At 40.5% G+C, this 72,089-nt stretch overlaps 2 protein-coding genes across 13 annotated transcripts; both read right to left on the minus strand.

Annotated features, from left to right (window-relative positions):
• Positions 1 to 7,095: 7,095 nt before the first annotated feature.
• Positions 7,096 to 50,342, minus strand: LOC148025284 (uncharacterized). Of its 12 annotated transcripts, none has more exons than XM_087692300.1 (6): positions 50,148 to 50,341; positions 49,812 to 49,884; positions 49,629 to 49,671; positions 49,375 to 49,438; positions 13,059 to 13,109; positions 8,022 to 8,190 (listed from the first exon to the last, which is right to left on the minus strand). In XM_087692300.1, exons 2-6 carry the CDS (start codon positions 49,844 to 49,846, stop codon positions 8,159 to 8,161), a joined length of 225 nt encoding a protein of 74 aa, XP_087548426.1. In that variant the 5' UTR covers positions 49,847 to 49,884; positions 50,148 to 50,341; the 3' UTR covers positions 8,022 to 8,158. The 12 variants fall into 12 exon arrangements, with proteins under 12 accessions (XP_087548421.1, XP_087548422.1, XP_087548424.1 ...); XM_087692299.1 differs by having other exon boundaries at positions 49,375 to 49,441; positions 50,148 to 50,334; XM_087692303.1 differs by lacking the exon at positions 13,059 to 13,109 and having other exon boundaries at positions 50,148 to 50,332.
• Positions 50,343 to 56,659: 6,317 nt separating this feature from the next.
• Positions 56,660 to 60,821, minus strand: LOC148025285 (uncharacterized). Its single transcript, XM_087692291.1, has 2 exons — positions 60,604 to 60,821; positions 56,660 to 59,168 (listed from the first exon to the last, which is right to left on the minus strand). The coding sequence occupies exon 2, from the start codon at positions 59,083 to 59,085 to the stop codon at positions 58,072 to 58,074; it is 1,014 nt and encodes a 337-aa protein (XP_087548417.1). The 5' UTR covers positions 59,086 to 59,168; positions 60,604 to 60,821; the 3' UTR covers positions 56,660 to 58,071.
• Positions 60,822 to 72,089: the final 11,268 nt, after the last annotated feature.

A 72,089-nucleotide genomic window follows, 5' to 3' on the forward strand; every position in this document is an offset into this window, starting at 1 on the left:
CATATTTTCTTATCACTTTTGGCATCAATAGTTTTTCAGTGGGAATCACAATCCCTTAGTTTATTGTTGACTTCCTTTGTTTGTTTAGCCTCAAACAAGTTCTCATCTTTACTCATTATCCTCTGATTCTTTAAGCTCCATTTAGGACATCACTAGGTTATTGTCATGAAGTGAATTGGGAGAGAGAAGACTGTTGAAGAGAGAGAAAGACTATAGGGAGAGAGAAAAAGAGGGAAAAGGTGAGAGAAACACTAGAATAAGAGAGAAGAACATAGGAAATGAAGGAAAAAGTCAGCCAGCATGAAAGTTGGAGAGAGATGAAGCACAAAAAAGAGTTGTACTATATTCAATTGGTACAAAATGATTGGTCATTCTACCTTTTACACTTGTACCCTATTTCCCATGGTTTCCATTCCATCCCCACTCAAAAGAAGTTTTTTCCTCTAAAATAATTTGGGACTTATTACAATAGCTAAATGTAAGGAAAGTCAAAATACTACTTTGTTACAATGGCTATAAAAATAGAGAAATCACAAATGTGAATGAAAACAAGAGTGAAAAATCAAGCATACCATATGTGCATTTATTTTAGATGATAAATTTGAAAACTTGGCTTTTATAGCTTCATGAAAAACCTCCTACATGCAATAGACAATATGTTGTCTACTATATGTCCTATAGTAAATCTGATATAACCTTCTATAGAAAACTCCGATCAAGGCATACTACACATCAAAACGGAGCTCTTTGCAAGTTTGATGCCATGTAGGTTGTATTTTGCTATCCATGGTTCAGAATAAAATTTGGTTTAAAATGGTGAGCTATATATAATCTCCATGTGCTAAAACAAAGCCATAGTTAAGTAGTTTTCAACCAAAAGAGCATCCTTAAGATAATAATTTTTTCTCGAGATGGATGTTGGTCTAAATGAGATCCCCAAGTAATCCATCAATCTCATAGATCAAAAGTTATTCACGCATAATGATTATCTAAGAGAAGAGAGTACCATTAATCACATACTCTAAGTGACCCGGATCCAATGGGTACAAAGAAGTATCCCCACAATCATGTCCATAATTGTATCCATAATCCCTTGGGTCATAGGGAAGCACAATGCCATCATCATCTTTATTTGTATACCTACATCATGTGCTACATCACCATGATATGCATGCCCAACTTCATAATCATGAGATCAAGATTCTGATGATCATATGCATTCAATGGCTATGGTAAACCTTGGTTAAGTGTAAGTTGATGCATATTCTCAATGAGACTAAAGTGCTCAAAAGCATCAAAATCTTCAAATTCAGCATACCCATATTCTTCCGAAAATGGTCATGTAGCTCTTCACCTAGCAGGTGAGCCTCATATGCATTGTCCCTTCATTGTCCTCTCTTAGTTCATCTTCTTACTACTCATCTCAGTCATCTTCTTGTTCTTCATATTTCCCACCATCCTTTTCTTCATCAAAACCTTAAACAAGTAAAGAATTCAACATTACATTTCTTTGATTCCCATAGACATGCTATCTAAGTTCATTGGAGTAATCCTCTCCATCATGACATGGTATGTAGTATACATGCTACCCATAATCTTCTTCATGCTTGACATAGGCTACGTCTTCATATTTGGACATGTGACCAACATCATAATGCTCCCATGAAATGACCACATCATGTAAAGAAGGTTTAATTTTACTCTCATGATTGCACCAATTGTCAATCAATGTAAGCATTTTCATTTTCAAGGTAGGACCCTAACATGCAAAAGGTGGGAAATTCCACAACTCCCATCCCCACAACTATGACGCCACCCGCTAACTATGACAAGTATGTCATGGAGCTACTCTCTTAGCTGGAGAAAGCCAAGGAGGAAAAGAAAATAGCGGTGGGCTGAGTTGGAAGTTAAGAAAGAGTCAGTGGCAGCCTTCTAGTTGGAAAAAGCTCGGCAGGTGGCCATGTACCAAAAGGAGATTAGGAAGCTAAAAGCAAAGCTCAGTACCAAGGAAGAAAAGGAGAAAACCTGAAGAAAACAGCTCAAAGATGAGAACTAGGAGTTGGTTGGACTACAATGTGAATATAAACTCTTAATAATGCACCATGAGGACCTAGAAGCTCAGCTGAAGAGAGTCCAACTAGGCATAGATGAGCTTACTACAAGAGAAGCAGAAAGAGAGCAGGAAGAGGAAGAGCATCACCGAGAGGTCGAATACCTACTAGTAAGGGTGATGCTAGAGATAGATAGAATCAAGCTCCTCATGTATGGCCTGATGCCAAATATATTGTGCGAGCTCCTCCTATATGGCCTGACGCCAGATATGTTGTGCAAGAGCCTCCTCAACTGTAGTAGGCTCACTAGCATGAAGAATCTGTGACATAAGAGCATAGTTCACACAAAGTGAACTATTTCACTAGGCCTATAAGCGAGTTGATCTGCATGGAACTAGAGAAATATCAGCAGAATGAGAAACACCTAAATCCTACATGAGCAATTGATACCAACGAGGGACCTAAATAGGCTCATCCTATTGCAAGGGAGACTAAGTAGTCTTTGGTACGTGTAATGTGCCTATCTGGGGTAAGGACTCCCCCTCACCAAGGGAAGGTAAATCCTTCTCATTAGAAGAAGGCTCTCCCTCTAACAGTTGAGCAACCCTAAAAGACTTTGGAGGAGAGGATAAATGTCAAGGAATAAGTGCAAATATGAACCGCAATAGCCATCACCTCACATCAAACGGAATGAGAAAGATCCCAATGCTCCAACGTCAATCAACCAGTCTCTAGCCTAGCTCGATTCACATGCTCTACCATAGCATTCTCTGAAGGTGTGTTTGGATGGGTATGCTCCACCCAAATGCCATGATCCCTACAAAATTGAGAAAAGAGATTAGAAGTAAACTCTCCACCATGATCTACTTGTACGCCATGAATGTTGGAAGTAGTTTGTGAATCCACAAACACCTTCCACTCACAAAAATGGGAGTACACCTCGCTCTTGTACTCCAAAAAATAAGGCCACACATAATAATTGAAGTCATCTACAATCAACATCAGATACTTCGCCTTCCCAAGGGGGGCCATGCCCATAGGGCCACAAAGGTTGGTGTAAACCAACCCAAGTAGGGTAGAAGCACTCCTAGTGGTAGCTTGATGCCTATGCTACTTTTCCCTCAAATAGCTAGGGCACAAAGGGTGAATAGGAGGGAAGTTAGGAAGTCCCTCCACCATCTACTTCTGAGAAGCCATTCATATAGCATCAAATTTGAGATGACCATAACAAGTGTGCCAAAGTAGCCTAAGCTCATGGGAAGACCTTGCAGCTAAGGCTATGAGCATGTAAAACCCACCCTCTTGGGATCCTCTCCAACGAATGGAACCTATAGAAGCATCATCCACTATCACTGCATCCTATGTAAATACCACATGGGTACCAAGTCATGTAAGACCATGAACAAACAAGAGGTTAAAACCTACGTCTAGTATATACCAGACTTACCTAAGTCTAGTATATAAAGAACTTTGCCTAAAGAAGACTATCTATCTAGAAACAAAGGAATAGTCCCCACTTCTGAAACAAGAACTATAGAGTTGTCACCACCAATGGTGATTGTCCCCCCTCTAGCACTTAGATCCTAAAGCCAAACTTGTCTATAGGGCATGTGAGAAGAGGCTCCACTATCAACAAGCCAAGGCTTCTCCTTCTTGGCAAATACATACACAAAAATAGACTTTTATCACCAGGGTAGCCTTTGAATCCTTCTCCTTTGGCTTCAAATGGAGGTACTTTTTCCATCACTTCTCTTTGAGATGAATGCCCTTCCCATAGTGTGGGCATTTGGGCTTCTTTTCCTTCTTCTCATCCTTCTTGTCCTCTTGCTTCTTATCCTTGGCATGTGCCTTCTTCTTCTTTCCTCCACCTACACCTACAGTAAATGCCTTTATGGAACCAAAACCACTAGCCCCAACCTCTCTAAGTCACTCGTCATACTCCAAAACAAGTAGTGACAGCTCCTTTCCTTCTCAAAAGTCCATTCATGGGGATGAGATGCAAGTAAGAGCACCTATTTTTAAGAGGGAACTTTACCAGAACTCTAGACACAAGCATCAATCACCTTGACTCTTACCGACCCTCACCTTGACTAGATCACTATTTCACCTCCACTAGAGTTGATTGTGTGTAGAGGTGGTGCAATGTGTTCTTCCCCCTTTTTTTAATCTTATTTCATCATGCATTATATTGTTCCTACATGCTTTTCTTGGAATATGGATGAGGGAAAGCTTCAAGAAGAGCACTTATGATGTTAGTTCCTAAAAAATTTGTGAAATTATTTCCCTCCGAGCACCCAAAAAAAAAATCTTTTTTTCTAAGTTTATTCTCTCAATCTATCCTATCTTGTTTTTGCAAGCTTCTCTTAAGATATGGATGTGGGGAGTTTTATTAACAAATTTTCTTTTTTTCTAGCAATCACTTAAGATGTGGGGAGTTTTATTAACAAATTTTCTTTTTTTCTAGCAATCACTATTGCAACCTTTATCAATAGCCTTGACTTGTTTTCCTTTACATGGTAGCAAGCTTCTCAAAATATGGATGTGAGGAGATTTCATGATTATCAATAGCCCTTATTATGAAGCAAATATCATTATGTAAAATGAAGCCATGATTGTACCTCTTTAGGATAATGATGCCTCTAGAGATAATTTGCTATTTGATTGTAAATGACATGTGGAACTTATTTGCAACTCATCATTTGTGCTATTCTCTACTCTAGTATTTTTTGAGATCCATAGAAGTATTGATTTTCACCTTTGAAAAGCATATTATTGTATGGATCAAATTAGGAAAAATTGCAATACACATTCATCTTTAAAAAGATGATAAATGATGTAAAAGCTCAAATTGAAGGCTCATAAAAGGATTGTACAAGCTCCAATATCATAACCCATTGGGTATTCTACTCTATATTTCGAAGACTCTTTAGGGAAGAACACCTATAGAACTACCTTGAGGCTTATTGTAAAACGAAACTATGATTGTACCTCTTTAGGACGATGATGCCTCTCAGGATAATTTACTATTTGACTATAAATGACATGTAGAACTTATTTACAACTTATCATAGTATTATTCTCTACTCTAGTAGCTTTTGAGATCCCTGGAAGTATTGATGTCCACATTTAAACATATTATTGTATGGATCAAATTTGGGAAATTTTCAATACACAAATATTTTTTAAAAGATGATAAATGATGTAAAAGCTCAAATTGAAGGCTCATAAAAGGATTGCACTCCATCAATACAAGCTCCGATATCATAACCCATTGGGTATTCTGCTCGATATTTTCCTTAAAATAAACCTCGGCGTCTCCCTCAACATATTTCCAGGATTTTTTAGGGAAGAACACATACAGAACCACCTCAAGGCTTATACAAACAATGGGATGTGACATATCTAACAATCATGCAAGTAGAAAACTACGAGTAAAGCCTTTGGAATTTCTTCTATGTGTAGTAGTGAAAGTGACCAGTGAAATGGCACATTTGTCCACATGCATTTATACCAGTGTGCATTGGCAACCTTAAGAAGCATAACAATTTGATAGACCTATTATAATAATAAAGTGTGTATATGCCCATTCTTAACAAAAATTTGCAAACATACTCTTTTTTTCATGCACTGCAACAATCCCCTCAACTAGCAACAGCCCAGTCAAAAGTAAACTATTTGAGAAAAGGCAGGTCAAGGATTTAAACCCTGCATTTGGGCTCTGCGATGCCATCATCCTCCAGGGTGCAAATGTTGGGATGAAGCCCAATCAAAAATTTCAATGTTGCAGTGTTTGAAAAAGTAAAGACTCTGATCATCTACATACAATGTAATTTTAAGAAATAAATATCCTGATGACGTGTGAACATATTAACTCATCTCATGGATTAATCCTTTTCAAAACTGATCCTACCATATTTTACATCCTTCTCGATTCATATAAACAGCCCTTTCAACTTTATGGTCGAATTTGTGAATCCCTGTCAATTACCTCAGCCTCAAACATATATCATTGCACCACAGCAATCAAAATGCTGCATGCAACCATGCAAAGGAAAAGTTGTCTACATGTAAGAAATCATGCTATGTACCCAAGGTGGCCATGACTCATTTGCCCACTTATGTTTCCAGCTACCACATTGGGGGAAATAACAGAAATGTCATGCAAAAATACACCAACTCAAGACAGCATCACGAAATCTAAGGTGAGACTCACAAGGGCATCAACCTTGGTTCATGTATTTGAGATCACTCTGCTTGAGAGGTACCAGGTGACAGTAGGGTGCTAATTTGTTTGCAGTCACTTATTCGGCAGACCTAGAATCTGCCTTAGAAGATACACTTGGCTTTGAAGTGTCTTGGAATTAAATGATTTTTCATATATACCAGTTTACCATTAACAGCACATGCTGTACATGATAGCGCATATTGAACAAAAAAGTAGCTTAGCACAAAATTCACCTAGAACATGATGGAAAAATGCTAATGATGGCCTACTACTGTCGCTGACACATTCGCATTAACACAAAACAAGCAGTTCAATTCGTTCACTGTATTTAATGCGGTTAGCAGCACTTTCCAAAGCTTTAAACTCAACAAAAAAGCAGGGACTGAGGCTGATGTATCTGCCAATCAGCCACATAATGCACATCAGCACCAATCCAACAAATACTTGTAATCTATCTACAACAACATGCCATAATTATAGTTTCAGTCAGCATTCAACAATCAAACACATGAATTTGACACCAGGACACTCAAAACAGTTGTAATTGGCAACTTAAATGGCAAGAGATCACAAGAAAATGAAACTACAATAACCTTGTTTACAAACAGCAGGCTAATGACTAGAGTACCCCATGCAATTTGCAGTTTGCAGTAGTTACTAATGGCAACTTGACCAACAAACAATCTCTCAGAAGTCTCTTACACTTTTCAAAACATACACTGCACAGCAGCCTAATGACACTAGAGAACCCCAATCCATGTGCACAAATGACACAAACTGATCACTGCTAGCACTTGCAAACAAATCCTTCAACAAGAGTTGGAACAAACGAATCCATGTTTTCTTAACAAAATTGCTGAAATAAAAACAAAACATGAGCAGAAACAGCCCTTCTTGCCATTTGATGGTAGCATATCTGTTAGTGTCATGCTTGGCCAAGGTCAATGGGTACAGAAAAATTCACACTATGTGACAATCCTGAAACTAGTTTCTGAAAAGCACATTTCTTTGAAGTCACTGCAATGGATGCAGCAAAATATTTTGTGCAGCAAGCCACCATTTACCAGCCTGTGGCATAGCTGACTTGTCCTAGTAGAAGCACAATAAAAGGAGCTTGTGCATACCACCATGACAAGCCCAACACGTCAAGCTCTTTGCATTGTAAGACACTGGTTCTCTAATGGCTGTTGCTCTGCCTCTTGCAAACAGAAAGGATTTGTTGGGAAAAGTGGAGATATGCCCTCATGCAGTTGGTGCAGAAGATTGCCATTAGGCTGCAGCTCAGTATGTCCATGCCTCACATCCAGATTCAACATGTCTGGGACAACCTCAGACATCTTTTTACCTTTATTCGCTTTTGAATTTTCTTTTTTCCGCTTGCGACTACTAGAAAGCTGCACCGGTGGTACTTTATCAGAGCTGGTTGCAAACCCCAGCATAGACGAGTCAGCAGAAAATGCATGCATGTCTTCCATTCCAAAATTCATAACATTGGGGAGGTGCATCACCGGTGCCTCCCTCCCTCTGAATTCTGGTAAATCAGGATTCCAATTCAGAGTCTGCTGCCTTCGGGCAGACTCAAGTGCAGCCAGTGCATTATCACGTTCAATCAGAGCAGCATCTCTCTCTGCAACTGCCATATCTCGTTGCGCAAAAGCCACATCTCGCTCACTCAGTGCATGCTTCTTTTCTGCTAAAGCATTGTCCCTTTCCACTAGAGCAGCATCACGCTCTGCAATCACTTGCATAAGTTTGATTGTAGCATACTCTTTAAGAGCCAAATGATCTGCCTGCTGAGGTATGAAAACGCCATGCATTCCTGGTCTGCCATTACCTTCCATGGCAATTCATGCAAACCAAACTCACTTAACTGTGTGATGGACTAAAAAGTAGATTTGAAAACACCAGCACAGTCTGCAGAAGAGAGAATATTATCTCATTAGTAGAAATGCATTTCACAGGACTGTGCACTTCCATTAGACATCTGTGTTGTCTGTGTAAATGCAAGTGAAAACTCCAGTAGTATAATATCTTATCAGGTGTCAAGATAATGTGTGCTTTCCCTTTTCCATCCTTGTTAACAATAATATGGGCATCTGTGTTGGCTCAATGCGAGTGTACAGCATGTATCATAATATTTTATCAGGTAGCAAACATAATATGAGCTTTCCTTTTTCAGATTGTGATTAAAAATCATTATAATTATCGTCATAACAGACATCTTGAAATTATGTCAAAGAAAGTGAATCACCAAGGAACCAAAAACCAAGTGAATTTTGGAAACTATAGAACAAGCAGGGTTGCCACCATCCAGAACCTTACCTGAAGGCCGCATACATGCAATAAATTCCTTGTATGAATGACATTTTTTGTAAGCCATCTAACAAGCAGAGTTACCACCATCCAGAACCTTATCCGAATGCCGCATACATGCAATAAATTCCTGGTATGATTTACATAAATAAATGGGTAACAGCCATTGACCAATCACCAACATGGCTGTCAGCCAGTCAAGCACACTGCCCCTTGCCATCCTCTCCTCCCCCCACTTCCTCACCCTCCTCTCCTTCACACCCTCCTCTACCCCCTCTCTCCAACTCACCTCCTCTCCTTCTCTTCTGCCCACCGTGTTCAGACAGAGCACACTACCTATCCCAGTGATCAGAGACCTGCCCACTGCCGCCTCCTTTACCAGAGGCACCTACCACCATCCTGCCTGCCGCTTGACCCCCAGCTCTACCCTCTGCTATCTCGCTTTTCTTTCTGCATATCCTAATCGTTCCCTCCCTCATGACACAGCTTTTAACCCCTTGCTTGCTGGCAAGCTTTTGGCACAGGTTGCTCCACTACAAGGACCCCCAATGGTAGCCACTGATCAACTTGGGCCAATTAGGGCAATGGAGGAGTGCAAGAAAATGGCAGTCTTCGAATAGGTTGGCAGATAATCCCCCTCCTCCGCCCAACTTCAAGATTGGCCTCACTCCCCTCTGTGCATAGGGTCCATAGAGATTGCCCAAAGCCAACTTGATAAGATCAGGTATTTTCATGGTCCATTTTACACCAGCAGAGGCCATAGAGGAGTTAGTCTAGCTCCCCCAAGGTCTCCCAGATGGAAGTTATCTGCATACTAATATGGTAAAGAGGTTTTTGCTTTCCTACTCATTCTCTCAGTAGGTGGTCACCTTCGTCTGAGTGCTTGTAGTGGAGTTTTGCAAGTTAGTGGAGAAATTTGGTCACCAATCAAGAATCTTTTACCAACCTTGTTTGCAAATGCAATGATCATGGCAGATAGCACATGTAGATACATATGTTCAGTAAATTTTTAATAGAATTACTCTTTTGTCTTCTAGTGAAGTATTGCACATTCACATGTTGCAATAATAAAATGAGGTTTCTTTTGTCTCGTAGTGAAACGGAGAGCAAACATTGCACATTCAAGCGTTTCAATAGTAAAACAAGTTTCTTGCTTCAACCCTGAAGGAATGCATTTCCTAGTTACTATGATCATTGTTGAGGACCCCAACCAATGCCTCTTGTGCATGAGTTGACAAAGTGCACACAATTTGGGTGTAAGCCACCCAAGGGCTATCAAGAACTCTTCGATAGGATAAGCCCCAATGTTTGAGGGATGATGGACTCACAAAGTTCAATGTCACCATGCCAACAATTAAGCATCAAGACCCTCCTAGCAAAACCAACAAGAGTTGGGACCCCCTCAAAGGCAAGCTTCCCCTTGAGGTTAGCATCAACCTCCTCCACCCCCATCTCCTCCCTCGCACCTATCCCCACCCTAGCCCCACTTCCACATCAACAGTCTGCAATTGAGGTACACTCTCAAATGATCTCTCCTAAAAAGCCATAGTGTCCTAGTAGTCCATCCTAGCCAACAAGAAGTTCCACATCAACTCTAGCTTTTCCCTATCACACTGCAAGAGTTTCTTTTGTTGTGATCCTTGATCATACATGAGAGTTGCAATTTGCAAAGAGTTCTTACCCTTTGAGGCAGAAATTTTAGTGGGTTGCAAATCTGAAAACAACAAGGTGCACATACTGGCCCCTCTTAATGTGCTGAACTACTCCTTTCTCCAAACCACACATGCCAACAATTAATCTAGTACACTCTCAAATGATCTCTCCTACAAAACAATAGTGTCCTAGAAGTCCATCCTAGCCAATAGGAAGTTCCACCTCAACTCCAACTTTTCCTTGCCACATTCAAGGAGTTCTTTCATTGTGGTCCTTGATCACACATGATAGTTGTGCGTCACCTTTAGAGGTAGAAATATTAGTGATTTACAAATCTCAAAACAATAAGGTGCACCTATTGGCCCCTCTTAATTAGCTGAACTACTCCTTCCATGAAACCACACCAATGACTAATTTGAGGAGAAAATAGTGGAGGACATAGTAGACCAAGGGACATAGCATATGTTGCAATAGTTGGGAAAATGTTGTGACTACAATTAACTTTGTGGGTCTCCTCTTTTAGGAGAGGGTCTCCAGCTAAGGGGCATGCTCCTCCAAATTGTAGACTCCATCAATGGAATGCTTTAGCCAAAGATGATGTGACAAAAGGATCACATGCTTGGGGGCTCAATTAATGTCAAGCGCTTTCTAATATTTGCCTCAAGATGGACACATATTTCTCATTGGTGAGGATATACATCTTCCTAGGTAGAAGACTTTCCCCTAGAGAAAGCTCTACCATTTCTATCCTAAGAGTGAATAGAGAATACCTATCCCTTGGAGCAAATATCATAGGTCCTCACGAAGATTCTTCAATAAAGATGTGAAAGGCATCTCAAAGTCAAGGTTTTCTCACAGGCTCAAGAATATCAAGCTTTACTCTTCACAAAGAGTGAGGATGTTTAGCTCTAAGAGCACACCTACTTTGAGAAAATGTAAAGAAATGGTATGGCAAACACAAGAAATACAAATCACGGCACCCTTGTCTATTATTGTGCAATCCTTGCTGTTTGATTGGCTGTACTCTCTCTCTCCATACCTTCACACCTCTATCCTCTCTTCTTATCCTCTCCATATGGCTCCTCTATACACTTCAATTGATGATAAGTTACATGGCCTTGACAATCTAACATGGAGTGACGTCAAGAAATCTTGGTTTGTGCAAAAGCAGTTGTGGAGGCAAACCCGCTGGAACAGTACTCTACAAGCTTCCAACAAAGTTTGATGGAGTAGCGAATGCTTCCAGGGCATAGACATCGTCTACACCAGTGAGCTTCACACATATGTCCTCGATGCTACTTGAGCATGAGATATCTTTGCGTCTACAAGAGAGGCTTCCATCTCCTTATGGAGGTTCTGATGAGGCTCTTGTAGCTTCAAAGAGGGCGACAAGTAGAAATCGAAGGCCCCATGCTACCACTGTGGTAAGAAGAGACACTTGCATATGGACTGCAAGGAATTTGCAACCTTATGGAAGAAAAATGAGAAGAAAAAGCGCGATGCAAACTCCTCTGATGAGTCATCCTGTTCCTCCAACTCGAACTCAAATCCTGTGGCCAAGGAGAAGCCCAAGGCACGAAAGGGATCTGCTTCTTCAAATCGAGCGAAGGGCTTGATAGCTCCTTCCTCCACTACTTCCTAGCACAAGTGATGCAATTGTCCCTCACGATTCTCCCATGCCAAAGAGGGAGTGTGAGAAGGTGGTGAGATGGGACAATCAAGACTCATCTATACATATATACAAGTGCACGAGTTCCAAATAGGGCCGTCCCTAACGCATTGACGAAAGTCTAGCAAGTTTAAACCTTGGAGTTGGGATTGACATCCAAGTTCATGATGAGTTGGTTATTTGATAGAGAGCAGGATTGGCTCCTAGTCTAGTGCTCACATGAGGGGACACTTTTACGGTCTAGGAGCATCCATGGTCACATATGTTCAAAGGCATTTTTGACAAGATTGTCTTGTAAGCTACTACGAGACATTGATGACAAACACAGAGACACGCTATTGTTCTTCTCTATTATGAGGAGCTGGTACCATCAGCATCAACTTCAAGTTCTCTCCGAGGCACCTTGGTAGTGGCTTGATCACCCACTTCTTGGGTACCCATGGGCCATGGTTCTACTCTGGTGGTATGTTATATGGACTATGATGAATCATTATCATTGTATCATTGTTTTGTATCAAATCACCCATAATCTAAGAGAGGGTGTTAGTAGTATTGCCAGCTCATGAGTAAGTTTCAATCATGCCTAGTATTTCTACCTATTATAGGTATTTTATTAGGGCATGTATAATGCATATTTGGGCATCACTTCTTAAAGAAGCCTCACATCAGCTTGCATGTTATAGATGAAGTCACCAACTCGAGGCCTCAAAAATTAGATAGCAACAACTAGGAGAAAAGCAAGCTTAGAAAGATGCACCACAAACGGTCATGTCCTCCAAACAAGCAAAAGGCTAAGATGGACCCAGCAACAATTTTGGATGGGGTGTGGGTAATAGCTTGAGGTTAGAGGGCTGACAACTAGGGGTTGATTGTGCAATAATAAGGGATGAAGGATGCACTAGCAACCAGCTCTAATTATAGAGGATTCGGTGCATTTGTCCTATTGTTCAAAAACAAAGCCATTTACTTTTAATACACTTTTTGAAATTGCTTTATGATGAACTAATTAGGGATCAATGCACTACCATTAATGATAGTGCAAACTCTAATACTAAGGTCTCAACAAGGAGTATCAAAATTGAATTATTTTAATTAAATGAAAATTCCTTATATGAAATTGAAATTGAAATATAAAGAGTTTACTTGCATTTGACGTTTTGCTGACAAACTCCTCTTGAAATTGCCACAAGCGACCCCACTGCACCCAAATAGATCCAACACCACATGCCAAATTGCATATAAATAAGACAAAATAACTAAGCAACACTACTTCCACATGCTTGTCCATACATGTGCTAAAAACAAGTGCCTACTAGACTAATCATAGACGTCCCAAAGTAGATATAATATCTACACAAAACATCTTGTATGGACCATCTAGAATCACCAAGTGCCTTCTAAATAACTAAGTCATCTGTACCACTGCAAGAGAAGCACCACCTTGCTCATGAGCATCAAGGAATGCTCCAAGCCTACACTCAGCTCAATTTGATAAACAATGACCAAAGTCCACTCTAATTAAAAGTGTCAAGGTGAAGCTGCAACAAGTGAATCTACTAAGCCACCCTTCCACATCCACTTTCCATACATTGCTTACTTCTAAAACTTCACCACATAGAGATGAGAAATATTATTTAATATGGCTCTTTACCCTTCATTTTATTTAATATGACCCACTAAAAGTGCAGCAAAGATCCAATCACCCTTTGTAAACTCTAAAGCCCTATAGTGGCAATCGAATACTTTCTTTTGTTTTGTTGAAGTCTTTTGGAGACCTTGCTCCACATTGCTACAAGTATAATCTATATTCTCGACATACCTATCAAGCTCAAAGATCATGTCCTTTTGTGTGCATGTCCTATGTGCAAAATAGTAAAATTTTCCTTTCCCTTTCAACAATACGGTTCATTGCCAATGAAACTAGACACTATGTTGTTAGAGAAAACTCTAGCAGTAGTAAGCCATCAGCATTAGGCCTTATGTTCTAATATAAAGCATTCCAAAAGATCTAAGATAGTAGTATTGACATCTTCAATTTGCCCATTTGTTTGTTGATGAAAAGATGATGAGAACTTCAAGGTCACACCATGTTCTCAAAAATACCTCTATAAAACAAAGGCCTCATGTGGCAATAGCATGTGACATCCGATGACACTTGAAGATGTTCTAGATGAGCAATCTCTTCATATTATCTATTGATTTCTTCTTCTTAATCGAAATAAAATGGACTTGTTTGCTAAACTAAGCAAATAGCAATCAACATATAAGCATCCTAGGAAACCCAAAGAACAATCAATAACGATGCTTTCCCACTATCTAGTTCACTAGACAAAGGTTGCAACCAACTCCATGTCTTTTGCCTATCAAACTTGACCACAAGCTTGTTTGCTAAACCTGCAAATAACAATCAAGACATGCCACCATTCCCTACAAGTGTCTTAGGAATAAATCATCAACTCTAGTAAGTCCTCAACCTTTGCATATTATGTGTTTATACCATCTAGCTGATATAGTATACATACTATTGAAAAATGTGGCTCTCTTGTCAATGCATCAATGACAGAACTCTTTTAACCCTCAACACTCACTAGCCAAAGGTGAAGCATTAACGAATCATAAAGGTTAGACCCTTGCATATGTTTCTCTAACAACTTAGTCTGAGTGAGAGATATCGCAAAGTCAAATGATCTATCCACCCAACAAAACCAGCTCCAATCTCCAAATAAAACAAGTAGAAAAAGTAAAAATTACAGCCAAGAACTCTCTCACAAGCCTGCAAATGCTTTTTTGCACCTTGTAAAACTATACCCCCATAGGATATCACATATCTTTCTCCAACTACATATGCAACAATACCATTCTCAAATATATATCACTTAATGAAAGCCTTTCACAAATCCAACAAAATCAACACTAGATCCAAAGTAGGCTTTTGTTTCAACATCTCGAATACTAAAATCTTATTATCAACCCATTAAAAACTCTGTTGAAAGGATACCATGCAAGTCTAGCTCTTCGCGAGCTCTCCTCCTAACACGTCCAAAGTGACCACATGGGCCACAAGTTGGAGATATACAGATAGATGGATTGATAGATATATAGACGCGCACACACATATAGGCAAGAGATGGTGTGTGTCACTATTGAAAGACTAAAGCATATAAGTGACCCAAAATAACCAAAATAAATGCCAAAGTAGAAGACTATGTAAGCCCATGGTATGCACAATATGCAATGCTAGCACAAAGGCTGGTATCAACACCTTCAAAAATAACTTAGATCAACTTCATTCCTTGTTTGGAATTGAGACTATTGACAACAAATATGGGATTTTTGTGTCACACAGTCATGCAAAGAAATTGTTCATAGACCATCTCTCTATTTGGCTTGGCTAAGATGTGAGTGTGTGTAGCGGAAGAGAATCACAACACGCAAATGGAAGGGAAGAGAGAACAAGATGAGCATAACAAATTAAAAATTGGAATATCAAAAACAAAAGCACAGAGAGGATGTTAATGTAGATATGCGCAATCCCCCACTCTCATAAGGTGCCACCAATGATCCATGGTGCTGTAAGTTGTAAGGACCCCATTATGAGGAGAAGCCATGTGTGAGCCCGAACATTGATTGGATCCTCACTTGTATGTTAGATAAGGTCCATGTGACCGAATGGCAAAAAGCTGACCTTCGTGGATTTAGCCTTTAGCCTTCAAGTTATATAGAATAGTTATGTTGGTAGAAACTTGAGACACAATGCATCAAGATGCACCCCAAACCTACAATAAAGAAAATATTCCCTATAATATTCCTTAGCCAACTAGGGAAAATTCATAATATGGTTGAGCAAGCCGACCAAACTATCTTCTTAAGCTATAAAAGGAAGACGCCTCCAAGACCATCGTCAATCTATCTTTTACAAATTCACCCAATCAAAATTCTTCCAACTAGCCCTAAGCTCTTTGCCTACCATCTGTCTAAATCGCCATCTAAGCTTCATAGTGCAAGCGCACGGATGGACACAACCGTCTTTGTATCAAGTTCTTTCCAATTAAAGAAGTTATTATTCTTTTTATATTTGCTGTGTATTCTCTAATCCTTGCTTAATTTCAATCCGTTGCACTAGGTAATTTTTTACCATTGATAGATATCTTGTAAACACAAATAAAAAAGAACAAGACCACAAAAAAAACTTGAAGAGAATGAACTCGAGAAAGGAAATCAACATATCAAGACTTGAGCATACTACAAGGATACAAGCTAAAAACAACCCAAATTGTAAAGCAATCAATCTCTTTTTTTCATGAAAAAACAAAGCAATCTCTCTCTCTCTCTCTCTCTCTCTCTCTCTCTCTCTCTCTCTCTCTCTCTCTCTCTCTCTCTCTCTCTCTCTCTCTCTCTCTCTCTCTCTCTCTCTCTCTCTCTCTATATATATATATATATATATATATATATGAGAGCAATGTACTCATGTCTAATGAATGTGTGAGAGAAGGGAGCAATGTATGAATAGAAATAAATAAATACATTAAATGATGTTGTAAATCAAGTCCCAGATTCACCCTACTATTCCAACCCCAAAAATCACTATGAATTCAGCCACAACAATGTTTTGATGGTGCCCTTGATATCTCCCTTGTTAGAACTGAATTCTTCACCCTCAGGACTACCTTAAACAACCCAAAATGGCCTCACGCAGCCTTGCATGGCTCCAAACTTAGCTATCTATCGAGTGTCAGACTTGCCCGTGCAAATTCAGCCTTTAGACTTAATTTCCAACCAATAACAATTAATTTAAATGAAAAATACATGGCCCATACCCTAACTTTAGCGTTGCCTAATCCCCAATTTAATTTCCTAACTTCTTTAAATTTGAAAGTGCTAAAACTTTCTACAAACATTAGTCTAGAACATTGAGCCATTTAATTTCCTTAACCCCATGACACCAAAAGTCATTTCCATGGGGCTAGTCAATATCCTTAACCAAGATCTCACCTAGGTATCCCACTAGCACCTATTCACAACAGCTTCTACCAATGACCCCCACTATCCAAGCCAAAATTTCTTATCATCGCGACACACATTCAATTTAATCTCACATGTACGCCACATGTATGCATAACTTAACTATCCCAACTTAAGTGAAATAGAGCATTAAGTGAAAAAATAACAACCCTGTGACAATGGGGAAGGAAGGGAATTCATTGAGGATTTCACTTGTTGTAGCATCATCGCAAGGAGTGCCTAAAGAAAAAGTAAGGTCCTCATCTAAGACAACATCCCACCTCACCACCACTTTGTGGGAATTGGGATGATAGAGTCTCTTTCCAACCAAACAACCTATTTTGGAAAGCTTTCTTTGCCTCAACGTCTTTCTAACCGTCTTGCCTTGCTGCCTCCACACCAAGTGAGGTGTTCGTGTTGACCACCCAACATCTGCCACACCTATAATTGTCACCTTGATTACAAGACCCGCCTTTTTGCTATTGACGGTTGTTTTAAAGCTATTATACATACATTTTTAATCAAGAATGGCCACCTTTTTGGTCGCCTGACTGTTGATCCGTTTATTAGCTACTAATGTCATCGCCTACCTTCAGAGATCTACATTTTGCTGCTTACTAGTGCCTACACAACATACTAATCATTCAATCATCATACAACACACTCCAACACCCACTCTAGACACCTCTTTCCTCAATAATAAAGAGGCACAAAGGTTCGAGACTTTCTAATTGAATCATCTTCATCCTTAAACATTCATTAGCATTCACGATTCTAAAAATTGAGTTTTCCGTGTTGTTAAACACTACATTTTTTTTTATTTGCTATATCATTTCTTTACAGTCGAAGTGTCCAAACTACAATGTGGCAAATTGAGGGATATGAGATTCTCTCTATGCACAAGAGTCTTCTAAAGAAAGCAACCCTAAATCGGATAGGAATTAAGAAACACACAATATGAATACTTGGCTTGGCATGCTGCTCACCATTCTCCAACAATGTACTCAGCAAACTACACATTCCAGCAAAGCGAGGGAATAGGAGTCTTGCAAACAAAAGTCAAATGCAAATATGGTTTTTTTCACCAAGTTCACAAAATTTCTATTCATGTGCCCTTTCACTTTCTATAAAAGTCAAATGCAAATATAGTTTCATTCTTCATGGAGTTCACAAAGTTCCTATTCATGTGCCCTTTCACTTTCTACAAACAGTATCATGAGAACATGTATTTTTAAAACCTCACTTAACATGTGGATTAATTTTTAATCACATGATTAAGTGAATGTTACACATGTGAGGTGCAACTAGGGTTAGAGTAAATTTACGAGCCTGAGATCCGAGAAAATCATGTAATGAAAGCAATCAACCATGGAATGAAATCTAACTGAAATTGAAAATTAACTAAGCTTACAACAAAGAATTAACAAATCTATTGCACCAAGACATCCTCATCATGTATTAATGGTTGGAGATTCAAGAATACATGACGACCATGGCTGAGTGCTTCATAGGCTAAGAAGAAGCTAACTCCAAGAAAATGATAAAGCCAAGATTATTGCATGATCAAAAGATGTCCTGCCTTTGGCCTCTAGTCCTTTTTTATTCTAACCCTCTTTCCAAACTTAAGGGCTGTTCACACATGTACACATAGGCTAGGGTTAAATTTACAAAGGCTGGAATTAATCCAAGGTGCAAATATTAATGTTGTATTTTCCTTCATGACAAACCATCCCGTCCTGAAGATGGTTTTGTCCGCAAAACCAAGAAGTAATGGACTAAATCCAAGTCAAGGACGATAGTAATCATGCCCATTCATCTTCCAAGTGATAAGAAAGCACTGTCCATGAGAAGAAGACCTTTTTGCTCGCCAAACTATGAGAAAACTGGCTGCTGTCCAAACAGGGCTGATTCACTAAAACTGCCATAACTTTTGATATATTGGTTCAAATGAGGCGTATGAGGTGTAAAAACGAAGTATACACTCCCAAGCATCACCCCATAACATTAAAATCAAATTTTAATGAAGTCAGGACAGTTTTATTGTCTCCAGAAATTTCATATAGCAAGCTGTCTCTGCACAGTCATTGCATACTGCATCATATATCATCCTGTAATAACCAAGGAAAGTTACTGACATAAGTGGATGGTTGCCAAGAAGACTCTTCAATGGGCAAATTCTTCCACTTAATGAGATACTCAATGAGAGTACGATTTCTGAGAACTTTCTCTCTCTTTCCAATAATGCTTTCAGGTTCATATATGATCAGTCCTGCCTCATCCAATGGTGGTAGCTCTTCCAATACTTGTACATCGGGCCCAACATACTTCTTCAGCTGTGAAACATGGAATACATCATGTATTCTAGTAGAAGATGGTAGCTGAAGTTTATAAGCAAGCTCTCCAATTTTGTCCAAGATCAAGTATGGCCCATAAAATCTATGAGCAAGCTTATTGTTCCCACCCTTTAATGAAGCATAATGCGTCTTGGGTACTTTGAGAAATACCCAATCTCCAACCTTGAAGTCTAAATGTCTTCTTTTCTCATCTGCATAGACCTTCATTACCTCTTGTGCTTTCCTTATGCTGTCCTTGCATTGCCTCATGAGCAACTCCATTCTTTCCAACTCTTCCTTTGCTTGTGGGTTGATGTCTTCATGGAATAAAACTCATGGAAGTTGGACTTTATACCCATAAAGAGCTTCAAACGGAGACATCCCAATGCTCATGTGATGCATGTTATTATAGCAAAATTCAGCAAGGTGGATCCAACGATCCCATGAAGCTTGTGTGTCATGACAATAATGCCTAAGGTATACTTCCACCCAATGATTGACTCTCTCCGTTTACCCATCAGTCTGAGGGTGATAGGCCGTGCTAGGAGTGAGGAAAGTACCCATAGATGACAATAGACTTTTCCAGAAGTTGCCCATAAACTTTGAATCACGGTCTGATACTATTCTCATAGGCATACCATGTAGTTTGAACACACCTTCCATAAATTGCTCGGCGACTTGCCTTGCTGAATATTGGACTTTAGTTGGGATAAAGTGGGCTGATTTGGTCAATCTATCAACTACCACATAGATATTGTTCCATCCATGACTGGTAGTAGGCAATCCTGTTATGAAATCCATGGAAATATCTGTCCATTTGCCCGTAGGTATGGGTAAAGGCTGAAGTAAGCCGGCTAGTAATAGAATGGAATCCTTATTTTGCTCACACTCCAAGCACTCAGATACATACTCTTTAACATCTTTCCATAGACCTTTCCAATAGAAGCTTTGATGAACTCTATCAAACGTCTTGAAAAGGCCCAAGTGACCAGCCATTGGCGATGAATGCGTCTCTTGAAGCACCTTCATCTTGAATTTACTGCTGGGAATCAAGTACACTTTACCCTTAAACCATAAGAGGCCATTATGCACTTCAAAATTAGGAAATTCAGCATCACACTCTTGCTGTAAGTTCTGTAAAATATGGGCAGCATGCTCATCAAGCACATATTCCTCTTGAATGTCTTCAATCCAATCCTTATAGATGGTAGACACAGTAGATAGACTGCATGCCCACATTCTTGATAACGCATCAGCCACCACATTATCCTTGCCAGCCATGTATGATATTTCAAAATCATATGGTTGCAAAGTGGCCAACCATCTCTTTTGCTTGGGAGAAAGATTGGGCTGCGAGAGAAAATATCTCAAGACCCTATGATCACTTTTGACTTTGAAGTGTGTCCCATAGAGGTAGTGGTGCCATTTCTTGATTGCATGTAAAATAGCAAGCATCTCCTGCTCATAAACATGCATCTCTCTCTCTTTGTCATCAAATTTTCTGCTCTCAAATGCAATGACACCATGCTCCTGTACCAAAACTGCTCCCAAACCTCTACCACTGGCATCTGCATAAATGGTAAAAGTCTTGGAGAAGTCAGGGCAAACTAGTATGGGTGCTGAAAAAAGCAATTGCTTTAGCTCATTAAAGCTCTTGTCAGCGATCTCATCCCAAAAGAAAGCCTCTTTTTTCAGCCGATCGGTAAGAGGAGCTGCAACATGAGCATAGTTCTTCATAAACCGTCGGTAAAAGGATGACAAACCAAGGAAACCTCTTAATGAAGTGGCATTGGTTGGTGTAGGCCAGTCTTTGACGCACTGAACCTTCTTAGGATCCACTTTGATTCCATCTTCTCCCACTATATGACCCAAGTACTCAACTTCCTTTGTCATAAAAGAGCATTTAGTGGCCTTGGCAAACAGTTTGTGTATCCTCAATATGTCAAAGACCTCTTTTACATGCTGCAAATGGTCTTATTTATTCTTGCTATAGATCAAAATGTCATCAAAGAATACCAAAACTGTTTTAAAGAGCAATGGCTGAAGTATCTTATTCAAGAGAGACTGAAATGTGGCTGGAGCATTTGATAACCCAAAAGGCATAACCATAAACTGATCCACTTAATGAGATACTCAATGAGAGTACGATTTCTGAGAACTTTCTCTCTCTTTCCAATAATGCTTTCAGGTTCATATATGATCAATCCTGCCTCATCCAATGGTGGTAGCTCTTCCAATACTTGTACATCGGGCCCAACATACTTCTTCAGCTGTGAAACATGAAATACATCATGTATTCTAGTAGAAGATGGTAGCTGAAGTTTATAAGCAAGCTCTCCAATTTTGTCCAAAATCAAGTATGGCGCATAAAATCTATGAGCAAGCTTATTGTTCCCACCCTTTAATGAAGCATAATGCGTCTTGGGTACTTTGAGAAATACCCAATCTCCAACCTTGAAGTCTAAATGTCTTCTTTTCTCATCTGCATAGACCTTCATTACCTCTTGTGCTTTCCTTATGCTGTCCTTGCATTGCCTCATGAGCAACTCCATTCTTTCCAACTCTTCCTTTGCTTGTGGGTTGATGTCTTCATGGAATAAAACTCATGGAAGTTGGACTTTATACCCATAAAGAGCTTCAAACGGAGACATCCCAATGCTCATGTGATGCGTGTTATTATAGCAAAATTCAGCAAGGTGGATCCAACGATCCCATGAAGCTTGTGTGTCATGACAATAATGCCTAAGGTATACTTCCACCCAATGATTGACTCTCTCCGTCTACCCATCAGTCTGAGGGTGATAGGCCGTGCTAGGAGTGAGGAAAGTACCCATAGATGAGAATAGACTTTTCCAGAAGTTGCCCATAAACTTCGAATCACGGTCTGATACTATTCTCATAGGCATACCATGTAGTTTGAACACACCTTCCATAAATTGCTCGGCGACTTGCCTTGCTGAATATTGGACTTTAGTTGGGATAAAGTGGGCTGATTTGGTCAATCTATCAACTACCACATAGATATTGTTCCATCCATGACTGGTAGTAGGCAATCCTGTTATGAAATCCATGGAAATATCTGTCCATTTGCCCGTAGGTATGGGTAAAGGCTGAAGTAAGCCGGCTGGTAATAGAGTGGAATCCTTATTTTGCTGACACTCCAAGCACTCAGATACATACTCTTTAACATCTTTCCATAGACCTTTCCAATAGAAGCTTTGATGAACTCTATCAAACGTCTTGAAAAGGCCCAAGTGACCAGCCATTGGCGATGAATGCATCTCTTGAAGCACCTTCATCTTGAATTTACTGCTGGGAATCAAGTACACTTTACCCTTAAACCATAAGAGGCCATTATGCACTTCAAAATTAGGAAATTCAGCATCACACCCTTGCTGTAATTTCTGTAAAATATGGGCAGCATGCTCATCAAGCACATATTCCTCTTGAATGTCTTCAATCCAATCCTTATAGATGGTAGACACAGTAGATAGACTGCATGCCCACATTCTTGATAACGCATCAGCCACCACATTATCCTTACCAGCCATGTATGATATTTCAAAATCATATGATTGCAAAGTGGCCAACCATCTCTTTTGCTTGGGAGAAAGATTGGGTTGCGAGAGAAAATATCTCAAGACCCTATGATCACTTTTGACTTTGAAGTGTGTCCCATAGAGGTAGTGGTGCCATTTCTTGATTGCATGTAAAATAGCAAGCATCTCCTGCTCATAAACATGCATCTCTCTCTCTTTGTCATCAAATTTTCTGCTCTCAAATGCAATGACACCATGCTCCTGTACCAAAACTGCTCCCAAACCTCTACCACTGGCATCTGCATAAATGGTAAAAGTCTTGGAAAAGTCAGGGCAAACTAGTATGGGTGCTGAAACAAGCAATTGCTTTAGCTCATTAAAGCTCTTGTTAGCGATCTCATCCCAAAAGAAGGCCTCTTTTTTCAGCCGATCGGTAAGAGGAGCTGCAACATGAGCATAGTTCTTCATAAACCGTCGGTAAAAGGATGACAAACCAAGGAAACCTCTTAATGAAGTGGCATTGGTTGGTGTAGGCCATTCTTTGACGCACTGAACCTTCTTAGGATCCACTTTGATTCCATATTCTCCCACTATATGACCCAAGTACTCAACTTCCTTTGTCATAAAAGAGCATTTAGTGGCCTTGGCAAACAGTTTGTGTATCCTCAATATGTCAAAGACCACTTTTACATGCTGCAAATGGTCTTATTTATTCTTGCTATAGATCAAAATGTCATCAAAGAATACCAAAACTGTTTTAAAGAGCAATGGCTGAAGTATCTTATTCATGAGAGACTGGAATGTGACTGGAGCATTTGATAACCCAAAAGGCATAACCATAAACTGGTAAAAGCCCCATGATTTGCTTTAAAAATTTCAGGAATCTTTAATGCTGTCCCAAACTGTTATACATAGAGTTTGCAATCTCCATATCCATGCTCCATCAAAGCTTCAAGCTTCAAGATCAATCAATGTTGGTACTAGGATGTATGTAGAAGCCTCAGGGAGTATAATAGAGCAAAAACCCTTTGATCTTGATGAAGAAATTTGAGAAATTTTAGTGCTGTCCAAAACTGTCATAAAACTCCATACCTAGGGTTTGAGAAAGCTCCCATCTTCCAAAAGAGTGAAAGATCAAGTAGAAGATGATGTATACTCCATAGTTGCACTCCATTTGATCATCTCATGAAGAGTATAACCTCTAATTGCCTCACGTTTTGTTGATCAAGAAGGGGGGGGGGGGGGGGGGGGGGGGGGGGGGGGGCGCTGTAAAAACCACGCAAACTGCTGCAGGACGTCTTCTTACAGCACGTGATGAAAACGTGGTGGCTATGAAGCATATGGGTATTCAATGGGTAGCTCAAGACCCATACAACATTCTTACATAAGCCATTTGAGCACTAGAGGTCATGGGAAGAAGATCTGAGAAGAAATGTCCATGGCAATTTGTATGGAAGCTTGAAGGAATGAGAAAAGAGAATAAGAAACCGTTCCTTCTCAAAAGTAACCACAATTAAAGTGCCCTGTAACCATTAGTTTGGCCACTTACCCCAATTTTTGGCTCAAATCTTGATCACGTCCTGCTATTTTGGCTGGAGCCTTCCATTTCTTCCATTGGTAATGCCAAGAATCACCATCTTCATCCTTGTTTGTAGCAGACCTTTACATGTAACTCCGGTTTGAAGCCTTCATGTCCTGTCAAGTCCTGTCACTCAAATTCCTAACTATGGTTTGCTCTCTCTAGCCTAGGAAACTGAATCTAGTACTTGAAAATGACTTCTGCAAGGATCTAAGCTACTGCTCTGATACCAATGTAATGAAAGCAATCAACCATGGAATGAAATCTAACTGAAATTGAAAATTAACTAAGCTTACAACAAAGAATTAACGAATCTATTGCACCAAGACATCCTCATCATGTATTAATGGTTGGAGATTCAAGAATACATGACGACCATGGCTGAGTGCTTCATAGGCTAAGAAGAAGCTAACTCCAAGAAAATGGTAAAGCCAAGATTATTGAATGATCAAAATATGTCTTGCCTTTGGCCTCTAGTCCATTTTTATTCTAACCCTCTTTCCAAACTTAAGGGCTGTTCACACATGTACACATAGGCTAGGGTTAAATTTACAAAGGCTCGAATTAATCCAAGGTGCAAATATTAATGTTGTATTTTCCTTCATGACAAATCACGAGATATCAAAGACAAAAGTTACTATAAGTTATGTTGCACAAATACTTGGTGGTATCTAGTGTCAATTGTTGGCCTAGGTCATTCATTTGGCCATAAGTGTCAATTAGTAGATGATACTAGAGATGTGGCGTTTAATGCTACCTAACGCCGATCTAATGGTCACGGATAGCACAGAGAGACTCGAGAGTAAAAGATGCCTAGCTAATTTAATTATTGGCCAATCATATTTTTTTTTGGGTACCAAAATAATAATTACATTGATTTTTAGTAATTAAAGGCTGAAATTAATACTTAATGATGGATAATGTTCAAAAAACCATTTGGGAAGGTTGCCACTTGGCAAACTTGCACATACAGGCTGGTAAAAGGCTGAAGAAGAGGAAAAAAGAGAGGATTCTTACTGTAGCAGATGTGGGAGAGCTGTGAGCAACCATGGACAGCCTATTTTCAGGCATTGCAATCAATCACAAGTGAGTTTTAAGGAGACGAGTACAAATATGGACCCTTCACAGATGGGCAATTGCATCCAAGTACAAGGTGACAACTGATTTGCATGTCTCAATTGTAGGCAATATCTAATGTTGTTGCAGCAGGCCACAGCTGCATTTGACTGATTTTCAGTCATTCTTCACAACCAAACTCTGAATTTTCTCTCTCTATAGCTTTCTCTTTCACCATTTCACAGCCTTGCTTCAAAGATCTCAGCATTTGGACCCTTGGAGGCTGAGAATTTGCAAATTTCTCTACTATAAACCCTAATTTACAGCAAAAATTAGGGTTTAGCAATAGCCTCAAGAAGCATGCCAAAAATTGAAAGCTCTAAGACTTGGATTATTCAGGGCTAAGGTGAATTTCAGCTAAATTCAAGTGGAGAACTAGCCAACCATTGAATTTCGGGCATTTCTATCATCTACCAAGTGGGAGAAGGCCAATTAAGTGCCCAAATCAAGGGGCAAATCAGATTGAAGACTTGCTGGTCACTTTGGACAACATAGGGAGTTTGGATTGCGAAGGGGATTTTTTCAATAAAACTAAAGAAATACAAAAAGGGGTGCCAATTTTGGGGCCAATTGGGTGTGCATTGTCCAAGATTGGTAGGTAAATTTGTATTTTCATATTTACATTTATTGTTTGCTGCTGTAATTAAGTTATAATCAAGGGTTTTCCACCCATCGACGAAAGGAAGGCTAGTTTCAAACAACATTGAATCAAAGTCTATAGAGAGCCTCGATACTTTTATCTTTACTGATGTGAAGGCACGAACATTGTCTACATTAGAGCAAGTGTAACCGGCCTCTCTGGAAAGGGCGGTAGTGTACAACCAAAATATATAAATGCTTTCACCCAATTCACAGTCGCCCACTTTACCTGAACTTAAAGACACAGAATCAAGAAGAAATACAAGAAGCTAGAATGCTCTTGTTGCCACACAGACACCCTGTTGGCCCCTAAGTCAAGTGCCCCTTGCGGTATTTCTTTATTTTTAAAAAGAGATAAAGTACAATGAGCTGTCTTTCACCTATTCTGGGTGCAATTTGGCAGCATAACAATACAATTACTAACCCAAAACAAGTTGACCAGGAGGGGAAACTCTGCCCAAGTCTGAAACTTCTGGTTGGAGTGTAGAATTGACCATTTCAGCCCGCTGTAATTACTGGTTCAGACCTGTTTTGAAACGTGTTTTCAGCTCATACTGTTCCGTGTACTGTTCAGCCCACTGTAATTACTGGTTCAGACCTGTTTTTAAACCTGTTTTCAGCTCATACTGTTCCCTGTACTGTTCAGCCCACTGTAACTACTGGTTCAGACCTGTTTTGAAACTTGTTTTCAGCTCATATTGCTCCCTGTACTGTTCTCCAACAACTGTGCCAAGTGCCCCTTGATTCTGACATCAATTGGGCTCTGAAATAACCTCATAACAGTCCAAAATCAGTACTGATTTAGTGCTGTTTCGGACACTTACTTGGTGAGGTTACCATCCTCACCTGTTCCTGCGTGTAGGCAGCAAACAACTGCTCCTGTTCCTGGAGAAAGGAGGCTCTTGCCTCATGCAAAAATAGCATATTCCCACACAACTGTACATAAATCAACAGAAAGGCCCTCAACTGAGGCATATCCATAATTGTCAGGGGGAGAGAGGAGAGAAAGAGAAAGTAGGGAGCAAGCTCAACCCTCTGTGCATCATAGACAAGGTAGGCCAGCTCTCGATAGATCTCCATCTGCAACTATCCATCTTCCCTTTCACAAATGAGCCCCCAATACCCAAAAAACTGCAGGCCAACCCCTCTTTAAAGAGGTAAGTGCACAAATTTGTGCCAAATAACAGCACTGGAAGGTGTTTCCCGTTCAAGCCTTCCGGTCTAAAATTCTCCATCCTTGGTGCAAGATTTGACCTCGGCACAGACCAGAGGATTAATCCTCGTGCAAAAACGAAGATAATGACGCAAACAGATTCTGGGGTCCAAAAATAGTAACTCCCTAAATTTTAGGAGTTGTTTCCATTGCATTCCCACTAGTCTTCTGACCATCTTTGCGGACTATGGCTACATCCAAATTTGTTATGTAGCTCAACTGAAAGTGAATTTCCACTGATGACCCCACATGGACTAATCTCTTGGAGATTTGTCCATCTTCACTTTGAACTAGTCTCTTCCACGCTAGTTCTTCAACACACTTGTCCATATACACTTTCACAAGTCTCTTACAGGCTTGTCAATCTACAGTGCCATTGGTCTCTTCCAGACTTGTACTGGACCTTAACTATTCAGACTTGTATTGGACCTTAACTGTCCAATCTTGACTCACTCGACATTCCTGTCCGTTTCACATACTGGCCATGCAACTCAGGCGTTTAGATTTCAAGAGGGATCCTTCCAAAAAGAAAAACCAAATAAAGTAGTAATAACGAAATCAGCAAAAAGATAATAGTTGTCACAATCTTGTGACATATCTCCCTCTCGAAATCGCAAACGTCCTCGTTTGCATGAATGTGATACATGCTTCCAGCTAACCTAGTGAACTTACACTTGGCAGCACATGTACAACACATACATGGTATCAGTCAACATTGTGTACTGAACACACTGTTAACACATGTATGTTCTAACTGTGAAACATGGCAGACTATCATCATGTGACTCCATCACTGTTTCCAGATATAGTGGCCGGTACACGACAATGATATCCCCATAGTAGCAGATTCTTATTTGATGACTCCACATCACCCTGACTAGAGATCTAGTGGCCGGTACATCAAAATGATATCCCCACTGAGTCAATTCACAGAATACATGCCCGATCGAGTAACCATTGTTACAACATGTATTCAATTCAATAGAAGTAAAAACTGTATTCTTGCAAGCAATACTTACTTCTTTAGCACTGAGAAAACCATATGGACACAATAAGTGTTAACCTGTACAAAATCTGTTTTTGTACATAATTTCTTTCTTAAGCAATTGTCACTTTGACAATCTATTTCAGCTTAGAGATACAAGGGGTCAAGGTAGGTTGCAAGCGAAATGCTTCAAGGTAAAGTTCCAACACATTAGGTGACTCTGCAAGTTCACCTTCGTCCATCCACTTAGCATCTATAGCTGGATAGTTCTTGAACTTAACTAAATACCTTCTAACAACCTTGCCTTTCACTTTCCTTTCCTTGTGTGCCAGTACCTGTTCTGGAACAAGAATTTCATCAAGTTCCCCAACTTCGAGCTGTTCCTCAGCTGGCATATCTTCTGGCACATCACCCACATAGGGTCTAAGAAGACTAACATGGAAAGCATTATGAATCTTCCAATTGTCAGGCAATTTCAGCCTATAGCTGACATCACTAATCTTCTCTGTTACTTGAAAAGGCCCATAGTATTGCATACTAAGCTTAGTGAAAAGACTTTCCTTGCCTTTCCGCTTCTTTAAGCGTGTTTTTTCAAACCGCAACAGTACCCAATCACCAAGTGAAAATATCAATTCACGAAGGTGATGATCAACATGTTCTTTTACTTTGCCTGAGTCCTTTCAAGGGCATGCTTAACTTTCTGATACATTTCCCCCATACTCTGCACATACTGATCTACCTGAAAGATCTTATCCTTTGTATGCAAAATGGGAGGAACCTTTTTACCACCTTCAACAATTTCAAAAGGGGCTTTGCCTGTTGACGAATGCACAGTATTATTGTATGCATACTCAACCAAAGGCAAATACTGCTCCCACTTTGATTTGTGCTCTGACACATAGCACTTAAGCAAATCCAAGACAGTAGAATTCGTCTCTTCTGATTGTCCATCAGTCTCTGGATGAAATGACGATGAGAACTTAAGCATTGTGCCCATGTTCTCAAATATACCTCTCCAGAATAGACTTGTCATCTGTGGATCACGGTCACTGACAATAGGTTGTGGCATACCATGATACTTGAAGACATTGCACATAAACAAACATGCCATCTGATCTGGTTTTATCTTCTTCTTAGTAGGAATGAAATGAGCCTCTTTGCTAAACCTGCAAATAATAGTCCATATCCCATCATTTCGGAAGATCAAATATAAAATCCATAGCTATGCTTTCCCATGGTTTATCTGGAATAGGCAATGGCTGTAAAAGCCCTGGTGCTTTTTGCCTGTCAAACTTGACCTTCTGGCAAATCAAACACTGCCGCACAAAAGCATCCACGTCTCTTCTCAAAGTAGGCCAATAAGAGAATGTCTCTACTGCTTTGACAGTTGCATCAATACCATGATGCCCTCCATACGATGGAGAGTGACTCTCTGTCATAACTTTCCGTCTCAATGGCATAGTTACACATAGTCTACCATGCATCAACATGAAATCATCCTTGAGAAGATAATGCTCACGATGTTGTCCATTAACAAGCTGATCAAAGATCCTTGCAAAATCTTCATCATCAGCATATTGTTCCTTCATATCATCAAGCTCATGATGATAAGGAATTGACACATCTAAAATTTGTGGCTTCCTTGACAAAGCATCAGCCACAACATTCTTTTTGCCTTCCACATGCACAATCTAAAAATGAAACATTGACAAAAAGTTTGCCCAACGCATATGCTTTTCTGACAGCTTAGTTGAGTTAAGAAATAACGCAATGTCTGATGATCTATCTGGACAACAAAATCTGCCCTAAGTAGGTAGTGTTTCCAACAAGAAAGCGCATGAATCACAGCCAGTAATTCTTTCTCATAGACCTGCATAGTCTTCTCTGGCCCTCGCAAGATTCTGCTTTCATAAGCCACTACCCGGCCATCTTGCATTAGCACTACACCAATGCTATTGCCACAGGCATCACACTGGACAACAAATGACTTCCTAAGATCTGGCAGAATGATCACTGGACTAGAAGTCGTCTTTTCTTTAAGAAGATTAAAAGCTCAAAATCTCTTTCTGTGTCCACTAGAAAGAGACTCCTTTCTTCTGTAAAGCATGTAAAGGTGAAGCAATCTCTGCAAAATTGCAAATGAACCTCTTGTAGTAAGAACACAAACCCAAGAAGCTTCTAACATCATGGACAATCTTCAAATCTGGCCATGTTCTAATTGCTTCAACCTTAACAGGATCCATTCGGACACCATCCTTTGACACTATGTGCCTCAGGAACTGGATTTCTTCCAAGAAGAACTCACTCTTCTTGCCATTGATAAGCAACCTATTACTGCAAAGCTCATCAAAGACTGCTTTCAAGTGTTCTCTATGCTGCTATTCATTCTTTGAAAAGACAATCATGTCATCAAAGAATGTACCAACAAACTGCTTGTATGGACGGAAAATCCTGTCCATCATTCAATTAAATGTGGCAGGAGCATTATTAAGTCCAAATGGCATTACTAAGAACTCATAGAGACCAAACGTGGTCCTAAATGCAGTCTTATGTACATCCTCTCGCTTAATCCTGATCTGAAGGTATCCACTCTTCAAATCTATCCTGCTGAAAATTGACGCTCCTTCCAAACGGTCAAGGATGTCGTCAATTCTCGGAATGGGAAACCTGTTCTTGATGGTACTCTTGTTAAACGCTCGATAATCAATGCACATGCGCCAAGAGCCATCCTTCTTCTGCACTAAGAGCATTGGTGAGCAAAAGAGAGATGAACTTGGCTGAATCAGCCCTTTTTCTAAGAGCTCATTCACCTAGCTTAATATCTCTTTCTGTTGGGCTCCACTAACCCTATACGGAGGTCTTATTGGTGGGCTACTCCCTGGCACCAAATCTATCGCATGATCCTCAAACCTCTCTGGTGGCAACTATGATGGTAATGAGTCAGAAAAACAATCACTGAACTGAGACAAAAAAGCAAACCTGTCTCTATTTAACATAGAGAAATTTGACTCATCATTATCCTTGACATCACATGCAAAAATCAAGTACGCAAAAAGATGATTCTTTATTACAGATGTAATGGCAAAAGCCGATACAACAGGTACAGACTCTCCTTTAAGCTTCACATCAAGCACATGAGTCTTTCCCCTATGTTCCAAAGTCAGTGTCTTGTTAAAGGCATCCAACACACCATGCTTTCTGAACATCCATGGCATTCCCAACAAGACATCACAGCCTTCAAGTGGCATGATATAAAATTCTTCTGCATCAACATAAGACTGTATATGAAGACGCAGCTTTCCAAGAATGGGTGTCACAGACTCTGAGTAGCTAGGACATGCCAACCCTGCCTCTGCTGTGTAGCCCATGTCATCTGCTCTGATGCCCAAAGTAGAAGCCAACTCTGGTGAGATAAAGTTTACCTTAGCTCTAGGGTCAAAGAAAATAAATACATGTTGATCCCTAACTTTACCCCAAGCTCTGCAAAGCTCATTAACATCTGAGTGTGGCTTGTCTCCCAACATATCTGGCACTAAACCTACTGAAGGTTTGGGCTTCTTTCCTTTCCTGTCCTCTTTATCATCATCAGCTCGTCTCTTATTCTTGTCCGGACAATTAGACGCAATATGACCAGTCTGCTCACAGATGAAGCACTTCCTCTCAGTCATTAAAGCCTTTCTCTCTTCAAGAGACTTGCGCACAAAAGGTTTCTTCTGGTCCTTTGACTGCTGTCCAAAGAACTTGGCTAGCTTCTTCTTGAACTGCCAAGGTTTACCTGTGCTTTGAGAAATCTGATAAATCTATTTATCAAATGGCTTCTTTGCTGAAAATTTCTCAAGTTTGTCTTGTTTAAAGCTGCCCCCAAAAAACAATAATGCATCTCCTGTAGTGGCATTCTCAATTAACTGAGTCAAAGTGGTGACCTTTGTCTTTGTACAATAATTCCGAAGTTCCTTGGCCAGCCCGCAGCAATATTTCTCTATCTGCTCGGTCAATGGCACAACACTGTAAGAAGTGACTGGCAGCAAAGCCTCCCAAAACTTCTTGTTATAGTCTACCAGATCCTTGCATTTAGATGCATCCAAATTGTGCCAAGCTGACATAACATCAATCTTTAATTCATTGGTCAACTAAGCAGAAGCAAATACTTGCTTAAAGTATGTCCAAGTGACAGGAGCCTGTCCTTGCATCAACAGTGTACTCCACCACTGACTAGCATTGTCCTTAAGAAGAGTGGCAACTTTCCGAACCTTAGAAGGCTTTGTAAAGTTCCCTCCTGCAAATGCAACATCAAACTGCTGTAGGAAAGAGAGAGCCTTAGTCCTATCTTCAAATCCTCAAAAGATGTCAAACTGTACGGCTGCACCACCTTCCTTGTATGGCTTTGGCTTCTCATGAGCCATCAAAGGGTCCGTAGGATATGCCTGTAACATAGGAACACTAACAGGTGGCATGGGGGTTGCCGGACCACTGACTACAAGGCTTGTAGACACAATACTTGCTTGCTGATTTTGATAACCAGCCATACCAAAAGTGCCCTGTGGCATGCCAAAACTGCCCTGAACACCCTGAAATCCAAGCTGCATGCCTATATTACCATACATGGGGTTTGGCATAAAACCCTGTGTACCCCCAAACACTGTTCCTGGTACATAAATTTGGTTTCCAGGCACATAACCAGCCATACTCTGAAATACAGATCCACCTCCAAAGTACCTAGGATGTACAGAGGTCGGTGGGAAAACCTGTGGTAAAGCCTGAAAACTGTTTCCCTGTTCATTTAAACCAACATTTGGCTGCTGTAAAGTGGCGAGCTGAACTAGCAATGCCTGTGTAACTAGCGTTTCCGCCACCTGTTCCTGGACAATCAGAACCAAACTTGGAGTCTCCATTGACTCCGCAAGCTGCCTTGGTGTTTCCACTAAATCTGCATCATGCTTACCCTTATCCTGATCCTCTACTGGATCCGAAATCTTTGCAGATTGCCCAACTTGCTGTAAAGGAAGGGAAGGCTGCAAAAATACCAAAAACCTTGGATTCTGCATCACTTGAGTAAACATACTCACAGCAGCAACTGAGTGAGTCTTGAAAATGTCTTCATCTATAGAAGAAGCCGTAAGAACTTGTGGCGCAACCATAATAGGAGTAACAAACTGTGGAGGTCTAGAAGACTCTCCCACCTCATGAACAACAGGGATCTCCTGTGATGAAGACGGTTCCTCTCTGGTGTCTTCCTTTCTATCAGCCATAGTGCACAATTCTGTGTCTTACACCCAAACAAACCCTAGCTCACTCTTTAGGGAAAAAGTGATTCGATCCCGGCAATGGAACCATGTAACCGGCCTGTTCTTTGGAAAGGGCGGTAGTGTACAACCAAAATATATAAATGCTTTCACCCAATTCACAGTCGCCCACATTACCTGAACTTAAAGACATAGAATCAAGAAGAAATACAAGAAGCTAGAATGCTCCTGTTGCCACACAGACACCCTGTTGGCCCCTAAGTCAGGCGCCCCTTGCGCTTGCGATATTTCTTTATTTTTAAAAAGAGATAAAGTACAATGGGCTGTCTTTCACCTATTCTGGGTGAAATTTGGCAGCATAACAATACAATTACTGACCCAAAACATGTTGACCAGGAGGGGAAACTTTGCCCAAGTCTGAAACTTCTGGTTGGAGTGTAGAATTGACCATTTTAGCCCGTTGTAATTACTGGTTCAGACCTGTTTTGAAACCTGTTTTCAGCTCATACTGTTCCCTGTACTGTTCAGCCCACTGTAACTACTGGTTCAGACCTGTTTTGAAACCTGTTTTCAACTCATATTGCTCCTTGTACTGTTCTCCAACATCTGTGCCAAGTGCCCCTTGATTATGACATCAATTGGGCTCTGAAATAACCTCATAACAGTCCAAAATCAGTACTGATTTAGTGCTGTTTCGGACACTTACTTGGTGAGGTTACCATCCTCACCTGTTCCTGCGTGTAGGCAGCAAACAACTGCTCCTGTTCCTGGAGAAAGGAGGCTCTTGCCTCATGCAAAAATAGCATATTCCCACACAACTGTACATAAATCAACAGAAAGGCCCTCAACTGAGGCATATCCATAATTGTCAGGGGGAGAGAGGAGAGAAAGAGAAAGTAGGGAGCAAGCTCAACCCTCTGTGCATCATAGACAAGGTAGGCCAGCTCTCGATAGATCTCCATCTGCAGCTATCCATCTTCCCTTTCACAAATGAGCCCCCAATACCCAAAAAACTGCAGGCCAACCCCTCTTTAAAGAGGTAAGTGCACAAATTTGTGCCAAATAACAGCACTGGAAGGTGTTTCCCGTTCAAGCCTTCCGGTCTAAAATTCTCCATCCTTGGTGCAAGATTTGACCTCGGCACAGACCAGAGAATTAATCCTCGTGCAAAAACGAAGATAATGACGCAAACAGATTCTGGGGTCCAAAAATAGTAACTCCCTAAATTTTAGGAGTTGTTTCCATTGCATTCCCACTAGTCTTCTGACCATCTTTGCGGACTATGGCTACATCCAAATTTGTTATGTAGCTCAACTGAAAGTGAATTTCCACTGATGACCCCACATGGACTAATCTCTTGGAGATTTGTCCATCTTCACTTTGAACTAGTCTCTTCCACGCTAGTTCTTCAACACACTTGTCCATATACACTTTCACAAGTCTCTTACAGGCTTGTCAATCTACAGTGCCATTGGTCTCTTCCAGACTTGTACTGGACCTTAACTGTCCAATCTTGACTCACTGGACATTCCTGTCCGTTTCACATACTAGCCATGCAACTCATGCGTTTAGATTTCAAGAGGGATCCTTCCAAGAAGAAAAACCAAATAAAGTAGTAATAAAGAAATCAGCAAAAAGATAATAGTTGACATAGTCTTGTGGCAACAAGTGATACAGCTAGCTACCAAGTAGCACTAGAAAAATGAGTTGAAATGATGACATATAAGAAGACTTATAATGAGAGCGAGTCACTGTGAGAAAACATGTGTCCCAACTTTGAGTTGCAAGGTTACATGGGTCATAAGTATGGAGAGGCTACATAAGTCACATAATGTGGCAACATTTTCTTTGACAAAGAAAGCAACTTTAATTACAATGAACCAAAACTTTATCAAAGATGTTTCCATGCCATGGAAACATGATTGGCCAAAACCTTTGAGCATTAAGAATGGCCCAATGCAATCATGTTTATTGTCAATTTTGCTTTTAAAAGCTCAGCATACTTTATGACTTACTAAGGGTGCCGGATAGCAAAATCCACTCTCGGTCCTCCATCAATCAATCACTTAACAAGTAATCAATCTTCATCGCTCAATTCATAAACGTTCACACCTATCAATGCCAAGCAATGCTACAATTGTGGATTGTAATTGGAGACTTCAAATATTCACAGTTTGTGGCTGATCATTCTTGATAATATATTTGTCTTGGACTAGGGAGCAACCATATTCTTTGAATGTAATGTTTCAGGGAGCTTTCAATAATTATAGAGATAAGAAAGGCAAAAACGAACATTGACACGGCAAAAAAGTAGATTTTTTAGGCCTTTTTAGTAATTATACTTGAAGGAATACTAAATCACTTGTGGGATTTCCTCTTTTGACTACAAAGCCACTACTACCTCTTCATTGATCATCCTACCCCACCAAATCACTCCTACTCCCCATGCCCCTTTATCCAACTCAAACTCTTGCTCCATTTGTCTTCATTAATTCCCACATCTCTTCCATGTGGCTCATGCACCTTAATGCCTCCCCTCCTCCATGCCTCAACACCCACCCACCAACCCATCCTCGTCTTGTGATGTAGTGGCCTACACTTTCCAATTGTCCTCACCATGAAGTATTGTGTGTGTATGAGGCTTTTGCATTGAAAAAGAGTTTACCTTTTTTAGGCTTGTTTTCCCCTACTTTATCAATAATGCAATTATTTCATCATCTTGTTCTTGAATCTATCATCATCTTTTTAGTTGCTTACTATCTTCTTTTTCTCTTTTAACTTCTCTCCATGACAAGTAATACACTGGATATTTGTTCTAAAGTACTACATTTTTGGCACACCACTTTATTCTCAAGCATAAATGCAATTGTTTCCCTAATTTTCTAAATTTCACTTTGGTCTTGCTGAGAGCCTCTACACCAACATTATTCAAAACCACTCCCCAAATGCATAGATGGGTAACATCTCTGATATATTCTCATAATTGTTTTTGCCCAATACTTGCTCAACCCAACCAATGTTAGTGATGTACATATCTTGGGTGTACAAGCTCATAGGTTGAGTGTGCATTTCTATGGAAACACACATTTAACATTGGGTGACCTATATTTTCAGCCATATTTAATGCTTGCTAACATGCTCTTTATTTTGTATTATTTTTTCATATTTTTGCAACCTCTCTTCTACTTCCCAATAATCTAATTAGCGCACTACTTTCTATTGAAGAGAGGGAGACTAGGAGCACTCTTTTGATTGCCCGTAACCCATCCCTTTGTACATTCTTGCGCCCTAGTATATAAATTCTATTTTTTGAATTTATTATCTTTGAGTGCTTGTGTTTTGATGGTGTTGCAAATGCATTCTATGGCCACCCTTCAAGTGCTTTGGCTACTTCAAAGAGGGGCGACACATAAAAAGAAGGGTCAATGCTACCATTGTGGCAAAAAAGGGCACCTCTACAAGGATTTCAAAAAGCTAATGATGCTGCAAAAAGAAAAGGAGAAGAAGAAGAAAAAGGAGGGCAAGCACAACTCCAAATTTTCATCATCCTTGAATTTCAATTTTGATTCCAGCCATGCAACAAAGATCACAACAGCTTCAAAGTCATTCTTCTAGCCCGAACAGTGTCATCTCCAGCTTCTCCAATACCAAAGAGAAAGTGTGAGCATGGTGATGGTAAATCTAGGTTGTGTTCATATGCAAGTGTGATGGACTCTAACTGTGGCTTTCTACATGTAACAATGAAGTCTACTAAACTCAATTCCTAAAGCTGGCTAGCCTTTCAAGTGTTAGCAATCTAGTTAGCTCGTGTGAATCTAGGCTATGCTTGTTAGAGATCATCGCCCTGGTCCGACTGCACAGTCCAATCAGACTGTACAGTCAGACTGCCACGTGGCAGTCCGACTGACTGCAGTACAGTGCAGCCGACCTGCTATTTTTTGGCGCCTGTTTCCTGGCTATTTATAGCCGAGATTTCTGCAGTCTGGACACACTTTTCTGCCCGCAGATTACAGACTGGTGGCACACACAGATTCCGTCTCTGTTCGCAGATTTCCGACAAGAGACAGTGCAGACTGCAGCGGACTTCGAGGTGAACAGCAGGTTGCATCGTCGAGATGGAGACACGCAATCCAGCGCACTGCACCCGTGTATATATCTGCATATCTTTGTATACAGCACACTTTATACAGCAGATCTTCATCTTCCACACACACACACTCACTCTCTCTCTCTCTCTCTCTCTCTCTCTCTCTCTCTCTCTCTCTCTCTCTCAGTCCTACGCTTCCGCACCGCTGCACTCTGACATGGTATCAGAGCAGTGTTATAGGGCTGACTGAGTGCAGAACCAACCTGAAGAGGAGTTTCTATCGCGACACAAGGCTGCATTTTCAGCGTTTGAGGGCAAGCAGGAGGGCTGCGCCTCGGAACAAGGCTGAAGCGAGTGTGGGCGCGCAGGAAAGGAGTCGAGGTGGTGGATTTGCTGCTGTTTACTGCTGTTTGACGAGGAGGAAGTTTGAGTTTTCAGCTTTCAAGTGCAGGTTTTGCTTTTTCATCGGCTCCAGCGGGGGAAGAAGTTTTGGGACGCTTATCACAGTCAGAGGGGGCTGCTTTTGCGTTTGTGAAGGCATTACAGGTGAAGATGTCTACCAAGATTGACTTGGAGTTTCAAACGATTATGGACCGGAAGGTGCTTGTCTTACCGGCTCTTCCCGCAGATCAGAAGATCGATGCCGACAACTACCGCATCTTGTGCGTCATGATGTTGGCCATCCTTGAGTCCTATGATTTGGCGAAGCTTGTACAGGAGGAGATCGACCGGCCCTCGGTGCGAGATGAGTCCAAACTCTCTTCCGATGCTCGTGCGGAGTTGGCCAAGGCTCAGTCTCACTGGGACAAACTGAGCGCAAGGATTCGTTCCTTTCTTTTTCTGTCTTGTACTACAACCGTGATAGCTCACATCGAGCACTTGACGGTGGCTCGAGAGATATGGCTGGAGCTTGACCAGATGTATAACCGGATGACCCTTATGAAGCGAGTTTCTTTGGAGGTACAGATGCGGACCTTGTGAGTGAACAAGTCTTCTTCATTGCGGGAGCACATCAACAAGCATAGACAGCTTCAAATGTAGGTTCAGAATGCGGGAAAGCCGATTTCCTCCGAAGACATGGCGATCACACTCTTGTCCCAGTTGCCGCCACGATTCGGTGCTTTCTACTCCGCCCTCATTGCTTCGGGGCGAGAGTCCACTCTTCGGTGGGAAGAGTTGGTTCCTATGGTCTTGGACCAAGAGGAACAACTAAAGGGACAGAATGCTTCCAAGTCAAAGGCACTAACAGGTCAAGCCTCTCAGAAGAAAGGAAAAGATCAAAAAAAGAAGAAGGGGGATAACAAGTCAAAGAAGGACAAGGACAAGGACAAAGAATCCACATGCCATATTTGTGGAAAGATTGGCCATTGGAAGAAGGATTGCCCTGACAAAGACAAGGACACCAACAAGGACACGAAGGATTCTGGAGCGGTGGCTACACCCTCATCAGCTGCATTTCTTCATCTAACTATCATTGAGGACTCCACACCGAATGCTTCTGATGCTGCGATGCCAGCTCCCCAGGCTCGAGAGTGGATCGTTGACAATGGTGCCTCCCGGCACATGACTCCTTCATCAGATGGTGTTGCCCAGTTGCGACCCTCACGTGGGCAGATTCTCATTGGAGATAGCTCTTCTGTGTCTATTGCAAGACGGGGTGAGATGCAACTTATTCCAGATGGACGCGGCAATATCCATACCTCAGAGGTCTTGCATGTACCAGGTTTAGGATATCCTCTTCTGTCACTTCATAAGATTTGCTCCCTTGGACATTTGGTGGAGTTTCACAGTGATTCAATACGAGTCCTTGATTGTGGGTCAAGGAAGAATCTCTCATCCGGATATGAGGAGAACGGCATCTATAAATTGAAGTCTTCCACCGCCCTCTCTACTCTTCTTCTTACCTCTCAGACACAGTCAAAGTTATGGCATGCTCGGTTTGGTCACCTCAACTATGATTATCTTCGGAGGGCGTCACGTGGACAGCTTGTTCGAGGATTGCCGAATATAGTGGTGAGCCAACAGCCATGCGTCTCCTGCATTCGTGGGAAGCAACATAGGGATGTCATTCCCCACAAAGCTTCGTGGCGGTCTACTTCACCGCTGGAGCTTGTATCTACGGATCTTTGTGGCCCTATGAGGAACGAGTTCTTGCGAGGGAGCTCGTACTTCATGTTGATCGTAGATGACTACAGCAGGATGACATGGGCCTATTTTTTGGCATTGAAGTCAAAAGCTTTCTTCCACTTCAAGGATTGGCTTCTCTTTGAGGAGAACCGATCAGGCCGGAGATTGAAGACCTTGTGAACCGACAAGGGTGGTGGATTTGTTTCGAATGAGTTTCTCGTTTTTGTTCAGATAAAGGTATTCACCAGGAGTTTGCTAATACCAACACTCCTCAAGAAAATGGCATTCTTGAACGGAAAAACCGCAGTGTGATCGAGATGGTGCGTACCATGATGGAGCACCGACAGACCCCTCAGTTTCTGTGGGCCGAGGCTGTGGCTACTGCAGTCCACATCCTTAACCGATCCCCCACTTCGGCCGTTGATGGGATGACACCTTTTGAGGCTTACTTTGGGACTAAGCCCAATGTTTCTTATTTTAGGGTCTTTGGATGTGATGCCTATGTTCACATTCCCAAGGCTCATCGTGATAAATTTGAAGCAGCTTCCCGAAGATAGGTATTTGTTGGCTACAACTCCCAGTCCCAAGGCTATCGTTTGTATGATCCCGTCAAGCGGGATGTGTACACCAATCAAGATGTTCGGTTTGTGGAGGTTCCGGCCATACCAGCGGGTGAGGAGCATCCCGTTCTTGGAGATCCAGGGGAGAGTTGGGCTCCTGCTACAATTCCTTTGGAGCCCGTGTCTTTTGATTCAGATTCTGTTTCTGACACAGAGTCTACTGTTCCACCGGTCACCCCCGAGGAGTTACCACGGGTGGATATCCCAGAGTCTTCAACTGATGGAGAGAGACGAGGGGAGGTCCGGCCTCCTCCTCGTTGGGCCCGTGACACACTTCGTGATTCAAGAATCAAGGGGGTCCTTGAGGAGTGGGGACCGCAGGATGGTCTGTTGCGATCACGGAGGCACCAGGCACATTCTACGGAGCTTGTTTACTCTAACTATTGTTTGATGACCCGTGTTATGCAGGATCGAGAGCCCACCTCGGTGAAGGAAGCTTTACAGTCCGCACCATGAAAGAAAGCTATGGAAACCGAGTTGGAGGCTATTGAGAGAAATGGCACCTGGTCACTCGTGCCACGCCCCTCGAATAAGAAGGTGATTGGCGTCAAATGGGTCTTCAAGACTAAGTACCTTGGCGATGGTTCTTTGAACAAGCACAAGGCTCGCCTTGTTGCTAAAGGTTTTGCACAGCGCCCAGGGATTGATTGTCATGATACTTTTGCCCCCTCTACTCGTATGGCGACTATTCGAGTTGTTCTTGCCTTGGCTAGCCATAGGAGATGGCCTATCTACCAGTTAGATGTGAAGACAGCCTTCCTCACTTGTGATTTGAAGGAGGAGATCTATGTCAAGCAGCCTCCTGGCTTTGGATCTTCAGATGGGAAAGTCTACAGGTTGAAGAAGGCTTTGTATAGCCTCAAGTAGGCTTCGCGTGCATGGAACGAGAAGATTGATCCGTTCCTTCAGTCAGAGTTAGGATATCGGCGTTCTAAGGCCGATCCGCAACTTTATGTACCACTTCCGCGGCTGGTTGCGTGCTTTTTGTGTTGTATGTTGATGATTTGATTGTCACAAGTGATGATGCACAGAAGGTCCAAGAGACGAAGGCAGCTTTACATCGGACATTCGAGATGATGGACTTGGGTCTACTCCATTTCTTTCTAGGCCATGAGATTTATCAGTCTCAAAGGGGGATCTTTATCTCTCAGCAGAGATATGTACAGGAGCTCTTGGTTTCTTTTGCAATGGAGGATTGTCGAACCCTTTCTACTCCTATGGATCCGAGCTGAAAGGCCTCTTCCCATTCAGCTTCTCCCATGGCAGATGCTTCCCGCTATCGTCAGTTGATTGGATCATTGATTTGGCTCCTCAACACTCGTGTTGATCTTTGTTTTGTTGTTGGGCTCTTGGCAGGGTTTATGAGTGAACCTCAAACGGTGCATTGGCAGGCTGCTCAGAGGATACTTCGGTATTTGAGGGATATGTCTGATTTAGGGATTCATTATCCCACAAGCACAGGTGGTTTCGATCTTGTTCTTGCAGGTTGGAGCGACTCGGATTGGGCCGGTGATGTGGACCACAGGCGGTCTACTGCAGGTTACTGTTTTACCTTGGGTGCGAGTGTTGTCTCATGGAGTAGCAAGAAGCAGCCCACTCTAGCCCTTTCGTCTACTGAGGCGGAGTATCGAGCCACGTCTTCCACCACATGTGAGGCTGTGTGGCTTCGGAGATTGTTGGAGGAGCTTGGCTGCCCCCAGACTCGTCCTACTTTGCTGCAATGCGACAATGAGAGTTGCATTGCGCCCTGGTCGGACTGCACAATCCAGTCGGACTGTACAGTCGGACTTCCACATGGCAGTCCGACTGACTGCAGTACAATCGGCCGACTTGCTATTTTTTGGCACCTGTTTCTTGGCTATTTATAGCCAAGATTTCTGCAGTCTGGACACACTTTTCTGCCCGCAGATTACAGGCTGGTGGCACGAGCAGATTCAGTCTCTGTTCGCAGATTTCTGACAGGAGACAGTGCAGACTACACGGACTTCGAGGTGAACAGCAGGTTGCATCGTTGAGGTGGACACGCAGTCCAGCGCACTGCGCCCATGTATATATCTGCATATCTTTGTATACAGCACACTTTATACAGCAGATCTTCATCTTCCACACACACACACACACTCTCTCTCTCTCTCTCTCTCTCTCTCTCTCTCTCTCTCTCTCTCTCTCTCTCTCTCTCTCTCTCTCTCTCTGTGCATTCTCTCTCTCTCAGTCCTACGCTTCCGCACCACTGCACTCTGACAATGCTTTTAGGCATTTTATGGTGGCCATCTTAGTTGGGCATTATTCCTAGCCAACCAACTACCATATTTGGCATATTTTAGGACTATTTTTTCAATGACTCCTCTCATTCAATCATCATCATTCTTCAGGTGATCTTCCTACTGTAGAGAGAAGCCAATGCCAATGCCAATGCCTACAAAGCCAATGATTCATTGTTATACGAGTCATTCTCATGTTTGGTATATTCCATTTCCTGAACACATCTCTAAGTTCTCTTCTTTTTTAGTGTTCTTCTATTTTCTTTCTCTTATGTCTTGTGGCCAGCAATTTATTTCAACACTTGTCTGTGCTTCCATTGCTGCACCACTTCTAAAATGGTATGAGATGGCAAGATCTAAGTTCCTACTGCGATTTTTTTGCTGATTACAAGGTCTTTCTTCCCCCTACTGATCAAGCTTGGGTTCCTATGACCAACAACCTGCTTTTTCAGCCTGCAGTTGTCTGTTTGCTACATTAAACACTCAACTAACCTGCGTTTTTCATTTGCTGCCTCTAACCATGGCTGAGCGACTGTACAAGCTATCTTTGCTATTTTTAGCAATTTTTGACTGATTCTTCATTTTGCAGCAGTTGCCCTTCGTTTTTTATCATATATTTTGTTACATAGCATGTGAACTCTCATTTTGTAAAGTCTTTGTTGTTGGGTTGGATATATTCTCTCTTCGTATACCTTCTATTCTCTATCTTCTCTTCTTATCTTCTCCCAATGGCTCCTTCGCGCGCTTCTACAAATGATAAGTTACATGGTTTTGACTATCCTACTTGGAACGCTATAATGAAAGCTTGGTTTGTGCAAAAGTAAATTTAGTACATTGTAAGTGGATCTACCCCTCCACCTCATCGTCCTTTTTCTCTTCCCAAAGATTTTGATAAAGACAACCATGAGAAAGCTTTGCTTACATGGAATTTGAACGATGCATGTGCATATTCTGCACTGCTTCGATGTATTTCTAAAGAAGTTCTACCAACAGTTACCTCCCCTAGGACATCACCAAAAATATGGTCGAAGCTTCAAATGTCATACAAGGCACCTTCCCCCAAGTGTGTTGTGACCCTTTATGGACAACTTCAATAGATAAAGTTTGAGCCAAAGGATACCATTCAATCATTTTTGCTCCATGTTACATAGGTACAAAACCAACTTTGGCACATGCAATCTACCCTTCTAGAGGCACATCTAGAGGGAACAGTAATCTACAAGCTCCCCTTGGAGTTTAATGGAGTTGTCAGTGCTTTGCAAGTGCAAACATCATCTACACTTGTGAGCTTCACACATATGTCCTCAATGTTGCTTGAGCATGACACATCTTTCCATTTACAAGGGCGGCTTCCGTCTCATTATGGAGGTTCCAAATGAAGCCTCTACAACCTCAAAGAGGGTGACAAGAAGAAGAAGTCGAAGTCAATGTTATCATTGTGCTAAGAAGAGACACTTACAAAAGGACTACAAGGAGTTAGCGGCCTCATGGAAAAAGAAGAACGAGAAGAAGAAGTGCAATGCAAACTCCTCCAGGCTCCAATAAGTTATCCTCTTCCTCGAACTTCGACTTCAATCCTCTGACAAAGGGGAAATCCGAGGCACAAAAGGGATCCACTTCTGTAGTCTGAGATAAGGGCTTGACTATCCCTTTCTCTACTACTTTCTAGTCTAAGTGATCCAATCATCCCTCGCGACTCTCAATGCCAGAGAGGAAGTGTGAGGGTGGTGAGATGGGGCAATCGAGCCTCATGTATACAAGTATACAAGTGTAGAAGTATCAAAGAGGAATACCCCTGATGCATCGATCAAAGTTTGGCAAGTTCAAAGATCAAAGTTTGGTAAGTTCAAATCTTGGGGCTAGGATTGACATCTAGGTTCATGATGGGTTATTTCTTTGACAAAAAACGGGATTGGCTCCTAGTCCGAGCTCACATAAGGGAATACTTTGGCAATCTTGGCCAAAGGCATGGAATCCATGGTCACATTTGTTCAAAGGCATTTTCGACAAAATTGTCTTGTATGCTACTGCAAGACATTGCTAACAGACAAAGATCTATTATGACTCTTCTCTATTTTCAAGACTTGGTACGATTGACATCGACATTAAGTTCTCTTCAAGACACCTTGGTGGTGGCTTAATCATCCACTACTTAAGTATCCATGACTCTGCTCCAATGATTCTATGTTGTGTGGATTGTGAAAAGTCATTATCATTGTATCGTTGTATTGTATCAAATAACCCATGATCTAAGAGAGGGTATTGCAATATAGTCAACTAATATGTAAGCCTAAGCTATGCATGATATTACTGGTATTTTAGGCATTTTATGGTGGCCATCTTAGTGATTATTTAGGCATTTATTGCTAGCCCATTGGCATTATATACTAGCCGACCAACTGCTATACTTGGCATATCTTGGGTCTATTTATTTAGTGGCTCCTCTCATTCAATCATCATCATTCTTCAAGTGGTCCTATTGAAAAGAAGCCAATGCTAATGCCCATGCAACCAATGACTCACTATTGTGCGCATCACTCGTGTTTGGTACATGGATTCCATTTACAGAGCACGTCTTTGAATTCTCTTCTTTTGCAATGTTCTTTTGTTTTCTTTCTCTTATGCCTTGTGCTCAACAATTTATTTCAGCACTTGTCTATGCTTTCATTGCTGCATCACTTCTAATACAAGTTCATGATGGGAGGCGAGACAAAGAGATGTCATTATTCCTAGTCTATTTCCATGTGAGTGAACAATTTGGCAATGCTAAATATCCATAGACATGGTTGTGCTTATCATAAAGCTAGTTTGAGATAGGCTTCAAGATTCAATTCTTCAACATCAACATCAATGTCTTTCCAAGGGACCTTGGTGGTGACTTACTCCCTCATTGCTTGGATATCCATGGTTTAATTTAATTGTCATTGTTACATGTACTATGACAAGTCATTCATCATTATGTATTTTATTGTACTTATCATCCATTATTTAAAAGAGGGCGTTAGAGATGTACATATCTTGGATATATAGACTCATATGTTAAGCGCATTTCATTTCAAAGTAGACAAACACATAACATTCCCCACTTGTATTTTTTGCCATGTATGTAGGTTGACTCACTCTTTATTTTGTATTATGTCTACCTATTTCAAGAGACCTCTCCTCCACTTCAAAATTATTTGATGCAAGCACACTTCATCCTATTGAAAAGGGAGATATCAAGAGCGCTCTTCTAGTTGCCCGTAGTACTTATCTTCATACAAACTCTTATGCCTTGATATATAGATTCCATTTCCCAAGTTCACATCGCTCCACATCATTCTAACAATAAGATATCACTTGCTTAAGAATATATGGCCAATTCTTGATAACATTCATTCAATTATTCTTCACCCATAAACATAATCAAGCTAAATAAGTAAATATAAAGGCCACTTAAATTAAATACTTCCACTTAATATTCATTATTTCCTAATATTCAAAGACAAGATGAATACTCAAAAACTAAAAACGTGAAACTTATACAAAATCAACTAATTGAGATAAAGATTGGCCATTCATTTTACCAAAGTATCTAATATTTAAAGTGTACAAATCAATTAAGCTCATGCATCTCAATTAAAAGTGAAAAAACCTTTACTCATCCTCAACGTTCATGTGATTGTTACCAAGCAAAAACTGTCAAGCTTGTATAGTCGTTTCTTCCACTTAAGGACACACATTCAACTTGTGTCTAATCTAATTGTCTCAAGCAACATCTTCTCAATCGTCACTCATACCCCTCAACCCATCTTTTGATTTGACCTTAGAGAAGCCCTCTCTGATGTTCCTTGTTGATCAACTCCATCAAGAGTTCTACAAGATCCCCTTATCTAATAGATGAACAAAACTTGGTTCTATCCAAAGCTCCTCCACCTATGCTAGCACCCTATAAATAAACCAGCTTGTTCATACTAATTAGGACAACAAATCATTTCATTTTGTGCAGTGAAATAAACCAGCTTCCACCTCACTTCCACCTCACTCTAAACCTATAAATAAACCAGCTTGTTCATACTAATTAGGACAACAAATCATTTCATTTTGTGCAATGAAATAGCAATAGTCTTACGAATCAAGGGTAAGATACAAGAAAACACAAACATGAAGAATGAATAAACAATACAAGTGTCACGAGGCTATCCTCTATAAATTAAAAATTCACATAGGACATCAATAAGCCAATAAATATATTCACTAAATTGGTCAATTTGAATCGTAGTCCAAGTAAAGTTCTTGCTTGTATCCATCAACCCACCCTATCCTTGCTTTTTGCCTACCAAGTAGACTTCAAAACATTTCCACTCAAACTTGCACTAAAATATTTTACTATTCATGAAAGTATAAATATGTTAAAAATAAAATGTTCACATTTATTCAATCAAGATATGAATGTGAAGGTCATCATCTAGAAACTTATTTTAGCTTTACAAAAGAATATGATATATGCAATCCTCAACAAACAAATACAAGAAGAAAACCCACATTGATGAGTATATATCATGGCTTCTTCCATGCTTGTTGTACTATCCTCCTTTGTGCACATCCATCCTTTGTCAAATCCACATAGCCATTAACTATACAAACATAGGTTCTAACATTCTCTTATTTGAGTTGTTAGGCTTACTCAAATGCAAGCCTTCCAAACTCAAAATTTTGCTACTTTCAATAAGCAATTAAGTGTAGTATGCCATGGTATTTTCTAGATCAAGCTTGCTACCTTGTCTAGACAACTTGCAGTGCTCCAAATTTAGACTTACATTGTATTACATGCTTATAAACTTGAAGTACATTTGAGCTTTACCAAGTATACTTGTGCCTAGTTAAAATCACTACCTTTGATTGCATTGATTCTTCAACCATTTTGTTGGAGTAAGATGAACATATGTTCAACTTTTCAAAGAAATGGACATCTTTCCATTAGCAAATTTGGGCTATATGATGCTTGTTTAGAGTTATGCTCTAGCAACTAGGTCGCATTTGATATATAAGCCCCACTAATATATCACCAACTATAATTTTCTACAACAACCCCTCTCTTGTAATCTCCACATACCATTTCTACACCCTCATCTATAGCTCCTACACTACAACATGCATTCAAAGTATGAATAGCGTAGCATTTGGACAAAGGCCCTAGAATGGCATCCTTTCAAAACAGTTTAGTGCTTGCTCACCACATCCATGCGAAGAATCTCTTGTAATTGACACACTCCAAATGGCATCTTCTTGTACTAGAAGCTTTTCCCATACAATTCTTATTTTGCCACAAGCATAGTGCATTTATACTTCTACAAGTGCAATAGCAACAACACTATGATCTTCGTTTCAAACAATATCAACATAGATTCCTTGATATATAAATAGCTTCCATGTTAGAACATGCCTTCAAGATGCACAAACCACGTTTAGAGAGAGGCCCTCCAATTACATCCATTCAAAACAATTCAACATGGAACTAAAGGTGATCGAATTACAAGAGAGCCTCTCAAGTTGCATCCTTTTCAAACACTTGATTCCAAGCCCACATTAGAAATAACCAGCTTTTGGCACTCCATCTTACCACTTCTAAGCGACAATGTTGTCACCCAAATCTTGAGCTTGTACAAGCCAACCACATTCAGCACATATTTCTACCAACAACAATATCCATGTCAAGTAGCCTATTCTAACAATCTCACCATTTAGATTTGGATTCTTGTTCAGCATAAATATCTACTAACAACAAATATCCATGTCAAGCAACCTACTCTATTAATCTCACCATTTATATTTTGATCCTTGTTTGCAGTACCTATGCTGCCACAAGTTTCAAGGTACAAGTGAATGTGAACACTTTGGGATATAGACCTTCGAGTTGCATATGTTCACAATAAACTAATGCTTGTTAACTGTACCTTTGCAACTAGTGCACTCCACGCAACCACATGGAGAACTAGAAGTGTGTTACACAATTCTTGTGACTTTGCAAGCAGAATGCATCTGGCATACATATTTCCTAGTACACTGGTGCACGTGAAACAATGAAATCCTTTTTAGCATCCCCTCTATGACAATCTTAGCGTGCATTATCTTGGCCTTTCACTTCTATGTTGGCATAAGCTTTCAAGATGGAAAGAAGGGAGCTCGCAAATGGAAAGAGATCCTTGAGCTGCATCCATTCAAAACACTTTTAAGGGTTGTTCATGATGCCATGCTCACTGTGATTATTAGATTCCCTGGGACAATGTCTCTTGTCAGAAATTTTTCAAACACTTCTAGTGCTTTTGCAATAAGGTCACACCTGACTTGCAAATCAAGAAACATTCAATAATATCTTTTCCTAAAAACTCCTCTCCAACAACCTCAGAATGTCTCTCAGCCCAAGCTGTGGCTACTATGCTCCCATAGTCTTTCAATGATGCAGGCAAAAACTAAGCAATGCTTCACCATTGCCTCCCCAGCTCTCTTTCATCTGAACATCCACAGAGACACACTCCCCTGTTATCTTAAATGAAACAACTGCAGGCAATTTGAATCTACTCCTAGCAGTGATGTGAAGCTACTCCTGTGGATAACCGATAAAAGTTGCAAGGTTTCAAATCACCTTTCACGTCAAACATAGGGGCAGTCCAATGATGAAGCAGGACATATTTGAGTACAAATAACAGAAGAAAATAAAATAGAGGTGCGCAAAAATACCTGAAAAGTGCTTCAATGAGGCACAGAGAACAGCATAAAACCTCTCTAACTGCCAGTAGATATACTGCTGCAAAGTACAGAGAAATAAAGATACAAGGTTGTAAATTTCTTTTTTCACAACAAACACATTCCAATGCTGAAGAAGGTAAAAACTGAAAACTCGTAGAATTCTTGAGTGAGCGTAACAGAAGAAGAAGACGCAGAGAGGCTCATGAAAATACGTCAAAGGTGAATTACTGAGAACAGTATTAAACCTCTCTAACCGCCGGTGACTTGAAGCTACGCCTGCAAATGAACCTGCAATAAAGAGTAAAAACGTTACAAACTTCTTCTTTCACATCAAGAAAGGGGCAGTTCGATGCTTACGCAGGCCACGTCCGATAAATTTCTCAAGTAGACTTAACAGAAGAAGATGAAACGGTGGTTCGTGCAAATACCTGGAAGGTGCGTCAGTAAGCCGCAGAAAAAGCATCAAAAAAATATCTCAACTGCAAGTGATTTGAAGCACTCCTGCAAAAGAAGCAGAAATAAAGATTCAACATTTCGGATCTGGCCATTCCAATGCTAAACCAGGGCACATCTGAGCACTGAGAATATGAGGTAAAGGTGGAACATTTCGGATGACTTTCTTCACTCTTCAAACACAGGGCCATTCCAATGGTGATGGCAGGCATATTCTCGAAAGTTATCTCAGACATTATATCCAGAACCGCAGACATTATCTTGTACGCTTAAACGGAACAATATCAAAACAGAGAGGCTCATGAAAGTACCTGGAAGGTGCCTCAGTAAGGGCGACCCCTGCAGCTGGCACTCTCTCAGGATTGCACCGACGTATGTTATGACCAGGAATGGATGGCTCAGGGTTACACCAGAGATATGATTAAAAACACTATTTTGAACCTCTTCAAAGGAGCCCCCCACTTGCAAGCACATCCTTTGAAACTTCAGAAGGCGTTAGGTGTAAACATATGATGGAGCCCATTCAGAAGCACGTGCTACTCATGTGGAGACAGAAAGGCCACTTTATGCACGAATTCTCGTTGTAGGTAGGTGAGGCCTAATTCCATTTCAATTTTTGAATTTTTCACAAGTAAAAGTAGACAAAGGCCCTCTTTCAAACTCATCCCAACAAATGACAACCAGGCCACACCTATGTGTACCATGTTTATTAGCTTCTACAAATGTGCCGAGTAGCCAATTTTCTCCCATGTGTCCGAGATGCCGTTGACATGTAGGGCTTGGAAGGCCTACCACTAGCGCATTTTACAGTACTATGGCTAGTCAATGGAGTACCTCCATTTTTAGAGGAACTCCATCGACTAGCAACAATGGAGGTGAGATGGCACGTATTCATTGGCTTCTTTCAAACCTTCTTCAATGCACAATGCCATTTCTCTCTCCTCGTGAGGGCTTCTCTCTCCTTACTGACCTTGGGCTCCACAGCAAGCCATTACTTGTGCATGTCTGCAACACATAACTCGCCAAAGTAGCCTCTGCAAATACATTTACTTAGGTGTGGCATGGCTATGAGAGGCCCTTCCCTTATCAACAACGTTGTACCTGAGTTTGACAAGTTGCATTCACTCTTAGGATCAAATCCTGAATGAGCATCTCCGAGGGAAATTTATCACCAACAATTGAAATATCTACCTAAATTGGATGACAATCATGGAAGTCACATCAATAACAGATTTGGCCATTAAAAGGCTTCACAATTTCTTAAAAACAAGTATCCAAAAGCTTGTTGATAAAGGAAGACATCAAAACAATCTCTAGTATCATGAAGGCTCAACTTCAAACCTATCTCCATAGGAGTAGCAATAGGCTTGCAAATCAATACCAAATATTTGCAATAATATCTCAACGCAATTTGTTTGGCCCAAAGCAATAACTCCATCACATTACTTGAACTGAATGCCCAAATAATGATGCAATAACCCTAAATCCAATACGTTGGAGGCTGAACTCAGCTTCCTTAAAATCAATAATAAATATCTCATTAGGACCAATGAGCAACATGTCATCAACATAAACCATATATGGATGCCCTCTAATAGCTCCTCCACAATGGAGCAACTCTACACATAAGTATATCAAAGCCACTCAAGTGATTGATTGTTGTCAAATCTTGTATAGAGCAAGAATTTAAATGTGTCTAGCAAAGGACAATACTTTCAAGGTCATAGTAAAGAAGTGACAAAGATACCAAAAGCCTAAAGTCCATGAAATATCATTTATGATGAAATAAATTTATTTGGAATACTTTGTGATTATTTTGCACCATGTCTATCCTCCCGATGTATAAGGGCCACATTTGGCCATTTATTATGACAAAAGCAGTCCCCCCACTTTTGGCTATGATTGTTAGTGTTGCTTTAGGATGTTCGACTTAGCCATTATCATTGGATCTTCTAATTTACTATACAATGCTACAGATATGCACACTCATAAAATATTCATCGTCTTTAGTTATCCACTTGTGCTTTGGTGGTGCTTCATGATTAACTTAGACTAATGTTAAACCATTTATGACTTAGTTGCTTATATTGATGTTTTCACTAATTGCATACATAGCATTAAACTAGAGCATTAGCTTAATTCTCCAAATAGGGTTTTAGTTCCTAACCTAATCAAGTATCAATTTGTCTTTTTGAGAGCTCGAATGATGTGGGAAAAGTTATAGGCAATGCTTTAAAAGCTTATTGATGTGGCAAAAGCTACAAACAATATCGGATAATCCGATAAGATCCCATTACAAATGACAATACTTTACTTTGATCATGTATGGACAACATCACCAATCCAAAAGGAGAACATAAGCAATACCAACGTGTTAGTCAAATCAGGATGACATTTCCATTGAATATAATCTAACTAATATTTAGGTTCTAAGAGCAAGAAATTAGAAGCAAGAAATGAAATAGAAGGGCAATGCTCTAGTGAATGCTCATGCACCCTTGTTTTGCAAGGTTCCCTCAATCTAAGGAAATCACTTATAGAGAAAGAAGGGTGGTTTGTATGATGAAAAGTGATTTTGTAGAGAAAGGGACTATTTCATAAATTTAAAGGTCTATCCATGGACCAAAAGATTGTATGGATGCATGGGATGATGAATGGTGGGGAAGAAGCCATAGATGAAAGAGACTAATGGTCAAACAACCTTCAACTCTAATACCAATGTTAACCTCTTTTACTAGAGCTTAGTTAAAATGAGCCAAAAATCATAATAACTCACAAAAACAAAAATACATAAGAAGGTTTGTTGATGTACTATTGAAGAATTGCAAAAACTAGATGAAAATGCTTCTCAACAATGAAACTTCATGTCAAAGTTGCTAAATTTCATTTGATTAAAAGCTCAAATTGACTAGCTTAGTCATTTTATATGAATAAACTATAATATAAAAAATGCATAGGACATAGTCAAAAGGTACTTTCTTCTTGATTTGAATGCATTCGAGGTACTTATGTATTTGAATGTCTTCAAGTTTACTTTTGTGAGATATAAAATATCTAAATATCTTGTGTTGGAATTTGATTTTATTGTTGTAGATTAGAAACTCATCTCCTACATATGCAAACAAGGTTACATCACTCAACATTTTTGGTTAAGTCCAATATCATTTTTGTCTTCATGCTACAATACTATTAATATACTTTAGTGAGATGGAGTTTAATGCCAAAGATTAAGGGAGAGGCAATGTCCACTAAAATCATGGCTTATTCAATAGGGACATACCAACTCTTTACCATGCTATGCATGGTTTTTCGATTAACTAGGCGATGGCATGTAAAACATTATGTATGACAAGTATTTATTATACTAATAAGTACAGCTAGTCTAAAATATCATGTCGAAATATACTCTAAAACCTATGATTGATTGGCTAATATCTTGGTATATACAAACTAACTCATGTTTTTTGAAGTTGTCATTCATCTTCTCTTTTTTATTCCTCCAGCATCAATATTTATGGTTTTCATGCCAGACTGTGAAAGTACCCAACTCATGATTATTGCTTCAAATTTATACCCATGTTTATGAAATGCTCAAGCAAATGCACATGTACATCTCCTTGTAATGAAGAAATGAACTATGTTAAGCAAGGAAGCATACTACTCTAAGGTATAACTGGGAAAAGGATTGGTGCCCTACCAAAATTTATCCATATGCTTGGAGGATCAATCTAGCCTATAAACTATTGTATTGAAGGGGAAGGGAGCGGGGTTTTTGGGGGGGCTGCATTGTTGTAGGGGAGTTGGTGGAGTGGGGTGTGCAATGTTGTAGGGGAGTTGAGTGGAGTGAGGTGTGCAATGTTGTAGGGGTGTTGGTTCGTTTGAGGGAGGGAGGGGGTGTGCCATGTCATAGGAGAGTTGGGTGGAGTAGGGTTTTTGTTGTTATGTATCTTTTAGCAAGCCCACAAGAAAGAACCCAATTTTAGGCTCTAACCAAATATCCTAACTTGAACAAAAAGTGAACATAGGGACAAACAAGCATATCTAATCTCTCCTTGTCGAATGCCCTTTATGTGTACCATGTCTAATTGCTAAGGCCAATCAACCTAACAATTGAATAGTTTTATGGCACATAGTAGCTCAAAAGTAGTAAGTGAGAAGGGAATCAGAATGAACATGATGATTGATGAAGTGTGGATACCCATAAGATGTCCTTATATATAGGGGATTTTTGGGTATTTGTCCTATTGCCAAAAATAAAATGCCTTTTTAGGGTTGTTTTTATGGATGTAAATTAAACTAAACTATAAAGTAATGTTATAGTAATTGAGACCTTAAACTTACTTGCCCAATACCCCATTAAACCCAAAAGGCTGCCCAAGGGAAGAGACTGCAACCCTTCCCTCTTTGAATAGCCCAAGTTAATGGGTCTCATGTTTAAAAAAAGGAAAAAATAGATCATACATGTATGGAAGTAAGGAGCCGTTGAATAACATCATCGGTAGCTAAGATGGGAATGAAACACAATCCCATCTACAATACTTTGAGAATGGAAGAAAGGGATAGAGACTTGAATAGGCATGTGGTATCAAGGATTGGAAGAAAAGCGAAAGAAGCATGCACCATACCTAGAAACTTAAGAGGACAAGTAGTCAAGGGGATAGATGAAGATGCTTGAGACTTGACCTTTGGAGAAAAAGACCTAGCTTTGTCTTCATGCTAGTAAGAATATGAAGACAAGTGTGATCCTATGCCTCGGGGAGAGGACACTATCCTCATCTCCTCACTAGACAAGATGTGCATGTGTAGCCACCAAAGCATAGCTAAAAGATCCATGGTGTTGGCCTATTTAGTACCTATAGATCTTGGGCATTGGTGTAGAAAAGGGTGGAGAACCAAAGCTATGACTCTTTACCATGGTGTTTGAATGCCCACCAAAGAATGATTGCAACGGATTGTGATCCCCACAAATGGGATAGGCTAAAAGAGCTTCTCAAAGGTGGAGAAGACTTAAGAGTGTACACCAAGACATCCCCCCTAAAGGAGATGGGAAATCCAAAAATTCATCAATAATGGCCTCTAGGGAATTGGGGTTGTCTACCAAGATTGCCAAATAAGGTATCTAGGACTAGAGTTTTTATGGAATAGGAAGTATGCAACTACTAGAGAGTTGGGGGGAGGGGGATCACGAAGAATCTCCTTGATACTTAGTTTGGAATCTTAGTCCATGGAGTCATAAAAGTAGGGATGTGCAATTCTTGTAGAGCTATGTGTACCTGACAACTACTATCTTGCAAGGAAGTAAACTATCAAGATTAGGGTGTCCAACAATCATTCTCTCTCGAACGAAGTGAATTCCAAAGTCAAAGGTCATGGAAGCCACTAATCCCCAAAATAGGTAGGGGAAACCTCCCTAGCTGGTTGTGTTGGTCTCCACATTGGTCTATTGTCCAATGATATCATCTCATAACCACCAAGTTCAAAAAAGGACTTGAGTTGCATAGAGAGTGCAATCTACGATGGGATAAAGAGAAATGGGAGTAATAAACAATGACAACAAGCTATGATGGTGACTTATCTTGTTGCTACGATGGGATAAAGAGAAATGGGAGTGATAATCAATGACAACAAGCTATGATGGTGACTTATCTTGTTGCAATAGGTGCACTAGTGTTGCCAACGTGAACAAGAGGATGGGAATAAAAGATAGAGTTCTCTCCTAAATGTTGTAGGGGAGTGAAGTGTAGAAAACTAAGATGTCAAACATCTCATTGATCCTTGCAAGGCCCTATGCTCTTTATAGAGAATGAGGATCTTTAGCTTGATAGCACCTCTAGCACGATTCCATGTAAGAATCAATGGGCTTTGCAATGGAGAACATAAAATGTATTCAACAAACATCATCATTGAATAAGATGCAATGCTAGAGCTCAAGGAGTGGAGGCTATTCAACAACCACACTCTCTCATGGGAGCAAAGTGAGTAAGAGTTTAAGATATCAATAATCTACCAATTTTGATGATGTGTGCAACAATGGAGATGGTGGTGGTGAAGATTCCTAGTTGCAAAACATAAGGTCTACTGCTTGAAACACAATCTAACAAAGAGCAAGAGAGGCAAATGACAATGACAACTTCTTGTCATCTAGAGCAACAAAAAATATAGTTGAATGTAAAAACACAAGATGCTTTTGATGATGGCAACATAGTGATAACTCACAATCATCTCCAATTGTTGGAGATGGCCTACAAGGTTAAGTGACAAACTACAAGCAATAATGGGGTGATGGGCCAACACACGCACACACACTCTCTCTCTCTCTCTCATGCACATTCTTCTTTGTCAAGGCAACTCCTCTAGGGGCACATTCTTCTTTGCCAAGGCAACTCCTCTAGGGGACATAGGTTGGCTGGTGTGTGAGATGGTTAAAGAGAAGTGACGCAAGACTCGATGAGGAGTAGAATGAATAGGCCAATCAATTACAAGTGAACGTCCACAATGTGCCCTTATAGAGGGAATTTTGAAGCATTCATTCTATTGCTAAAAATAAAAATTCTCAAACTATTTTTGGGAGTTGAATTAGGCAAAAATGAATCATAATTGTATACTAATCAAGGCCTTTAATTTTACAAGATCAATAGGCAAGTTGCATGATTGAGCATGTGATTAAAGTTGAAACGCTTGGTATGAAATTTGGGTTATAAAGAGAGCTACTACAACAATAAAGAAGAGAGCTTGTTCTAGTCACTATAGAGAAGGAAAAACATCATCATGATTCAAAATAACATCACGCGATCACAATGCATAGCACACATGTGACAATAAGGTATTAGTATGTATATGTCGATTCTCTTAGTGTTGTATTACTTTCCTTTTCTAAATTTCCAAGAAAAGAGATACCACATTGCTATCTCATACTTTTTTAAAAATGACTTTAGCAATGTTTCATAGGAAAATCGCAGGTTTTCTTTACACCTGACACTTGAAGTTGTTTGTACAACCTCGTAGGCTAACCTCGCAGGCTTACAAGAATCTTTCAACACAATGTCCACCATTCAACAAAATGGCATGTGCCACCTCACCATTGTCAAGCCAGAATGCAATATCCCAACACAAATGGATGTGTGAATAAATCACAACACATGGATGCAGAACTTGCCCAGCACATGAGAACGCTGAAGGAGAATCAATTTCAAAATCTTGAGTCTTCATATGGGATAGTAGCGCGTTGATAGTTAGTCCCTCGCTGAGCCTCCAGCTTGTCTTGTAGATAGAACTTTCTCCCCACAACATGAGCCCTTGTGCAAGCTGCTTGTCAAGTACAATCTTTAACTCAGCCTCAAATGACAGCTGCCAAGAATAACTTGACGAGCAACATCTGTCGAGTTGTGTGGCACCAACTTAACCAACTGGCCTTTGTTTCATGAGCAGAAACCTGAAGAAATTTATAGCTCTACACACACACTGCATCTGCTGAGAGTTAATGAGCCTACTAATGTGCAAAGTCATGCACGTCGGCACCATATACTTCATCTGGTCAAAGTGACATAGATATAAACCTATCCAAATGAGATGCACATCAACAAGTCCGAATTTGCTTTAGAACAGTAGGCACATCAACAGGATATGCCCGCATAATGAGCATATCAGAGTACCAAGTACAGCTCACATTCATGTCCAATGCCTTAATCACTTGCACTAAGCACAAAACTGTTAATAAACACATACATTTGATGAACCAATACTTGAGCTGATAACTGGCTAACAAATTGAAATTGTTGCCCCCAGGAGCAAGTGGCAATTCAAATGACAAGTGAAAACGAAACAATCTTTGTGAACTTGGAAAAACAAATAGAATTCTTGGGGAGCATTGTAGAGATATAAGGTCTCCTAAAACCCTCAGGAGTTGTAAACTGCAATTTGCAGTTGCTATAACTAATCGCGACTTGACCAAAAGTGGACTCAGGAGACACAGGAATAACCTTCCATACTACCTACAGCAGATATCAGAAACCTGATTTGCGTGCAGGTAAGCCATTCCTTCTGAAGATTCAGGAAGCAACCATGCAGCAAATATACATCCACCATTGATCCATCACCATTAACTTACGGTAAACAAAAAATTCCTCAACAAGAATCAGCGACAGGTTTGTTGACAAACAAATCCCATGTTCATTGACTTCCAGCAAAAACTGCTGACTAAAGTTACATGGTCAAAACTAATACGGTTCCATGTTGTCATTTGATGGTAACATATCTGTTAGTTCCATGCTTTGACCAGTAGTTCCTGAGGTCAATGGGAACAGACAAGTCCACACCTTCTTGTGACAGTCTCGCTACTAGTTTCTGAAAAGCACCTGCACTCATCTTACGGCCTGGTAATCTATAGCCTTTCTTTTTAGGATTCATAGGCAATGGATGCACAGACATAGTTGTTGTGCAACAAGCCGATTGCCAGCCACCATTTCCCCATCTGTAACATGGCTGATTTGTCCCAGTACAGGAGCAATAAGGGATGGGTGTGCTGACTATCATGTCCAGCTCTTTGCAATCTGAGGCAGATTGGTTCTCTAATGGCTGATGGTCTGCCTCTTGCAGACCAAAAGGATTGGTTGAAGGAAGAAGTGGAGTCATACCCTCATGTGATTCATGCAGACGACTACCATTAGGTTGTACTTCACCATGTCTATGTCTCACATCTAGCTTCAACATGTCAGGGACTCCCACAGACATCTTTTTGCCTTTGTTCACTTTTGAAACTTCCTTTTTGCGCTTGCGACCATTAGAAGGTTGCACTGGCTGTACTTTATCAGAGCTGCTTGCAAATCCCAGCATAGGTGATTCAGCTGAGAATGCATGCATGTCTTCCATTCCAAAATTTATGACATTCATATTGGGCAGGCTAATCTGCATTACTGGTGCCTCCCTCCCTTTCAACTCTGGCCTTCTATAAGGATTCCAAGTCAAAGACCTGTGCCCTCGTGCAGAATCAAGTGCGGCAATTGCATTATCCCGTTCCATCATAGCAGCATCCCTCTCTGCAACTGCCATGTCTCTCTGTTCAAAGGCTGCATCTCTCTCACTCAATGCATGCTTCTTTTCTGCCAAGGCATTATCCCTTTCAACTAGAGCCGCATCCCGCTCTGCAATCACTTGCATCAGTTTAATTGTGGCATATTCTTTAAGAGCCAAATGCTCTGCCTGCTCAGGTGCTAAAATGCAACGCAGCCCCGATCTTCCGTCACCTTCCATGGCATATCATGCAAAAGCAACTTCCCTAAACTGCGTGGCGGAGGACGAGAAAGCAGCTTGGAACAAATCCAGCACACCCTAGTCTGCAAAAAGAAAAAATACCACAACCATTATCTTGTATGTTTCATCAAAGTACAGGACAAACCTACGAGGATCTATAGACAAACAAGATGAAGTATGCCACCACTAGACATCTATGTTAATCTATGAACCATGATTCAACACAGCATATTGCCAAATCTGTTTATATATAGCTCAAATTGTGACATCCAACCCTGTGCCATGGTTTCCTCTATAAGTATTGATACTCTGGGTGTCACAACACATATGGGTCGTATTGACTTATTGGCGTTCTGATTAAAAATATTTGCAGTATAACAACAACAATAGACCTACTCATGCAAGTGAACTTTTATGTTCAAGGTCATTTATTTGAAGATATCCTTTTCTGTACAAATACTGCAAACAGATAACGCCAGGGATCTGCTGCTAGCCAAAAGTTTAAATAGGGTATAAATCTACAGAACAAGCAAGTCCCTTGCTCTAAAATATCCTTGCTATGTTAAATAATGGACATTTAACTCCTGCAAATAGACAATGTCACATAAAGTGATTCATGCCTCTAGCCAAAAGCCTAAATGAGGTATTAATCTATGGGGTGAACACACAAATCTCAAGAACCTCAGCTGCAGACTGCAGCCATCTGCCATCAATTTGTGTAACCAATCCAACATATACTCAACATCCAGCAAAGCCTGTCCCTCCTTAACAGTAAGAGAATGCTTGCTATCTGTAGGGCATTGCTTTGTACAAAATGATTAAAGGCAATGTCATCACCTGACGCACTGATAGTGTGCAATCTTCAGCCCACTTATATGCATCCTTCCAAATGGCCATGTCTCTTGAGCACATATTTGCAAACCTAAGGCAACACTGTGCCATACCCCTGTTATTATTACCAGGTGCACCATATTCCTAATGTGATAGATTCAAAGGTTGTAACAAAATGTCTGTTCTCTGCAACTCATTCCCAATACCTCTCAGGCACGCATTTTCAGACCTACGGCAAAATCTTTACCTTATAGAGATATCAGGCAATTTCATACCTACAGCGATCTCTGTAACTTATCCGTTTATTTAGCGACAGGTGCAGCATGTCCCTATGGAATGTATTGAAAGCAATCTCTGTGCCTTATTCCTATAGATGCACCACGTCCCTATGTAACGTATTGAAAAGCTGTGACAAGAGACGCAATGCCTTCTATGTTTCTCTGCAACATATTCCCATGGCAAGAGCTTTACCCAGGAAACGCACGTCATTTCTACACCACATTACGGCACCGACAATAGACACATCTACTTGGGGAGGCAAAAAAAAAAACAAAGGAAAACACAGAGTAAGGAAAAGAAGAACGCGCGAAAGGATGACAGGCGCTGATCCACAATGGATCCGAGCTAGAAAACAGGGGAGAGAGAGAGAGAGAGAGAGAGAGAGAGAGAGAGAGAGAGCTTTCTTACCTGGCGAAAGAGAAGAGCAAAAAGGCGCTATGGCGAGGCGCAGTCGGCTGTAACCATCCACGAGAGATCGCTTCAACCGTCCTTCTCTCTCTCAATCCTTGTCTTGCTCGCTGAAAACCCAACACACATACACACTCCGTCGCTGAAAACCCAACACACATACACACTCCCTCCCTCTCTCCCCTCAGCCCTCTAGGCACGCTCTCTCTCGCCCTCCCTCCCTTCCGTCAACTCATATTAAACATCAAAGCATAGAAGATTCATTTCTTAAATTTACAATGCACAAGAAATTTACAACACGTAACTACAATATCAAAATATTTTTTTCGCTTAACCTCGTGTGTCACGGAGACCTTTGAGCCCCAACCTACAGGGATGCCAATGTTCACTTGGGCTTGGAGTGGATGCACACAAGTTGGCGTATGGAACCACCAAGAGAGAGAGAAAGAGAGAGAGAGAGAGAGAGAGAGAGAGAGAGAGAGGCCCAAATGTTTTCTACCATTTTACATTTCCTACCCCTTTTGAAGGTATTCTCCATTGACTCTAACAATAAGCGGCAAAGTTTTCATAGTACAAGTTAACATTTCTCCTCTAAATGCTAGTGATATCACGACTCTTTTTCCATCCCATCCATACATAAGTTAATAAGTAAAAGACCCCACTCTATGTCAATTTGGACAAGGGGAGAGAGAGAGAGAGAGAGAGAGAGAGAGAGAGACTTGTATTAACATCCACAAAAGACCAAATGAGCCGATGAAACAAAAACACCCAAAACTCGAGGAATGAATTGTCATGTTTCCCAAGTAAAATAAAGAAACCCTAATAGAAGAGAAACAACAAATAACTAGAAAGTCTAATAGAAGTGGGGATTTGATACAATGTGGAAGTGATGTGATACATTATGGGGGAATAAAGAAGGATTCAATCTCGTCCCATGTTATCTCTCATGGGTCTATCCAACATGGATAAACTAAAGCATTGAGTTATGATTGCTTGATGATGGTCCAATATTATTTGCATCCTTCGATGGTGCCTCAAGTGGGAATATGAATCAATAGCCCGTGGGTGGCATGTTCTACACCTCTTAGTGGCTCTAAAATGTCTAAATAGATAGCATGTGTAAGTGTGGGGAAAGGAGGATAATATTGAATTGAAACATGCCACCTTAGCAATGACTAATTGTGATTGATTGAATACCTCCTTTTGAGGCTCAATCGAATACAATGAACTATCACCATATCTTGAAAGTGATATGTGTGAATACACTTAAGCCCAATCGAGCAATTTTTTCCTCACTTGGAGGTTTTTTCCCCTAGCCTGATCCTATTGGTGTATCATTGCGCTAGTTGTGGGGGTTGCAAAGTCAAAAAATTTATTTTGGTTCAACTCGACCTCCATTTGCACTACTTTCAATACAATGCAAGCTATTTTATCCTTTTGGACTAAAGTTCTTGCAATGTTTATTTCTGCAAGTAAGACCTTTATAGCTCAATGGCCATGGCTAGCAGCAATAATGTATTACATATGTTGGTTGTTGAGGATAAGTTGGATGGAACCAACTATCCACAATGGGCTCATAATGATACGTCATGTATTGGTTTTACAAAAGGGTAGTGGAACATTGTGTGTGAATTGATATGTGTTCTATTGTGGCTGTGGAAGGCTCAAGTGCAATTGAAACAATTGGTGTTGAATATGTTGCAAGGTTTGAGTTCCACACTGCACTTAATGCTAGAGTACAACCATCTACTACCTTGTAGATTTGTTGGAATGGCATAATGGATACGAGAGAGAGAGAGAGAGAGAGAGAGAGAGAGAGAGAGAGAGAGAGAGAGAGAGAGAGAGAGAGAGAGAGAGAGAGAGAGAGAGAGAGAGAGAGAGAGAGAGAGAGAGAGAGAGAGAGTGTGTGTGTGTGTGTGTGTGTGTGTGTGTCTCCACTACCAAGAGAATGAATGAATGATATATATGTCTCTATACACCCATTGATGCAGTGCCTCTAGTATACACAAATGCACAAAGCTTGAACCTTGATTGCATTATTTGTTAAATGTACCATGTTTCACACATTGGCTCATGCAAGACAACTTAGAGGCATGAGATACACGTATGTGTTTATATTAAGGTAGAAATGATACCCATGTTGCTTGCATATATAAGCAATTTGATATTGAAGGTGTGGATAAAAGGCAACTCTATGGATCATGATTTAACAAATACAAAATATTTTATGGATCACTTAATTGTTATAAATGAGATTTTTTGAGAAAGTTCACTTATCCTGACTGTTGAGAGACTATTCTCAATGTACTTCCTCATTCTTATTAGATTTTTACATATACACGTTGTCATGTAAGGAGTTGGTTTCTATTTTGATGCAAGAAGACCAATATTAGCAAAATAGGTCAATTATGCATCTTATAGATTAAGCTTTGGTGGCTATTCAAAAAGGTTTTAAAAAAAGCTACTTTCTCTACTAAAAAGCATCAATCCATTAATATTATGCGAATAAGAAGGATGATCAGGATTAGAAGAAAAATGAGAGTAAAAGCTTTTCCAAGTACTCTAAGGCAAGAGATTGTGTTTTAAGCAAGAATTGGTACTGCTTAGTTGTGAAGGAGGTTGATAAAAATTTAGGTAATACGATTATTCTAAATGCCTCTCCTTCTAGTTCAAATTTTGCAAATGTTGTGGAGGATAAAAAGTGAGCATTTAGTGCACAATGAAGTTTTAATGTATGCTTCTTGCATGTCTATTGGATTCAAAGGTGTGGTACTTTGACAATGTTGCCCCTAGCAGGATACTTTGTAGCACTTAAACCTACCCCTAAGGGTGGTATATTACACGTGCCAATAACTCCTCTTGTCCTATTAAAGGAGTTAGAAAATTTATTGTACTATTACTAATGTTAGTACCTATATACTTTTCGATGCATTGGTATTTTCCAATGATAAAAATGAAATTTCTTTCAGTTTTTACAGTTGCAAAGATTGGCTTGATTATCAAAATTGTGGATGACAAATGTATTGTTCATGATCTCTCATGTGGTGGTACAATGATCATATATGGTTCACTTTGTCATGGATTGCACAAGCTCAATTGTGATGGAAAATGTGTGCAAAATTTGGCATATGTAGTTGTAGATTCACGCACTAATGTAAAACTTTGGCATGCACATTTTGGTCATCCAAGTTTTGCTAGGTTACTATGAGTGTAGAAATTTTCCATGGTGTCTTCATTTACCTACTCTTGAAATGCCTATAAATCATATTTGTGAGAGTTGCATATCATGTAAAACATAACCTCCTTCCTTTCAAAAATATGGTTTAATGAGAGTTATTTGTAAATGTTGTCTTTTGGCACTTGTACTTCGTGACTTTTATTGACAATTTCTCCAAGCATGCATGGGCATATCCATTGAAAACTAAGTCTATAGTATTATCATGCTTTAAACAATGTGTATGGATGGTTGAAATTTGCCACGATCTAAAGTGGACACTCTTCATTCTAAGAGAAAGTATATATCTAAAGAATATGTTGCATTTTTTGCTAAACTTGTGTGGTAAAACACCAGTGTATGAATCATATACACCTCAACAAGATGGTTGATTGAGAGAAATGATAGATCTCTCATGGAGATGACATAATATATGATCAAAATTCAAGCTTTGCCACATGTTTTTTGGCTTGAGGCTATCATGTGTGCAGCTTATGTACAAAGCAAATATCCCACAAAAGTATTATGGTTGATCAGTCCATATGAGAATAGCCATGGTAAAAAGCCATCTATTACTTATTACCTATGCAATACCATAAAAAATCGGATGACAAGGCAATGGAATCTAACTTTGTTGGCTATAGATTTGAAAGCAAAACTTACAAATCATATTATCCCTCAGTGTATTTTGATAAGTTCTAATGTTGTCTTTTTGGAAGATGTTTGGTTGGGCCTTGTAGCCCAACCAAAAGAGCCTCCTCGACCCTCAAAACAAAAAATAGAGAGAGAGAGAGAGAGAGAGAGAGAGAGAGAGAGAGAGATTGGATGCGAGAAATAGAATGCAACCATTTGACCTTTTTGATTCACCCGAAAGCTTATGCCTCTCCATACATTTTTATGTCCATACTTGCACCCTTTGGCACCACATAAAGATAGCTTTACATTGAATGTAACGTGCCCTTTTAGTCCCCAATACTAGCATGCATGAGGGATCGATTGTTTACAATTGAGAACCCACTATTCCCTTCATTGAATGTCAAATCCCATATCTCTCTATCTATGAAGTACATTTGATTATAAATAGTGGAGAATGATGAGAAAAATAGTAATCTTGCTTTGGCATTGATTCGCCAAAAGAGTCTTCCATAAGCTTGTCCAAGATTGTGCTTCTTGTAGGCTTCATGTCTTTGGGTGGTATGTCTATTTTCTACACCTAGTATGCCCCCTTTGGATCACTTTGTCCTTCTAGAAGTCATCCTCTTGAATCTGCTCCATAAATACGCCTTCTGATGTCCATGCTTTGAAATTTGATCTTCATTGATGTTGCTTCAATTTGCATGATGAATAGAACCTTTTGAATCCTTAATATTATGTGGCTTCAAATTTTTTATTTCCCTTTATAAAGACCATTGGTTGTTGAGATATCGAGCTCCACTCGTGATACGCCAGGGTGACCGTTGTGTATTTATGTCACCGACTTGTCAGTTGCAGACGCGGTTGGTACACCGCCCATGAATAATAGCTACATGATAGCTATCCTTATCTACTCTAGTTCGTGGCTCGGTTAGTATGCCACCTTAGTTAGTTGAGTTTGGTTTGAGACCCATATATAGGGTTCTTCTATTTCTTTGTACTAGAGTTCTTTTGGCTTCCACAACTAAGAAGAGAAAAACAGTTTTCAGCCTCCACCCTTGTGTGTCTTCCCCCATTGTGCAAGCAAGAAAGCTACAAGTGAGACTCCTTCCTTCTCTCCCACAATCTTGACATGGTATCAGAGCCTTGTTCGTGGTAAGGAGCTCAAGAAAGCAAGCCAAGCTCGCGGTGGTCTGGTAAGAGGAGCAGTGTTGCTTTCATTTTCTGTTTTGGGAGCAAATCTCTGCAGGTAGCACAGCCAGAAAGTGCAGGAGTGCATTGTCTCAGGTTGAGACGCCCTTCGCGTTGAAGCAAGAGAGCAGTATATGCTGCGGGTAAGAGCTTTAGCTCTTAGGCGACCCTGTTATTTTTATTTGAGGCCATTTCGGGGCCTGTTTTGAAGGCGGAAGTTTTCTGCACGCACTCAGGAAAAGGCCATGTTTTATGCTGTGCGACCACTGTTCTACAGGTCGGTGAAAAGTTACCACAGAGATTGCATCGTATGCTTGTGTGCAGAGACATTGGGAGTTACAGAATCATCCTTGGTTCTTGTTTATGCAAAATCGTCACTAGGAAGTGACTGTGTGGTCAAATACCACTTTCGCCAGTTTTGCAAATTTGCCCTTGTGAGGGTGAAGCTGTGTTTTTTGCAGTGACAGAATTTTTTGCAGTATTCTGTAATGGCGTCTGATTCTCTTTCACAGATTGTAAGTGAAAAGCTTGACAAGAACAACTTCCAAGCATGGAAGTTTAGATTGACGAATTTCCTTATGGGAAAAGGATATTGGGAATTTGTTGCAGGAAATGAAGAAGAACCAGTTCTTCCTGATGTTCCCAATCAACAGCAAATGCATGCATTCAAAGCATGGCATGAGAGAGCCAGGAAAGTTATGTACTGGCTGTCTATCAGCATTTCAGACTCTATGATTGTGCATATTCAGGATGCAAGTACGCCAAAGGAGGCATGGGATACTCTGTCAAAGATGTATAGCACAAATACGCAAGCCAGGAAAATGCAGCTCAAGCAAGAGTTGCACAATGTGCAAAGAGAAAATATGAGCATCAATGACTACCACATGAAGGTGAAGAAGATTGCAGATGCACTTGCTTCCATTGGGTCACCAGTGGAAGATGATGATTTAGTTTCTGTGACCTTGAATGGTCTAGGAAAGGATTATGCGCAGTTTTGGACATCCATTTTCGTCCGTGAAAGATTTCCTGATTTTGAGGAGTTGATTGCTCTTCTAATTTCTGAGGAGCAGAGAAATGGTGGTGCATCTTCTTCAGGAGGAACTTCAAAAAAAGCTGTCTTCTACTCAAATGCTGGAAGAGGTAGAGGCAGAGGTAGAGGAGGCCGATTTGGAGGCCGTGGTAGAAATCAGAATATACAGCAAACTCAAGAAAACCAGTCCTATGGAGGAGGACGTGGTAACTCTAGAGGCAGGGGGAGCCAAAGAGGTCGTGGTGGATGGCAAAGAGGTCAAAATGCAAACAGTAATGTTGAATGCTACTACTGTGGTAAAATGGGTCATATGGCTAAAGACTGCTATAAAAAGCAGAATGACATCATGAATGGAAAACTGCAACAAGGGAATTATGCATCTTCTAGTAGACAGGGTGATGACAGAAATGAGCATTTGTTCATGGTGCAGCACATGAATAATTCTGTGACAAGTGCAGAAGAAAGCAACGATGTATGGTATGTTGACTCAGGTGCATCAAACCACATGACAGGTCATGCAGAATGGATGGAGGATGCAAGGAAAATGGAAAAACCAGGATTTGTGGAGACTGGTGATGATATTGCACATCCGATTGTGCAGATTGGAAAAATTCCTTTGTCTATGCAGGATGGGAAAAAGAAATACCCGTCCGATGTATTTCATGTCCCAAATATCACCAAGAATCTGGTTTCTGTTGGTCAAATGGTTGAGCAGGGCTTGCAGGTCAGATTTAATCCTCATGGATGCTTTGTTGAGGATATGAAAAATAAAGGTCGCTTGGTAGCAAAAGGAAAGAAGAAGGGCAGAATGTTTACATTGGATGCAGACATGTTTGAATTGAGTGCAGCAATGTTTGCACATGGGACCGGTGTAGTTGCAGATATTGATATCTGGCATAAACGCATTGGTCATGTTAATGTACAGCGACTTAAATCAATGCAGGCCCAAAATATTGTTGCAGGATTGCCCAAATTCAAGGTTGCAGAAATGCATAAGGTATGTGAAGCTTGTCAGTTTGGAAAACAGGCAAGGAAACCATTTCCTAGACATGTTCAAGAGAGTAAGAAGCCATTGGAATTAATCCACTCTGATGTGTGGACTACTAAAGCTACATCTCTTGGAGGCTGTCATTATTTTGTCAGTTTTGTTGATGACTATAGCAGAAAAGTTTGGGTGTATTTTATGAAAAAGAAAAGTGAAGTTTTTGGGCATTTCAAAACTCTTAAAGCTATGGTTGAAAAAGAAACAGGTCTGCAAGTAAAATGCCTAAGGTCAGATGGAGGGGGAGAGTACCTCTCAAATGAGTTTGCAAGGTTCCTGCAGGAGCATGGCATAAAGCAGCAATATTCATGCAGTCATACCCCACAACAAAATGGAATTGCAGAAAGGAAAAACAGGCATATTGGAGAGGTATCTCGTGCCATGCTCAATGAAAAAGACTTGCCAGATTTTTATTGGGCTGAAGCAGTTGCTACAGCAGTCTACATAATGAACAGGACTCCCACTGCAGCAATACATGGAATGACTCCAGAGGAGAGGTATACTGGTAGGAAACCAGATATTTCTCATTTGAAAATTTTTGGTTGCATTGCCTATGTACATGTGCCAGATGAGCTGAGATCCAAGTTGGATCCAAAAGCTGAGAAGTGCATCTTTATTGGTTACTCTTTGCAGCAAAAAGGGTATAGATGCTATAACCCTTCTACTCGTAAGTTTACAGTGAGCAGAGATGTTGTTTTTGATGAGATGAGTAGCTGTTATAAACCAGTAAATGTGATTGATGATATAGATGCACAAAATGGTAATGCTGCACAGAATTCACAGCAGCTGTCACAAAATATTAGTGGACCTGGAGCATCCTCTAGCAGTGGTTCACATTCTTCGCCATGGACAGGCAGATTGAGATCAGGAGAATCTTCTCAAAGCAATGCAGATAGTGGTATGCAGGTATCACGAAAAGGAAAAGAGAAGGTTGATCAGCCCATGTTTGATGTGAATGCAGGTCACTCTTATGTGGATGGTGAATCCAGTGGCTCAGAACAGAGCATTGATGATGAGTTGGGTATTCCTTCTATTGTTACACCTGGAGTAAGGAAGACCAGGGATGTTTTGAGAGCACCTGGGAGTGAACCTACTTTGCGCAGGTCTACCAGAGCTAGGTATCCTGTGGATAGGCTGAAATATGATGGATTTATAGCCATTCATTATGCATATATGGTTAAAGTGATACAGGAACCAGAACCCACTTCTTTTGAGGAAGCCATGGGAAAAGAAAAATGGGAGAAAGCCATGGATGAAGAAATGGATGCCTTGGAAGCAAATGCTACATGGGAATTGGTACCTTTGTCTAAAGGTAAAAATGCAATTGGCTGTAAATGGGTTTATAAGGTGAAGCACAATGCAGATGGTTCTGTGAACAGATACAAGGCAAGATTAGTAGTCAAGGGTTATGCACAAACATATGGCATTGACTATGAAGAAACATTCAGTCCGGTTGCAAGGATGGCAACCGTAAGAGCAGTCATTGCTATGGCTGCATCAAAGGGATGGTCTTTACATCAGATGGATGTAAAGAATGCCTTCTTGAATGGTGATTTGCAAGAAGAGGTCTATATGGAGCAGCCACCAGGTTATGTGCATGCTGTTCATCCTGAGTTTGTTTGCAGGTTGAAGAAAGCCTTGTATGGCTTGAAGCAAGCACCTAGAGCATGGTCTGACAAGATAGGACAGTATCTTGTCACTATTGGCTTTCAGATTTCCAAGGCAGATTTCTCACTTTATGTGAGAAAAACAAAGAAAGGTATTATGCTACTTGTCATTTATGTTGATGATTTGATTATGACAGGTGACAGTGATGAAGATATCCTTCATGTGAAAATGCTATTGAAGCAGAAGTTTGAGATGAAGGATTTGGGAGAGCTGCGTTATTTATTGGGCATTGAGGTGATTAGATCACCAAGTGGGATACAACTCTTGCAGAGGCAGTATGGATTGGACATGCTGTCCAAATATGGGATGACAGGCTATAAGCCTATTTCAGTTCCTTTGGAGCAGAATGTGAAGCTGAGCACAGATGTAGGTGAGCTTCTGGAAGACCCTACTATGTACAGACGCATAGTAGGAAGTTTGATTTATATGACTATTACCAGGCCAGATTTGAGCTATGCTGTTGGATTGGTAAGTCAGTTTATGCAGGCTCCAAGGAAACCACATTTGGATGCGGCTAGACGCATACTCAGGTATGTGAAGTCCACATTGCAGTATGGACTATTTTATGAGACTGGGTTCAGATACAGTTGCATGGATACACTGATGCTGATTGGGCTGGTAGTATTTCTGATAGACGATCTACCAGTGGATATGTGTTCTCCTTTGGGAGTGCTGCAGTCACTTGGAGCAGCAAGAAACAGTCTATAGTTGCCTTGTCGAGCACAGAGGCTGAGTACAGGGGTGCAGCAATGGCTGCATGTGAGGTAGCTTGGTTGCATAAGCTACTTTATGATATGCATCAGTCTACAGATGGACCAGTTGTCATTTATTGTGACAACATGAGTAGTATACACTTGGCAAATAACCCTTTAGTCTATCATGCTAGAACAAAGCACATTGAGGTGCATTATCACTATGTGTGAGAGAGGGTTTTACTAGGTCTTATTGATCTAGTTTATGTCAGCACAGAGGATCAGGTAGCTGACATATTCACGAAGGCATTGGGCGCAAAGAAGCTGCGCAAGTTCAGAGACCTGCTTGGTGTGCAGGAATTGGGATTGAGCTCGAGGGGGAGTGTTGAGATATCGAGCTCCACTCGTGATACGCCAGGGTGACCGTTGTGTATTTATGTCACCGACTTGTCAGTTGCAGACGCGGTTGGTACACCGCCCATGAATAATAGCTACATGATAGCTATCCTTATCTACTCTAGTTCGTGGCTCGGTTAGTATGCCACCTTAGTTAGTTGAGTTTGGTTTGAGACCCATATATAGGGTTCTTCTATTTCTTTGTACTAGAGTTCTTTTGGCTTCCACAACTAAGAAGAGAAAAACAGTTTTCAGCCTCCACCCTTGTGTGTCTTCCCCCATTGTGCAAGCAAGAAAGCTACAAGTGAGACTCCTTCCTTCTCTCCCACAATCTTGACATTGGTACGTTCTTACGTTTGAAGAGGATAAGACGATGGACTCAATAAATGAGTGGTGTTGCAAGGATAGAGATAAATATGATGATAGGGTTGATTTATTTATGGATACATGAGGAGACGTGGGTGGATTTGAAAAAACCTAAGTTGAAATAGTGAATATCTATATATGTGTTATATGGCTAATGTGGTGAGATCACAATATGGTGCTAATGTAGGTCAGGTGATGTCATTGTTGTGGTTCTAGTGATGGGACATTTGAGGGTGGTTGACATCACTGGTTGGTGGGCAAACATGCTAGTTGGCGAGGTAGACATGTTGGATGCGGGGTGGACATGTTGGATGAGGGGTGAACAGGGGAGCATTTTAACTTATGGAGTAGCATAGGTGGGCTCGTAAGGAGGACATGGCCATTGATCACATTTCTGTGCACTAATTCATTGATGTGGGAAGAAGAGTGATGAGGCGATGCATGACAACTACAAATATTGGGCCCTATGAAGATTGATGCCAATAGATCAATAGCTACACTTGGAAGGACAGAGTAGGTGAACCAGAGAACCAAAGGAATCAACATATGCAAGATCGCCAAGTGGTTGGGCCTTGTAGCCAAATCAAAAGAGCCTCAAAGCAGAAAATTGTGTGCTTGCGTGCGTGCGTGCGTGCGCGCGCGCGCGCGCGCGCGTGTGTGTGTGTGTGTGTGTGTGTGTGTGTGAATGCAACCATGTGACCTTTTTGATTCACCCAAAAGCTTGTGCCTCTCCATACATTTTTGTATTCATACTTGCACCCTTTGGCACTAGATAAAGATAGTTTTACATTGAATGCAACATGCCTTTTAGTCCCTAACAATGTTTTATACCCTTTACTTTATCTACCAACTTTTAGCAGTGGGTAGTCAAATGTAATACCAAGTGAGGCAATTTTTCAACATGCATAGGTTTCTAATGAATCCACAAATTACCCTGTCTTTTATGGAGATATGAATTGTGATACACTTGTTGATGAGTAAACATCGAGAAGTTCATGATTATGCCAAAATGGTTGGTGAAAACATAACATGATAGCAATTTGAATATAGGCTTGTCTAATCACACTTCTTTCGTCTCTCATATAGTGTGTCATATGCATAAAGTATTTGACAATGCATGTTTCTAGTATGAGTGACAAAGATGAGCCTATTTCTTTTGAAGAGATATAAAATTAAGAATATTGGATGGTGGCTAATATTCAATCCAAGTATGATGCTATTGTCAAGAATAGCACTTGATTCTTATGTGGTTTG

Source organism: Lygodium microphyllum, chromosome 14 (genome assembly GCF_053477565.2).
Source record: "Lygodium microphyllum isolate KBCC chromosome 14, Lygodium_microphyllum_v1.1.10, whole genome shotgun sequence".
NCBI classification, from domain to species: Eukaryota; Viridiplantae; Streptophyta; class Polypodiopsida; order Schizaeales; family Lygodiaceae; genus Lygodium; species Lygodium microphyllum.

Coding starts and splice junctions, on each gene's coding strand:
- LOC148025285 (XM_087692291.1), bottom strand. CDS start 59,085: ATGGAAGGTGACGGAAGATCGGGGCTGCGTTGCATTTTAGCACCTGAG.
- LOC148025284 (XM_087692292.1), bottom strand. CDS start 33,565: ATGGCTGATAGAAAGGAAGACACCAGAGAGGAACCGTCTTCATCACAG.